Genomic DNA, 72089 nt, shown 5'->3' with positions numbered 1-72089 from the left:
CTAGGCAATACCATTCAGAACATAGAGATGGGCAAAGACTTCATGACAAAATTGCCAAAAGAAATTGCAACAAAAGCCAAAATTTGCAAATGGGATCTAATTAAACTAAAGAGCTTCTGCACAGCAAAAGAAACTATCATCAGAGTAAACAGACAACGTACAGAATGGCAGAAAATTTTTGAAATCTAACCATCTGACAAAGGTCTAATATCAATAATTTACAAATAATTTAAACATATTTACAAGAAAAAAGCAAGCAGCACCATCAAAAAGTAGGCAAAGGATATGAGCAGACACTCCTTAAAAGAAGACATTTATGCAGCCAACAAGCATATAAAAAAAAACTCAACATCACTGATCAGAGAAATGCAAATCAAAACCACAATGAGATATCATTTCACCAAATCAGAATGGCAATTATTAAAAAGTCAGGAAACAATAGATGCTGGTGAGGCTGTGGAGAAACAGGAATGCTTTTATGCTGTTGGTGGGAATGTAAATTAGTTCAACCATTGTGGAAGACAGTATAGCAATTCCTCAAGGATCTAGAACCAGAAATACCATTTGTCCCAGCAATCCCATTACTGGGTATATGCCCAAAGGAATATACATCATTCTACTATAAAGACACATGCACACATATGTTTATTGCAGCACTATTTACAATACCGAAGACATGGAACCAACCCAAATGCCCATCAATGATAAACTGGATAAAGAAAATGTGGTACATATACACCATGGAATACTTGCCAGGATGTGGATGAAGCTGGAGGTCATCATCCTCAGTAAACTAACACAGAAACAGAAAAACAAACACTGCACGTTCTCACTCATTAGTGGGAGTTGACCATTGAGATCACATGGACACAGAGAGGGGAACAACACACACCAGGGCCTGTTGGGAGTTGGGGGGGCGGTGAGGGGAGGGAACATAGAGGACAGGTCAGTAGGTGCAGCAAACCACCATGGCACACGTATAACTTTGTAACAAACCTGCATGTTCTGCACATGTATTCCATTTTTTTTAAGAAGTAAAGAAAAATAATTTAAAAAATGTTTGCTCACCCTTATATTTTACTACCTTGGGGTCTACCATGAATTCCCGACAATAAATTTTCATAGAGATGCAGGGCTGGCTTTTGTTTTTGCATATGACAGAGGCCCTAGTAGCTTTATGCAGAAAGAACTACTGAAGACAGCATTTCTCTTAGTGGGTGGTGGGATTACTTTTAATAAGGACACCCCACTATATAGGTGGTAATTTCAAAATGCCCCACTTAACCTGATTCAGTTATCCCCCTTAGTATCTATGGTAGTCAAGAGCAGCTATCTGCAAGTGCACCAACAACTATTTAGACTTGTGAATAATATTCAGGTTTATCCTTAGTTATTACAGATTTTTTTTTGCTGGTCAAGGAATGATAAACAGGATTTTCTTCTTTTGAAAGCATCAAGAAGAATCTGTTACATGAGGGAGGACTGAGATGCCCAGGTAATGCATTTCATATTACTCACCTTCTTAGAGTAGAGAGGTTTTCTAGAAAGACTGGCTACAAAAATATTATACAACATGAATTGCTCATACTACGAATGAATAATGTCAATAGTTGCATTATTAATATATTCATGTGCCATACTAATTGCATTTAGAGTGCAAGATCTCAATCTTACATGCTCATTATTAACATTATTTTAACCACGTGAAAGTTTCTTTGAGAGATTTTGAAGCAGTTACCATCAGTAAGAAGCAATTATAGCAGACTGATGAAAAGCAGGATATGGACTTCTTCCTTCCATCTCTTCCTCTCTTTCTCTTTCTTCCTTTTTTTACTCCTTTTGTTCTCTTTGTAATCTAATAAATTTATTCGAATATATATCTGTGTTAATTATTCAGTGTTTTAAATTTTCTTCAAATATCTCTTCTGTCTCAGGATTTTTGTTTTCTTCCTTAGGAATAGCTACTTTATATACATTAAATCTCCTTTGTGTGTTTTTTTCTATGTATTTTTGTGGGTACATAGTAGGTGTATATATTTTTGGGGAGTTTGAGATATTTTGATATGGCATACAATGTATAATAATTACATTAGGGCAAATAATATATTCATCACTCTAAGCATTTGTCCTTTGTTTTGCAAACAATCCAATTATACTTGTTTAGTTATTTTAAAATGCACAATTAAATTATTGTTGAATATAGTCACCCTGTTGTGCTATCAAATACTAGATGTTATTAATTTTTTCTATTTCTTTGTAGCCCCCTCACCTCAATTCCCCCTCACTACCCTTCTCAGCGTCTGGTAGCCATCATTCTATGCTCTATCTCCATGGGTTCAGTCATTTTAATTTATAGATTCCACAAATAAATGAGAACCTGCAAAGCTTGTCTTTCTGTGCCTAGTTTATTTTACTTAACATAATGACCTCCAGTTCCATCCATGTTGCTGTGCAAATGACAGGTTCACATATTTTTATGGTTGAATAATACTCCATTGTCTATATGTAACATATTTTCTTTATCCATTCATCTATTGATGGACATGGGTTGCTTCCAAATCTTGGTTATTGTGAATAGTGCTACAATAAACATGGCCATGCAGATATCTCTTTGCTATACTGATTTCTTTTCTTCCAGGTATATATGTAGCAGTGAGGATGGAGGGTCATATGGTAGCTCTGTGAATATGTTTGAGGAATCTCTAAACTGTTCTCCATAGCGGTTGTGCTAATTTACATTCCCACCAACAGTGTACATTTCCTTTTCTCCACATCCTCACCAACATTTATTATTGTCTCTATTTTAGATACAAGCCATCTTAACTGGAATGAGGTGACATCTAATTGTAATTTTGATGAGCATTTCTCTGATGATCAATGATGCTGATAAACTTTTCATATATCTGTTTGTCATTTATATGTCTACTTCTGAGAAATATCTATTCTGATCTGTTACCTATTTTTAAATCTTATTTTTGATTGTTTTTCTATAGAGTTGTCTGAGCTTGTTACATATTCTGGTTATTAATCCTTTGTCAGATAGAGAGTCTGCAAATATTTTCTCGCATTCTGTGGGTTGTCTCTTTCCCTTGTTGATGGTTTCATTTGCTGTTCAGAAGCTTTTTAACTAGATATGATCCCATTTGTTCACATTTGGTTTGGTTTCCTGTGCTTGTGGGGTATTGCTCAAGAAATATTTGTCTATTCCACTGTCTCCAACATTTTCTTAATTGGAAAAAACCTTTCTCTGACATTTTCTTTTAATGGTTTTATAGTTTGAGGTCTTAGATTTAAGTTTTTAATCCATTTCAATTTGATTTTTGTATTTGGTGAGAGACGGGTCTACTTTCATTCTTCTGCATATGTATATCCTGTTTTCCCAGTATCCTTTGTTGAAGAGACTGTTCTTTTCCTATGTATGTTCTTGGCACCTTTATGAAAAATGAGTTCACTATAGAAGTATCAATTTGTTTCTGGTTGTTTATTCTGTTCCACTGGTCAATGTGTCTCTTTTTATACCAGTGCCATGCTATTTTGTTTACTTCAGTTCTGTAATATAATTTGAAGTCAGGTAATGTAATCCCTCCAGTTTTGTTCTTTTTGCTAGGATGTCTTTGGCTATTCTGGGTCTTTTGTGTTTTCATATAAATTTCAGGATTCTTTTTTTCTATTTATGTGAAGAATGTCATGGGTACTTTGATAAGGATTGCATTGAGTCTGTAGATTGTTCTGAGTAATATGGACATTTTAACAATATTGATTCTTCCAATCCATGAAAGTGAAATATCTTTTCATTTTTTGTGTCCTCTTCAGTTTCTTGCATCAATATTTTATTGTTTTTATTGCAGAGATCTTCTACTTTGGTTAAGTTGATTCCTAGCTATTGCAAATAGGGTTACTTTCTTGATTTCTTTTTCAGATTGTTTGCTGTTCACATAGAGAAATGTTACTGATTTTTATATACTGATTTTGTATCCAGCAACTTTTCTGAATTTGTTTATCAGTTCTAATAGGTTTTCTGGTGGAGTCTTTAGGTTTTTCCAAATATAAGATCATGTTGACCTCAAACAGGGATAATTTGACTTCTTCCTCCTTTCCAATTTGGATGTCTTTTTTTTTTTTTTCTTTCACTTGTCTGATTTCTCTAGCTAGGACTTCAGTGGCCTCCTTGTCATGTTCTAGATCTTAGAGGAAAGGCTTTTAGTTTTTTTCCAATTAAGTATGATATTTTGCTCTAATAAATGAATACTTTGCTCTAAAAAGTTAATACTTTGCTGAGTCAATATCTGTATAAAATACTGAAGACCTTCTATTTGGGGTGATATGTAGGAGAAAATATGAGAACAAACTAGGTTCAATACTTGTCTCTCAGAAGCTTATAATTTAAGATATAAGACACAGATTTTATGAGAAAACAATAATAATCCTTAAGATTTTTTTATCCCAATGGTGACATTAATTCAGCAGCTTCTACATGTTCAAAAATTTGAAATATTTTAGGTTTGTGTGTGGTTTACATTCTTCCAAAGTTTACACTGAGCAGCAATAATCAAGGGTCTCTCAGAGGGCCTGGCACATGATAAACACTCAATAAATATTAGTTGAATAAATGAATGAATGAATAGTTCATAAAATGCCTATAATGAAAATTAGGGGCAGAGGAATCAAATCATTATTTGTCAGGAACAGACACAGTATTTGCAAAGCTTAAACTGATGGGAACCATTAATACCTTCAGTATTCATGAGGTGTTATCCTACCATAATTCCCAGTTAGACTGGCTCGTGTGTGGTAAAGTCTGTCTTAACTGTTCAAAAATTTACATTCAAAATATGCATCCAGGAGTGCAAAAGTGACAACAGATTAATCTGGGCTCCTCTCTTTTTAATTGGGAGACATTCTATGACCCCTTTCAAACAGGGATTGAACAGTAGGTTTTATTTGTTTTTTAGTTAATTAAATTCCCATTTTGATGAGCCAGAAAAAGCTTAGTAGTGTACTAAAAAATAGACGATGTGTGAAAAATACCAAGTTTCATATAACCTATGAACCAGATTGCAATGGAGCATTTAAAAAAATGTATATATATATATATTCTTGTTCTTTGCTAGATAAGGGGAGTGAAATTTGACTTTTTTGACATGCTACTAAACATGTCTCATGACAATTTGAGCCATGGTGCTGGCAGTTTTCTTGGCAAAAGGCCTGAGGCTATCTTACTAATTTATTAGCATTGCCATGCATATCTGAGCTTTCTTTCTGTAATTCTTTCACTCTCATTCTCTTGGACCCTTATATTTAGTTTCCATATTAGGAGTTAACAATGTTTCCTCTTTTTAATCCACCTGCTTCTAAATGAATAATTTTAGCCATCACTGTCCAGGAACCCTTTGAAAATTCCTTTGTGTTACAGTCACACAGCTGTATCCTGATACTGAGACCACATTGGAGGCCCTTAGTAACATGTTTCTATTGTCTGTCCTGGGAAGCATGTCCTCTTTGCATATGTGTTTCTTCCAAATTATTTTTTCTTGAGTTTTTTACATAATCTCAAACAGTCAAGCTGGCACTTTGTTCTCCCAGAGATGAAGGAGCAATAGTGATTAGGCTTTCCTGCCCTCACTCTTTCCAATTTGCTTAAATATGTGAGCTGTTCTGAGAGAAGTCACCCTGACATGTGTGACAGGCACTGTCAATTAGGTTAATAGACAAGCAGGCAGGGTCCTGGCATTGAACTGAGTCATTTGCCAATACTGGTATACACAGAATGAAAGCTGGAGAGTCAGGGTCTCTCTGACTCACTTTTTTTTTTTTTTTTTAGAATGCATTGTGATTTTTGATAGAGGAAGGAAGGAATTAAGACAAAACAAGGGAAGGAAGAATTTATTATTTCTTTCCACCAGCCAGCTCACTGGTTCCTGTTGCCAAGAATATACATTTAATTTATAAGACAAACACAATTCTAGTTATATATTATTTTAAATTTAGTTTACAGATAATACCATGTCTTTGGAATTAAATTATTTCTTTTGAGGTAAGTAAATGAACATGAGAAAAGTAGAAATTGTAGAGGGTCTCTTAATGCAAACAAACTTCATCACTTGCGATGTGGTTAACATATGAGCATTGAATAAAACTTGGGTTTACTGAATTATAGTGATTTTTAATATATGCCTTCTAAACATAAAGTACTGTGCTATAATAAGAGGTATATTATGATTTTCAGCAAGATACTTTATAGAAAAGATCTGTAAGAAGCAAGATAAGCTAAATTGCCCCCCCCATTATTATATGACAATGGCATTGTCAGGATATAGTTTAAAATCTAAGACCACCCCACATGTGGAATCTGCAAACAAGCTGAAGGCTCAAACCATCAAATTTTAAAAGACACAAGAAACCTGAAGTCATGCTGAAGGAATCCTTTTCTTGTTTTATCATTCCAAAGGAAAAATGTCCCCATAAAACCCACCATTCAGAAAATATCTATAAGGAATATACTCTAATTATGTTGACACTTATCTTCATGTAATTGTTTGCCTGTTAACATGAAGGTTTTGGACATGAATATTTCTAATATTCAAATAATTGGTTTTAAGAACAAAAGAATGAATATATCTACAAATTATCAGGTACTTAGCTTCAAATAGCAATTCACATAAAGGCAGCAACTTGAAGACAAACTTTTTTCAGAATTAATTTTAGGGCTCCCCCTCTACTGATTTCTCAGTTGTTACTGAACACGGGTAAGTGTTAAGTTTTAGTCTTTACATACACATATACATTTACATAGGAAATGTGAATAAAAATATATTAAACAAGATAGAGGTTATGTGTTCAAATAACATATTCAGAAAATATAAATGTTAAGGTCATTTTTAGCAATGTTAACACATTATTCACTACTTTTTCACCAAAGTGTAGTTATCAGAATGTAAAAACTGTTAAAACATACTATATGTGTGGAATGTGATAAAATTGCCACTCCATTAACAGAGAAAGAAAACCAGGAGGGAGGGGGAGAGAGAGAGAGAGAAATAAAAAAAATAACAGAAACAATGCATTATTTATTTCATTTTTGCAGAAAAAAGCGAGTGAAAACCATAACTGTTTCTCATTTTATTAGTAATATTCAATGTTCATGTTGCTCTATAAATCTAAACATGCTTGCATTGTTTTAAAAATCAATAAATCTCTTGCCGTACTTTTGTTCAAAAGAGTCAATTTATGGTTATATTTATTTGTTTTGGATAGAACAAGAGAAAACTCTCACTGGAGTTTTCTATAAGAAATTTCAGTTTCTAACAGAACAATATACAGTCAGCTCACTGTGTCCATGGGTTCTCCATCCACCAATTCAACTGACTGAAGATCAAAAACTTTTTTTTTTTAATTGCATGTGTATTGCACATGTACAGGCTTTTATTCTTGTTACTACTGCCTACACAATAAAGTATAACAACTATTGTACTAAGTATTATAAGTAATCTAGGGATGGTTTAAAGTACATGGGAGAATGTGCATAGCTTAGGTGCAAATACTACATCATCTTATATTAGGGACTTTAGCATCCTCTGATTTTTGCTTCCACGGGGTCCTGAAACCCATGCGCCGTGGATACTGAAGAATGACTTTGTTGATCAGTAATTCAGAAGATTTCTAGCAGTCCTTGTGTGCTAAATGTCTTTACAGTACCAGAGCACTTGATGGAACAGAAGCAGCACACACCATTCCTATTTAAAAGACAATTTTGCACCTTTGGATTAATGGTAAACCAGGAAAAAATATCCGTCATACAGTATAACATTGTTTAGAAGGTTATAAAATTTTAAAACAGCTATAGCATGTGTATGGTTGGGATTTCAAGATTAATTAAGTCAGTGCAACAAGGTGTCTTATGTTTTTGTGACTGAAACAGTGTAACCAGAGATGTACTACAAATGGAAACAACCATTAATGGAGCAGGGTCATATTTTATAACTCTAAAATGATGCCACTCATGACATTGTATCATCCCTCTGCCCATACATTTTTAAAATTTCCTTGTAACTGAATCAGCATGTAATCTTATAGTATCTTATAAGAAAGTCACTTGACCTCCCATTTCCCATTGTTAAAGCGAACTAAATATGGGCTGAGAAGGACTCCATACTTCTATATTTGAGACCTTGGGGACACACTGTAACCAAATTTGGGAGTCTGTGCCTGTAACAATAGCTGAGTCTTGACCAATCCCAGAAGCCATACTTCAACCACTCATACACTGTTGTCAAGTATTCAAACTCTGTTGAAAGAAGGCATACACTGAGCTGTAACCAATTCAATTGTTTCTGTACCTCACTTCCCATTTCTGTAACGTCACTTCCCCTTTTTTGTCTTTAAATCTTCTTCCACCACATGACTGCCCTGGAGTCTCTCTGAATCTATTGTGATTCTTCTGGGGGTTGCCCAATTCGCAAATCATTCATTGCTCAATTAAACTCCTTTAAATTTAATTTGGCTGAAGTTTTTCTTTTAACACCATCTAATTTCTGCTACATTTCTCTGTTCCTCTTTTAGAAAAGTGTATTAAAAATAGTATCCATATCCTCATATCCAATTATGTTCATACTTCTTTTGCCTACTCCACTTATGCTTTAGTGCCCTTGGTGCCACTGAAACTGTACTTGGGGAGCTAAAAGTCACCAATGATATGCATGTTCCCCAATCTAGTATTTCTTAAAAAGAAGTTTCATAAATTTAAGGTGTACGTAATGTTTTGAAATGCCTACACATAGTAAAATTATATTATAGTCAAGCGAATTCACGTATCCATCACTTCACATCTCGTATCCTTTTTTGTGTAGTAAGAGCACCTGAAATTGACTTTTATCAAATTTCTTTCTTTTTTTGAGACAGAGTCTTGCTTCATTGTGGAAGCTGGAATGCACTGGCATAATCATGGATCACTACAGCCTCGACCTCCTGGGTTCAAAAGATGCTCCCACCTCAACCTTCTGAGTAGCTGGAACTATAGATGTGCACCACCACACCCAGCTAATTTTTAAATTTTATGTAGCGATGGGATCCCATTCTGTTGCCCAGGCTGGTCTTGAATTCTTGGGCTCAAGTGATCCTCCCACCTCAGCCTCTCAAAGTGCTGGGATTACAGGCAGAAGCCACCAACCCTGGCCTCAGATTTTTAGTGTACAATACTGTAACTATAGTCATCATGCTATACTTTAGATCATGAGATTAGATTTTTTTTTCATTCTACATAGCTGTTAACTTTATACTCTTTTACCAGTACCTCCCCATTCCCCCTACCTCCTCACCCCAGGTAACCACCATTTTACTCTCTATTTCTATGTATTTGATCTTTTAACATTGCAAATATAATTGAGCTCTTGAAATATTTTTCTTTCTGGTCTAGCTTATTTCACTTAGCATAATGTCCTTCATTTTCATCCATAGTGTTATAAATGACAGAATCTCCTTTTAAAAAGTTGAATAATATTTCATTGTGTATATATCTGCCACAGCATTTAAAATCTGTTCTTTTGTTGATGGACATTTAGGTTGTTTGGCTATTGTAAATAATGTTGTGATAATCATGAGCGCTCAGGCATCTCTTCAAGGTCCTGATTTTACTTCCTTTGGTTGTATACACAGAAGAGGGATTGCTAGATCATATGGTACTTTCATTTTTATTACTTTAAGGAACCTTCATACTGTTTTACATATTGACTATACCAATTTATATTGTCACCAACAGTGTACAAAGCTTCCCTTTCCTCTACATCCTCATCAACACTTACCTATTTTCTTTTTATAATAGTCATCCTAACAGGTATTATAGTAACATCTCATTGTGGTTTTTATTTGCATTTGTCCAGTGTCGCTTTTCAGATACGACTTATCCCTTTGTATGTCATCTTTGGAAAAAAATCTGTTCAAGTCCTTGCCTATTTTTAAATTGGATTATTGGTTTCCTTATTTCTGTTATTGTTGAGTTGTAGGAGATACTTACATGTTTTGAATATTAACCCTCATCAGATATATGGTTTGCAAATATTTTCTTTCAATCCATGGGTTGCCTTTTCATTTCACTGATTAGTTCCTTTGCTGTGCAGAAGTTTTAAAGTTTGATGTAGTTCCACTTGTATATATTTGATTTTGTTGGCTTAGCTTTTGCTATTATATCCAAGTAATTATTATCAATGCCAATATCAAGAAGCTTTTCCCCATGTTGTTTTCTGGGTGTTTTACTGTTTCAGATATTACATTTAAGTATTTAAATTTGTGTTAAGTAATTAATTTTGTGTTGATTTTTGTGTATGGTGTAAGGGTACAGTTTTATTTTATTCTATTTTATTTTACATGTGGATATCCAGTTTTCCCAGAGCCATTTATTGAAGAGACTATTCTCTCTCCATTGTGTATTCTTGGTGCCGTTGTTGAAAATTGATTGAATATATACGTTAGGGTCTATTTCCAGCCTCTCAATTCAGTTCTGTTGGTCTGTGTTTCTATAATTATGCCAGTAACAGTGTTTTGATAGCTATAGCTTTGTAATATAATTTTAAATCAGGAAGTGTAATGCCTCCAACTTTGTTCTTTCTCAAGGTGACTATTTGGGGTCTTTTGTGGTTACATACAAATTTTAGAATGTCTTCTCTATGTTGGTTAAAAATACCATTTGGGACTCTGATAGGGATTGCATTGAATCTGTATATCATTTGGGGTGGTACGGACATTTAAAAAATATTAATTCTTCAAATCCATGAACACAAGATATCTTTCAGTTTATGTGTTCTTCAATTTGTTTCATCAGTGCTTAATAGATTTTAGTGTACGAATCTTTCAGCTCCTTGGTTTAATTTATTTGTTAGTATGTTATTCCTTTTGATGATATTATAAATGAAATTATTTTCTTGATTTCCTTTTCAGATAGATTGTTGTTGATGTAAAGAAATGCAACTGATTATTCTATGTAGATGTTGTATCCTGCAAATTTACTGAATTTATTTATTAGTTTTAAAAGGTTTTTTTTGTTTGTGTGTGTAATCTTAAAGGGTTCTATGTACAGGATCACATCATCTGCAAAGAGAAATAATTTTATATTTTCTTTTATGATTTAGATACTTTTTATTTCTTTTTCTGTCTGACTGCGTTTGCCAGTACTTTCAGTAATAAAAGTGGTGGGAGGGCATCCTTGGCTTGTACAAGACCTTAGAGGAAAGATTTTTCTCTAAGATAACGTTGATGATCATGTTAGCTATGGGCTCTTTATAAATGGCCTTCAATGTTTTGAGCAAATTTCTTTCTATACCTATTTGTTGAGAGTTTTTACCATAAAAGGTGATAAACTTTGTCAAATGTTTTTCTGTGTATATTGAGATAATATAGTTTTTATTTTTCATTCTGTTAATTTCATATATCACATTGATTGATTGCATATCTTAAACCAACCCGCATATCAGAGATAAGTCTCACTTCGTCAGGGTGTATAATTGCTTTGACATGTTGTTGAATTTTGTTTGTAAGTATTTGATTGAGGATTTTTGCATCAATATTAATCAGAGATATTGGCCTATAGTTTTCTTGTGGTATCTTTCTCTAGCTTTAGTATCGGGATGACTCTGGTTTTGTAAAATGAGTTCAGAAGTATTCTCCATACAAGCTCGTGTGAACCGAGATCACGCCACTGCACTCCAACCTGGGCAACAGAGCGAGACTCAGTGTCACACACGCATACACACACACACACAAGAAGTATTCTCCGTACTTCTGGTTTTGGGAAGACTTTAAGAATGATTAGCATTAATTATTTTTAAAATGTTTGGCAGCATTCACCCATGAAGACAGCAAGTCTTGGGCTTTATTTTGTTGTTGGGAGTTTTGATTATTGATTTAGTCTCCTTAGTCATTATTGATCTGTTCATATTTTCTGTTTCATCACGATTCAGTCTTATTAGGTTGCATGCATCTGTGGATTTCTCCATTTCTTCTAGGACTTCCAATTTTTGGCATATAATTCTTAGAAGTATCTTCTAATTCTTTGTATTTCTGTGGCATCAGTTGTATCTTTTCTTTTACTTATAATTGTATTTATTAGAGTCTTTTTTTAACCCAACTATAAAATTGTCGATTTTGTTAATTCTTGCAAAAAATCACAGCTTTTTGTTTGTTGTTGATTTTTTTTTCTATTATCTACTTGAGTTACTCTTGCTCTGATTTTTATTATTTCCTTCCTTCTGCTAATTTTGGCTTTAGTTTGTTTTTTGTCTAGGTATTTGAGGCATAAAGCTAGATTATTTATTTGAGGTAATTATTCTTTTTGAATGTAGGCATTTATTGCTATAAACTTTCCTCTGTAGCTTTTGCTGCATCCCGTAAGTTTTAGTAAGTTGTGCTTTCATTTTTGTCTTTAGATATTTTTTAAATTCTCTTTTGATTTCCTCTTTGATGCAGTGGTTTTTCAAGAGTATATTATTTAGTTTCCACATATCTGTGAATTTTCCCATTTTGTTGCTGTAGTTGATTTTTAGTTTCATTTAACTGTGGCCAGAAAAAAATACTTGGTATTGTTCTGATCTTCTTCAATTTGTGAAGACTTGTTTTGTGACCTAACATATTCTGGAGAAGGTTCTATGTGTGCTTGAGAGGAGTGTGTATTCTTTTACTGTTGGGTGAAAAGTTCCGTATTTGTTTTGTAGATCCATTTGGTCTATAGGGTTGTGCAGTCTGAATTTTTTTTTTTTTTTTTTTTTTTTTTTTTTTTTTTTTTTTTTTTTTGAAATGGAGTCTTGCTCTGTCACCCAGCCTGGAATGCAGTGGTGTCATCTCGGCTCACTGCAAGCTCTACCTCCCGGGTTCAAGCGATTCTCCTGCCTCAGCCTCCTGAGTAGCTGGGACTACAGGCGTGCACCACCACACCCAGCTAATTTTTGCATTTTTAGTAGAAACGGGGTTTCACCATGTTGGCCAGGATTGTCTCGATCTCTTGACCTCATGATTTGCCCACCTTAGCCTCCCAAAGTACTGGGATTACAGGCGTAAGCCACTGCGCCTGGCCACCATCTGACATTTAATTATTGATTTGCTATCTGGATTTTCTATTCATTATTAAATGTGATGTATTGAAGTCTCTTACTATTATTGTGTTGCTATCAATTTTTCCCTTTCAGATCTGTCAATATTTATTTATATTCTTATGTGTCTGATGTTAGGTGTGTAGGTATTTACAATTATTATATCTTTCTCTTGAACTGACCATTTTATTGTTATGAACTTCTTTGTTGAGACAGTTTTTGAATTAAAGTCTACTTTGTCTAGTATAAGTATAGCACTCCTGCTTTCTTTTCATTATTTACGTGTAATAACTTTTTCCATTCCTTTACTTTCAACCTATATGTGTCCTTGAATCTAAAATGAGCTTCTTGTACATAGTATACAGTTGAATCTTAGTTTTTAAATTAATTCAGCCACAATGTCTTTTTATATGGGAGTTTAGTAAAGTCTCTTTATTTACTTTTTATTTTTCATGGCTCATAAATTATATATGCATTCACTTTATTGTTTTCAAGGACAATTATATATTAATTTTTAATTTTTATAGATTCAGCAGAAAGTTGCAAATTTCTTACATGCTTATATTGTGTAGTGGTAAAGTCTGACCTTTTAGTGTCCCTATCACCCAAATTGTATCCAATAGGTAATTTTTCAACCCTCACTCCCCACACTTTATGCTTTTGTATTTTTCAGTGTCTCTTATTCCACTTTGTGTGTCCAGGTGTATCCATCTTTTAGCTCTCATTAATAAGTGAGAGCATGCAGTATATGATTTTCTGTTTCTGAGTTGTTTCACTTAGGATAATGGCCTCATGACACTCATGTTGCTGTAAAAGACATAATTTCATCATTTTTTTATGGTTGAGTAATATTCCATGGTATGCAAATTTTCTTTATCCAGTCCTCCATTGATGGACACTTAGATTGATCTCATATCTTTGCTATTGTGAATAGTGCTGCACTAAACATAGAAGTGCAGGTTTTTTTTATATAATAACTTTCTCCTTTGGGCTTATGGCCAAATACTGGGATTGCTGAAAGGGATGGTAGTTCTATTTTCAGTTCTTTGATAAATCTCCTTACTGTTTTACATAGAGGTTTTACTAATTTACATTCCTACCACCAGTGTATAACATTCCCTTTTCTTTGCATCCTTGCCAATATCTGTTATTTTTTGACTTTCAGTAATGTTCGTTCTGACTGGTGTAAAATATATCTCATTGTGGCTTTAATTTGCATTTTTCTGATGATTAGTGATACTGAGCATGTTTTCATATGCTTGTTGGATTTTTGTATGTCTTCTTTTGAAAAATATCTGTTCATGTCTTTTGTCCACTTTTTAATGGGGTTGTTTGTTTTTTCCGGTCAAGTTCTTTGGGTAGATTCTGAGTATTAGACCTTTGTTGGATGCACTGCTTGCAAATATTTTTTCCCATTCTGTAGGTTGTCTATTTACTATGCTGATCATACATTTTGCTTTGCAGAAGCTTTTTAGTTTAACTAAATTCCATTTGTCTATTTGTGTTTTTGTTGCATTTGACAAATTGGTGAATTATTTACCTAGGCCAATGTCCAGAAGAGTTTTTCCTCAGTTTTTTTTCTGAGACTTATATAGTGTCACATCATACATGTAAGTCTTCAATTCATCTTGAATTAGTTTTTGTATACAGTGAGAGCTGGGGTCCAGTTTCTTTCTTCTGCTCATGGCAATACAATTTTTCCAGCACCATTTACTGAATAGGTTGTTCTTTCCCCAGTGTATATTTTTGTTGACTTGATTGAAGACAACTTAATTGTAGATATGTGGTTTTATGTCTGGGTTCTCTACTTTGTATCATTGATTTGTGTGTCTGGTTTTATATATCAGCATCATGCTGTTTTGCTTACTATAGCCTTGTAGTGTAATTTGAAGTCAGGTAATATAATGCCTTTAGCTTTGTTCTTTTGTTGTTGTTTGACTACTTGACCTTTTTTATTTTTTGGTTCCTAATGAATTTTAAATTTGTTTTTTCTAATTCTATGGAAAATGATGCTGGTAATTTGAAAGGGATCACATTGGATCGGTAAACTGCTTTGGGCCATATGGTTATTTTAGCAATATAGAGTCTTCCAATCTATGAGCATGGGATGTTTTTTGATTTGTTTGTGTCATCTACTATTTCTTTCATCAGTATTTTGTAATTCTTTTTGTAGAAATCTTTTACCTCCTTGGTTAAATGTATTCCTAGGTATTTTATTTTACTTTTGTAGCTATTATAAACAAGATTACCTTCTTGATTTTATTCTTACCTTGACCATTGTTGGTGTATAGAAATGCTACTGATTTTCGTACAGTCATTTTGTATCCCGAAACTTTACTAAAGTAATTTTTTAAATCTAGGAGCTTTTGGAGGACTCTAGAGTTTCCTACACATAAAATCATATCACCAGTGAATAGAAATAATTTGACTTTCTCTACTCTAATTTGGATGACTTTTATTTTGTTCTCTTGCTGGATTTCTCTGGCTAGGACTTCCAGTAATACGTTGAATAGGATTGGTGAGGGTGGGCATCCATGTCTTGTTCTAGTTTTTACAGGGAATGCTTTCAACTTTTCTCCATTCAGTATAATGTTGGCTGTGGGTTTGTCTGTTCTGGCTTTTGAGATTTGTTCCTTTGATGCCTAGATTGTGAGGATTTTTATCATGAAGGGATGTTGAATTTTTTGGAATGCCTTTTTTGCATCTATTGAGATGATCATATGGTTTTGTTTTTAGTTCTGCAATGTGGTCAGCTGCACTGATTGATTTGCATATAATGAATTATCTTTGCATTCCTGGAATAAAGCCCACTTGATCATGGTGTATTATCTTTTTAATGAACTATTGGATTTGGTTAGCTAGTATTTTGTTGAAGATTTTTCTATCTATGTTCATCAAGGATACTGGCCTATAGTTATCTTCATAAAGGATACTGGCCTGTAGTTATCTTCATCAAGGATACTGGCCTGTAGTTTTCTTTATTTCTTGTGTCCTTACTTGGAGTTTGTGTCAGAGTGATACTGAGTTCATAGAAAGAGTTAGGAAGGATTCCCTCATCTTTGCTTTTTTGGAACAGTTTTCAGTAGGATTCTTATCAATTTTTCTTTGTATATCTGATACAATTCTGTGAATCCATCTTGTCCTGGGCTTGCTTTTGTGTGTGGGGGAGATTTTTAAAGGAGTGATTCTATTTTTTTTCTTTTTTTAAAATTATACTTTAAGTTCTAGGGTACATGTGCACAATGTGCAGGTTTGTTACATATGTATGCATGTGCCATGTTGGTGTGCTGCACCAATTAACTCATACATTAGGTATATCTCCTAATGCTATCCCTCCCTGCTCCCCCCACCCCATGACAGGCCCTGGTGTGTGATGTTCCCCTTCCTGTGTCCAAGTGTTCTCATTGTTCAATTCCCACCTATGAATGAGAACATGCGGTGTTTGGTTTTCTATTCTTGTGATAGTTGGCTGAGAATGATGGCTTCCAGCTGCATCCATGTCCCTAGAAAGGAAATGAATTCATCCTTTTTTATGGCTGCATAGTATTCCATGGTGTATATGTGCCACATTTTCTGAATCCAGTTTGTCATTGATGGACATTTGGGTTGGTTCCAAGTCTTTGCTATTGTGAATAGTGCCACAGTAAACATGCCCATTCAGACTTCTGGAGGATTTCTATTCCTTTTCCCTTCAGTTCCCAGATGGAGGCTAATTAGAAGCTGACCTTCAGGCAGGAGCTAGGAAAGTATGCAGTAAGACCTCCTCCCGGGAGAAGCTGGGAGTTGGGCATTTTTGCCCGCTCACACTGCATGGAACCTGGAGGGGATAACTGATGAAAGGGATCGTTAAAACTGCCTCTGTTCACTGTAGTGCTATAATACTCATGAATTCTGAGCCCTATTTACTCCCAAAGCTAAGTGATTTAGAAGCTGATTTCTCAGGTGGCAACTGTAAAAGTTGGAGTACTATGTGTGCGGTCCAAACTCTTCACTCCTTAGTGAGAAGTTGTGAGTTGGGATCTCCCTTCTGATGGTAAGGTGATGTGCTTGGGGTGGAGTTTGTGGTACAAGTATGTCCCAGATTTTTCTACTCAATTTAATGTGGGTATTCTCTTATTTGCCCTCTGTGTGAAACTAGCTTCTGGATTTCTCTCAGAGGAATTGAACAGTGTGTAAGTTGTTAGTGAATTATGGGAGGAGGAAAAGTCAGGAGCTTCCTTTTCCACCATCTTGCTGAAGTCCTTCAGTCTAGTGTTTAATTTTCTACCACGGACATTTTATGCTCCAAGTAGCATTTGATAGGGTTGATCTCTCCTTTATGGAAATTTTTTAGCATTTGTCTTGCATAAACAAGGCTTCTACTTTTGTCTCTTACTCCATTGACTGTTCTTTGTCAAGATTATTTTTAAGATCCTCATCTTCTGTATCTACTCCGACTTCCTAGGTGATTTGATCAACCCTGTGTCCTTTTTTCTCATCCTTCTGCACATGAGGGAGCCCTTTATCTTGAAATCTGTCACCAAAATATTAAAATTAGTTTTGCTTTACTTCTTTTTGTTATTATTATAGCATTGAGGGTTATCTTTGTTTTTATTGCATGTATCAGAACTTTGTTCTTTTACATTGTTATGTGGTGTTCTATTGCGTGAAGATTCCAGTTTATTTCCTCATTCTATTGGTGATGAAAAATTGAGTTCTTTATGATTTATGGATATGGTACATAAAAATACTATAAATATTCTTGGCTATGACTTTTGTTGGATATAGCACTTATTTTGGTTGGGAATGCATTCAAGAATGGAATTAATCATAGGAGATATATCTAATATATCTAGTTTTAGTAGATACTGCCAAAGTTTTTAAAAATGTTTGTATCAAATCAGACTTCTGTAATTAATGTGGAAGAGTTTCATTTACTCCAAAATTTCACCAACATTTGATATTGAAATTATTTTTAATTTTAGCCATGGTGGGTATACAGTGATACGTCATGATTTTAATTTGCATTTTTCTGATGACTAATAATATTGAGAATCTTTTCAAATGTTGATAGTTCAGTTTGATATGTTTCTTTCTGAAGTGACTTTTCACTTCACAAAGTGAAAACTTCTTTTCAAGTCTTTGCTTATGTATGTCTTGAATTTTTACTTATTTTTAAGTTAATAATTTGAAAGTTACTTTTTAGAAATTCTAAAATGCTTTTAGCATTTTATGTATTTGAGATATCTTTTCCAACTCTATAGCACGCTTGCCTTTTACTTCTTTTTCTTAATTTATTTAATTCTTAATTTGACATTAAGGAGATCCAAGTGCTTGTTTGTTACATGGGTATATTGCATGCAGTTGGGGATTGAGCTTCTGATATACCCATCACCCATATTGTGAACATTATACCTGATAGATAATTTTTCAACTGTTGCCCTTCTTCCAGAGTCCTCCCTTTTAGAGTTACCAGTTTCTATTATTTCCGTTTTATGTTCCTGTGTATCCATTGTTTAACTTCCACTTATAGTGAGAAAATATGGCATTTGGTTTTCTGATTCTGAGTCAGTTCACTCAGTGGCCTCCAGCTTAATCCATGTTGCTGCAAGGGACATGATTTTATTTTTTATGGCTGCATAGTATTCCATGGTGTATATTTATCACATTACTTTTATCCAGTTGACTCTTGATAAACACTTAGGTTGGTTCCATGACTTGGTAATTGTGAACAATGTTACAATGAACATACAAATACAAGTGTCTGTTTTATATAATGATTTATTTTCCTTTGGGTAGATAACCAGTAGTGGGCTTGCTGAATGGAATAGTAGTTCTGTTTTTAGTTCTTTGAGAAACCTTCATACTGTTTTCCATAAAGATTGTACTAATTTACATTCCCATCAACATTGTATAAACATCCCCCTTTCTCCTCATCCATGCCAACACTTGTTTTTTTGACTTTTCAATAATAGCCATTCTGGGGAAGGATCAAGATGGTCAAATAGGAACAGCTCTGGTCTGCAGGTCCCAGTGAGATCAGCGCAGAGGCTGGTTATTTCTGCAATTCCAACTGAGGTACCCATTTGCAAAATAACCAGCTAGCATCATGATGACAGGATCAAATTCACACATAATAATATTACCCTTAAATGTAAATGGACTAAATGCCCCAATTAAAAGGCTCATACTGGCAAATTGTATAAAGAGTCAAGACCCATTAGTATGCTGGATTCAGGAGACCCATCTCATGTGCAAAGGCACACATAGGCTCAAAATAAAGGTATGGAGGAATATATACCAAGTAAATGGAAAGCAAAAAAAGCAGGGGTTGCAATCCTGGTCTCTGATAAAACAGACTTTAAACAAACAAAGATCAAAAAAGACAAAGAAGAACATTACATAATGGTAAAGGGATCAATGCAGTAAGAAGACCTAACTATCTTAAATATATATGCACCCAATACAGGAGCACCCAGATTCATAAAACAAGTTCTTAGAGACCTACAAAGAGACTTAGACTCCCACACAATAATAATGGGAGACTTTAACACACCACTATGGATATTAGACCAATGAGACAGAAAATTAACAAGGATAATTGGGAGTTGATCTCAACTCTGGACCAAGCAGACCTAATAGACATCTACAGAACTCTCCACCCCAAATCAATAGAATATACATTTGCCACATAGCATGTATTCTAAAATTAACCACACAATTGGAAGTAAAACACTCCTCAGCAAATGCAAAAAATGGAAATCATGTATGAACAGACACTTCTCATAAGAAGACATTTATGCAGCCAGCAAACATACGAGAAAACCCCATCATCACTGGACATTAGAGAAATACAAATCAAAACCACTAGCACAATGTCTCATGCTACTTAGAATCGTGATCATTAAAAAGTCAGGAAACAACAGATGCTGGCGAGGCTGTGGAGAAATAGGAACACTTTTACACTGTTGGTGGGAGTGTAAATTAATTCTACCATTGTGTGGAAGACAGTGTGGTGATTCCTCAAGGAATACCATTTGACTCAGCAATCCCATTACTAGATATATACCAAAAGGATTATAAATCATTCTACTATAAAGACACATGCACACTTATGTTTATTGCAGCACTGTTTACAGTAGCAAAGACATGGAACCAACTCAAATGCCCATCAATGATAGACTGGACAAAGAAAATGTGGTACATATAAATCATGCAATACTATGCAGTCATAAAAAGGAATGAGTTCATGTCCTTTGCAGGGACATGGATGAAGCTGGAAACCATTATTCTCAGCAAACTAACAGGAACAGAAAACCAAATACCACATGTTCTTACTCATTAGTGAGAATTGAACATTGAGAACACAGGACACAGGGGAACAACACACACTGGGGCCTGTCAGGGGGTGAGGGGCAAGGGGAGGGAGCATTAGGACAAATACCTAATGCATGCGGCGCTTAAAACCTAGATGATGGGTTGATAGGTTCAACAAACCAGCATGGCACATGCATACCTATGTAACAAACCTGCATGTTCTGCACTCGTATCCCAGAACTTAAAGTAAAATGAAAAATAATAAGTAAATGTGCGTGCTCCAAAACAAATAATATTAGCCATTCTGATTGGTGTAACGTAACATGATATCTCATTGTAGTTGTCGTTTTCATTTCTCTGTTGATTAATGATGTTAAGGGTTTTTTTTTTTTTTTTTTTTTTTTTTTTTTTTTTTTTTTCCATCTATTTTCTGGTTGCTTGCATTTCTTCCTTCGGGAAATGTTTGCTCATGTCCTTTGCCCAACTTTTAATGGGGTTGTGTTTTTTTTCTCTTGTTGAGTTGTTTGAGTTCCTTGTAGATTCTGGATTCAAATCCTTTGCCAGAAGCATAATTTGCAAATATTTTCTCCCTTTCTGTAGAAGTTCTGTTTATTCTGTTTTTTTTTTCTTTTTTGCTGTGCAGAAGAATTAGTTTAATTAATTCCCATTGTCTGTTTTTTGTTTTAGTTGCATTTCTTTTTGAAGCAAATATCACTTTATGATAAATTATTTGCCTAGGCCAATGTCCAGAATAATTTTTCTAGGTTTTCGTCTAGAATTTATGTAGCTTCAAGTCTTACATTTAAATCTTTATTTTTTGTATATGGTAAGAGATAAGTGTCTAGTTTCATTCTTCTGCGTATGGTTGGCCAATTTTCCCAGCACCATTTATTGAGCAAGATGTCCTTTCCCCATTGTTTATTTCTGTCAACTTTATCAAAGATCATTTGGCTTTAGGTATGTAGCTTTGTATCTTGATTCTTTATTGTATTCCTTTGATCTATGTGTCTATTTTTGTACCAGTAGCATGCTGTTTTAGTTACTATAGCTTTGAAGTATAATTTGAAGTCAGGCAGTGTAATGCCTCCAGATTTGTTCTTTTTGTTTAGAATTGCTTTAGTGATTTGGGGTCTTTTCTGGTTCCATATACATTTTAGAATTCTTTTCTTATTTGGTGAAAAATAGTGTTGGTAATTTGAAAGGGATTGCATTGAATCTGTAGATTACTATGGTCAGAATGGTCATTTTAATCATAGTGATTCTTCTAATTCATGAGTATGGATTGCTTTTTTATTTGTTTGTGTCATCTGTGATTTCTTTCATTAGGGTTTGTAATTATCCTTGTAGAGATCTTTCACCTCCTTGATTAAATGTATTCCTAGATAGTGTGTGTGTATGGGAGGGCTATTGTCAATGGGATTTAGTTATTGATTCAGTTCTCACCGTGAACTTTATTGTTTATAGAAATGCTACTGGTTATGTACATTGATTTTTGTATCCTTAAACTTTATTGAATTTATTTACCAAGTCTAGGAGTCTTTTAGAGGAATCTTTAGGGTTTCCTAGGTATACAATTATGTCATCAGTGAGCAGAGATAATTTGACTTCCTCTTTTCCAATTTGGATGTCTTTTATTTTGTTCCTTTGCCTGATTGGTCTGGCTAGGACTTTCTGTACTATGTTGAATAGCAGTGGTGAGAGTCAACATTCTTGCCTCTGCACAGGAAAGGTAAGACAGCTTAGGCTGTTGATCTAGGCAAGTGGATGCTCCAAATGCCTGGAGATCTGCCTGAGCAGGGAGTGGAGAGATCCTTGCTGCACCATGATCTTTGCACAAGAAGGGCAGGGTGGCTGAGGCTGCCAAGCCAGGTGAGTGTGTGTTTCAGATGTCTGAAGATATTCCTGGATGTGGAGCAGAGAAGCCCCTACTGTACTACAATCTGAGAGGAACACACTGGGCCACCTAGCAATGACAAACACAGACCAGTTCCAGGCTACAAAGCTGTTCCTGGCTGCAAGTTTCATTGCCCAGGAGAAACTGCAGTTTCAGCAGCTTTCCTCCCTGTATTAGTTCATTTTCACTTTGCTATAAAGAAATACTTAAGACTGGGTAATTTATAAAGAAAAGTGATTTAACTGGATCATAGTTCCACAGGCTGTGCAGGAAGCATGGCAGCATCTGCTTCTTGTTGGAGGTTGGGAGGAAGGTCTTAGGGAACTTACAATCATGGCAGAAGGCAAAAAGGAGTGAGGTACTTCACATGGCTGGAGTTGGAGGAAGAGACGGGGGTGAGGTGCCACATACTTTTAAACAACCACATCTTGTGACCATGCTATCATGATAGCAGCACCAAAAGGATGTTGCTAAACCATTCAAGAAGGATTCACCCTCATAATCTAATCAACTCCCACCAGGCCCCACCTCCAACACTGGGGATTACAATTAAATATGAGATTTAGGTGGGGACACAGATCCAAACCATATCGCTCATACTCCAGTCCTGTGATAGGACAGAGCCCAATTTCAGCATCTACTGTTGGAGGACTAACTACACTTGCCAATCAATCTGGCTGTGGGGGTCCTTTACCAACTCTCGAGCAAGCACTTCAACCTCTGGCCCGAGACTTGAAAGCCTGTGCAGCCACATTGCCTGGTTACTAAGTAATGACTGACTTTGTATGAATCTGTATTAAAAATGGAGTCCTCCTCTCAGTCCTGGGCCTGGGAAAATTTCTGCAGCTTGTCCAGGTTTCTTTTCCTTTTAGCATTTCCCAGCCACTCCCCAAGTTAGCCCCAGGGCTTGGGACAAACAAGATGCTCTTCCTAGGCCAGGGTTGCAAGTATCGCTAGTGGAAAGGTGAGTCACAGAGGAAGACTGTCTGCCTACGTCATGTACTGGCACTTCACTCAGTTTTATCAGGCAAATGCCATAATGGGGTGGGGACTGCTTGCTTACCTTCTCTTTTCTATGATTTGGGTGTCCTTTGCTATTCCAGTGAATTGCCATTTTCTTTCTTGAATTAAAGCTCACAGGGTTGATCTTTATGGACTGTTTTGCTATTTCCAAGTGGCAAGGTGTGCTAAAAGCATCTAATCTGCCATCTTGGAGGACAAAAAAAAAAAAAAACCTCATTTACTTTCTTAATAGTGACTTTTGATAAATAGAAATTCTTAATTTTAATGAAGTCCAATGTACTATTTCTTTTATTATTAGTGCTTTTCAAAAATCCTGCTAAAAACATATTTTTCAATTTTAACGTAATAAAAATATTTTCTATGTTGTATTTTAGAAGGTGTCTGATACAGGACTATAATTCGTGTATGTGTGTATGTGTGTGTGGGTGTGCGTCTGTGTGTGTGCGCATGTGTGTTTGTTTATGGGGTGAAGTAGGGAGTTGAGGTTTATTGTTTTCCATATGAATACACTATTGACTTGGCACAATTTATGATAAATATTATCCCTGCAATACATGTTAATAAAGAATTTGTTAGAAATCAGATGATTGTACACATGTGACACTGTTTCTCACATCTTCATTCTGTCCCACTGGTCAGTTGGTCAATACTTGTGAAATACATGTGATTTTAATTACTATAGATGTAGACTAAGTCTTAATCTCTGGTAATGTAGATTCTTTTGCTTTTTATCTTCTTACTTTATGCTGCTTTTGCTGTTCTAGGTTCTGTGCCTTTTCATATACATTTTATAACTAGCTTGTGGATTTCCATAAAAAATAAAGAACAAAAATAAAAAACAAAACTACCGTGACTTTGGCATGGACTGCCTTAAATAAGTAGAGCAAACTGAGGAGAACTGCCATCTAAACCATTTTGAGTCTTTTAATCCTCAAACATGGTAATATACTATCATTTATTAAAGTCTTTAATTTCCTTAATAATGTTTTATAGTTTCCAGTGTAGGGGTCTTAAAAATTATTGTTATATTTGCTTTTAGGAATTTGATGTTTTTGATGTTATTATAAGTGGTATGGGTTTTAAATTTCATTTTTAAATATTCATTGGTATTATATAAAAATATAATTGACTTTTTTATATTGACTTTGTGCTTTGAGACCTTTATAAATTGAATTATTAGATCCAAGTAGGCTCTTTTTTAGAGTTTTTAAGATTGTCTAAAATATCACAAAATATCATCTATGCAAAGATAGTTTTACTTCTTTCTCAACCTGGAATTTTTTTTTTTTTTTTTTTTGCCTTATTGCAGTCATCAGATTTTCTAGTACAATATTTAATAGACGTCATGAAAGCAGATTGTCTTGTTCCTGATATTAGGGAGAAAGCATTCAGTCTTTCAACATTAAATATGATGCTAGCTGTAAGTTATTTAATACATTTCTCTTTTGAAGTAAAAATATTTGATCTATTCATGTATTACTTAGTTTAAAAATAACTTATATGGGTATTAAATTTTGTCATACTTTTTCTGTATCTTTGAGATAATTAATTATATTGTTTTCTTTTTTATATGTTAATATGGTGAATTGCATACGTTTTTCAATGTTAAACCAACATTTTTGGATTGAATCCCACTTGTTCATTGTATCTGTTAGGTTTTCCCAGAGATAAAGAAACAATAGAATATGTATGTGTAGATACACATACACACACGCACACACAAACGTACATACATATAAATATATACACACATACATGTATTACATATGTATACATTATATATATATATTATTAGACAGAATTGGCTTATGTGGTTATATAGGCTAATCTGCTGTCTGCAAACTGGAGAACCAGCAAAACTGGCTGGTATCATTCTGAGAAGTAGAGGACCAATGTTATAAGGGAAGGAGAAGACTGATGCCTCACTTCAAACAGTCAGAGAGAGAGAATCCAAACTTTCTCAGACCTTTTCTTCGATTCAAGTGCTCAGTGGGATGGATAATGCATGGTGCCTACTCACACTGAGGAGAGCAATCTGCCTTTACTCAGTCTACCAATTTAAATGTTAATTTTTTTTTCCTGGGAACACCCTCACAGACACACCCAGAAATAATGTTTAACCAAATTGTTTGGGCATCCTGTGGTCTAGTTAAGAAGACATAAAGTTAACCATCACAGCCATTAAATATTATACTTTTAGATAATGTTGGACTTTATTGTTAAAATTGTAATAAATGTTTTTGCATTTGTATTCATTAGAAATGTTGGTCTTTTACTTCCTCTCATGTAATAGTTACATAGTTTTTGTATTAGGGTAATACTAGCTTTCTTCAATTTTCTGGAAGCATTTGTTCTTTAAAATTTTTTTATTTCTTCTTTTAAAATTTGATAAAATTTACCAATAAAGCCTAGAGTTTTCTTTGTTAGAAGATTTAAAATTTTAAATTCAATTTCTCTAATTGATGTGTGGATATTTGGATTATGTATTTTTTCTTGACTGAGCTTTGGTAGTCTGTACTTTAAGAAATTTGTCCATTCTTTATGCTGTCAAATGTGTTGGTATAAAATTTTTTTTACAACATTCTCTTATATCTTCTTAAAATCTAGAGGATTTGATGTTTTCTCTTTCATGCTTCATACTGGTTTATTGTGTCTTCTCTTACTTTTCCTGATCAGTCTGACTAGAGCTTTATTAACCTTACTGATCTCATCAAAGAACCACTCTTTGATTTCATTATTTTTTCTCAGTTCTTTTGTCCTGTTTTTTTTATTATTAATTTGTGTCTCTATTGTTCTTTCTTCTTCTTGCATTTAGTTTAATTTGATTCTATTTTTCTAGTTTCTCAAGATAGAAACATATCATTGATTTTTAAGCATTCAAGTTTATAAGTTCTCCTCTAAGTACTGCTTTTCTTGCATTCTGCAAATTCTTTATGTAGTTTCTTTATTTCATCCAATCCAAAGTATTTTCTAATTTCCATTATGTTTTCTATTTTGATTAATAGTTTACTTAGATGTGCTCTGTTTAATTTTCAATTATTTAGTAATCTCTTAGGTACTATTCTGTTATTAATTTCTAGTTAATTTATATTGTGATCTAAGAATAAACTCTGAATACTTTCAATTTTTAAATATTTTTAGAATTTTAATTCATTTATTTTGAATGGCCCAGAATTTGGTTTATTTGGTATATATTCCGTGTGTACTTGAAAATATATTCTATTGTTGTTGAGTATAGTGTTATATAAATTTCAACTAGATGAATTTGGCTGATAGTGGTTACTGAGTTCTTTTATAAACAATTACTTGTTTTGTCAACTTTTCATAAATCAATTACTGAGAAGGGACTGCTGACATTTTCAACTATAATTATAGATGTGTTTTTAACTCTTTGTTACTTTTATCAGGTTTCGCTTCAGGTGTATTGAATCTCTGTTATTAGCATCATGCACATATAGGATTGTTATGTTTTCTTGATGAGTTGACACTTACTTTTAGGAAATATTTCCTTTATTATAATAATCTTTGTGTTTCAGCAGAGTAAGTGGTTAAAGTTATTAGAGAGAGAGTGTTAGGGCTAACTCATTCATATGAAGACTAACTCATAGCCCACAGTATGAGAAGTTTTAGTGAGACAGTCTGATGGCAGAGGTTTGTGACAGGGTAGGAGAAGAGGACATTTAATCAGAGGCACATTCTCCAACTGCAGGTCTGGAGATTTGGGAGTGAGATATTCAGGGAGTGTCTGTCTGATGGTGTTATTTTCTCTGGGAAACAAAAAAGGCCTCTGCTGAGAGTGCAGGAGGAAGCTAAATGCTCTAATAATTTATTCATGTGTTCAGTGATTGGAAATTCTCTGACATAAGTCTTTGTTGTGGCCATCACTGTTGAGGCCATCTGACTAAAAGTATAAAGAAGTAAGCACCAGGCATGGTGATAAAATCTAGGGACTGAACAACAAAGCATTTTCGGATAAATGAAAAATAGATAGATAGATAGATAGATAGATAGATAGATAGATAGATAGATAGATAATAGATAGATAGATAGATATAGATAAGCAGACCTAGATTTCCTAACAAGTCCTGGCTACTGTGGAGTTTTACCTAAAGTGTATCTTTAATACTCCCAACAATTCTATAAGACAATCTTTTATTATTACATTTTAGGTATGAAAACTCTGAGGTTCAGAAAGAGAAAGTTATTTCTAAATTTTACTACAGCAGAGCTACAATTTGAAAACAGACTTGTTTGATCCCTAAGTTCATTTAATTGTCATTTAATTACATGTCTACAAAACAAGATCCAGGGTTGCAAGTCCTATGTGGTAGAAAAGTACAAACTATTAAGAGGTTGGAGCCTGAAAGAGAGCAATAAAGGATGCTAAGGGTTAGAACTCAAGCTTTGTGGGAAAAGATTGGGGAGCCTTCAGTGAAAGGTAAATTCCCTTGAGGAAGGAAGGAAGGCCAATGAAAGGATGGCTCATAACGTTTTTTAAATACATGGACACTTTCTTTCTGAAGAAGAGAATCAAAGCGTCGACATAAAAGCCAATAAGCAGAAGACAGTAACACATTATTGTTTTATGGTATATACTAGCTGCCACAAGAGTCTAGCACAATTCCTGTTGACTGTTATGTTGGGGAGACCTCTTACCACTATTGTGATGCTATGAAAGACGCTATCACAGAATGCTCTAAGAACACAGAAGAGGACTGCCCAAGCTAGACAGGGATGGTGGTGGATCTAGGAGAACCTTCTAGGGATGGTGGTGGATCTAGGGAAGGTGAGGGAGCAGGGCACATTTGGAGAACTGCTGGCAATTTATTAAATAAGGCTGAAGAATAGGATTCAAGTGAAAAGTGACAAATGAGCCAGAGATAGGGAGGGGCCAAGTTTATAGGTCACTTTCACATCCTCTAAGACTCTGATCACCTTAAAAGCCAGGACTATACCTTGCTCATCTTTGCCTACTATGATGTTTAAAACATAGTTGACTCTATAAACATGCTGGTAAAGAGATTGTGTTTTGTTCTAAAGGCAAAAGAGCTAACACAGGATGAAGTGCAGAGGAGGAGCATGATCAGATTTGGGTTTTAAAAAGCTTGAGGGATTCCGGGTGGCTGAGCCAGGATGACATTTACTTTTACCAGTGTCTTGGACATGTGGTAGGGATGAGGACTCTATGAAAGGGGACAGAGGGTCAATGCTGGGAGCAGAAAGAGATCAGACTGTGGAGAAGGGGCCTACTGATGGTGACCTCTTAAAGCCAAAATGAGAAGTTTGGAATAAAATCAAATAAGGAGATCAGGAGTCATTGTATGATGATGAATTGAAAACAGTGTCTTAGAAAATTTGATTCAACAATGAAGTACCGGGACAAAAACCTAAAGGGTGAGTGTTTTGTGTGGGGACTTCATGGAGTCGATTAGGAGGTGGAAGTTCAAGCCAGGCTCTTGACAGGAGGAACGAAGAGAAAGAGAAAAATTATTGAAAGAAAAAATTAGTACTTGGTGATTACGTTCTTTTTTTCATTCATTTGCAATGTATTCACCGATATGTTATATCATTCTATAAATAACTTAAGTGACATATGGATAACAAAAGATAAACTTAAAAAAGCTCCAAGGTTTTGATCCTGAAGAAAAAGTACCATTGAGTGGAACTAAAGTTTATTTGTGAATAGTGAGGAAAGATGAATTTAATTTGTGCATAATAATAATAATGTAGGCCGGGTGCGGTGTCTCATGCCTGTAATCCCAGCACTTTGGGAGGCCAAAGTGGGCCGATCACAAGGTCAAGAGATTGAGACCATCCTGGCCGATGTGGTGAAACCGCGTCTCTACTAAAAATACAAAAATTAGCTGGGTGTGGTGATGCTAACCTGTAGTCCCAGCTACTCAAGAGGCTGAGGCAGGAGAATCGCTTGAACGCAGAAGGTGGAGGTTGCAGTGAGCCGAGATCATGCCACTGCACTCCATCCTGGGCAACAGGGTGAGACTCCATCTCAAAAATAAAAATAAATAAAAAAGTAATAATAATGTAAAGAAACAGTGGAAAAGTATTTATCAGACATGTACGACGTGCCAGGCATTCTGGTATGTCTTATATGTATTATTTCTTTCTCATAGCCCTGTGATATATGCTCTGTTACTAGTCCTATTTTTTATAGCTCAGAAAGTTGAATTTCAGAGGTCAAGTTGCCCATGGTCACAGAGCTGCAAATGGTAGGACATGGATTCAAACAAGACTGGATAATTGTATAGCCACACTTCAAATCAGTGTACACTATCATTTCCCCTATACGTGTAGTTCTTAGTTGACAGTTGGGCATCCAAGTGGAGATGTTCTGGAAGCAGAAAATATAGAATTAAAACTTGGCTCAAGGGTCTAGTCAAGAGTTTTTATTTTTGGAGTCAATAACATGGTGGTGATAGTTGAAGTTAACATGTGGATTGTATTCAAGTTCATGGGATAAACAGGTCAGTAGATACTGGGTCTGAAAATATTTTAAACATTGCCATTCTTGGGGGTCCAGGAAGTTTTTACATTTTAGGTAAAAGTTGATTTTATTTTCCTCCAAGAAAGGTCACTTTGGAATGTTGTTTCAGTCAAACAGCTGTAAGCTAAATATACACAGTGTTTTTGAAGGCTCGTTTCAGACTTGATTTTCTAAGTCCTCTGCTTAGTAATACATATTGGGGTGCTCAACAGGGATACCTTTCTGAAATATGGACCTGCAGTTGCAGAGTGAGAAGAGGTACATGTAGGTGTGCGTGTGTGTGTGTGTGTGTGTGTGTGTAGGTATATATGTGGGGGGTGTGGGGGTGTATGTATGTGTGTTCTGGATAGGAGACCACAGGAGTTCAGGCTTACAGATCATCTAGAAAGACAAGAAAGGTAATAGGCATATCTTCCTCTTACTCTGGCGGCAAGAGGCTGAACAAGCAGAGCTGGAATCTTCGCCTTGATGATGTGCTTGTGTCCCAAATACATTGTCAAAACTCTGTGAAATTTTGGGATAGGCTCATAGATCTTGTAATTGCATTCTCAGGACAATGGGGGCAAACATAAAAAGAGAGCTTTGAGTTCCAATCTCAGTTCTGATCTGGAAAAAGTCATCTAACTTCTCTTTACCTGCAGTAATGTAAATAACATATTTAGCTCATAGGGTTAAATATATGAAAAGTGCTTAACATTGTGTCTGGCTCAGAATAGGTGCTTCACAAATGGTAGGTTTTAGCTATCAATACTGATAATAATACCTGATTTGGAATACTTCCAAATACTTGTAGTGAGTGCTTAGAGTAGGCAGACATTATACTAAGTACTTCATGTGCATTATCTCATTAAATCTCCATAACAATCCTATGATACAGATGCTAATATCATCTTCAGTTATGAATAAGCTCAGGCACAGAGTTGTAGTGACTTCTTCACAGTCACACTATTAATAAGTGATAGATCTGAGATTCAACTCATGCTGACACTAGAGTCCAATCAATTCTGTCTTCCACTACCCACTTGCTTCTATTGAAGGCTTCTCCTGTGACAGATCTTTCATAATTGACCATCAGTGACTTTCCAGCCAGGAATACTGCTGTTCAGTTTTGCTACTTCCCCTGTTAGCTTCTGCTATAATTGAGGCTATCAACGTCATGGAAGAAAATTCCTCCTGCAGGAAAGAAGTTATGGATTGGAGTAGAAAATGACCTATCTTTTTCCTCTGGGTCCTAATAGAGTTGATTCTAGGTTCTAAGTTGGGGCTTCCCATTGTTAGATGCTGAGCTAGTTGACAGCCTTCTAGGTACTAGATTTGAACCAGTGGGTCCTAAGTGTAGCCTCTTCTCAGAGCCAATTCCATTGAAAGCCATCAACTACTCTGTGATGTCCTTTATCTCCAAGCCTTCTGGAGTAATGAGTTAAACATTTCAGCAGATCTAGCTTTATATGGGGAATAATACAGGTATAGGCCAAGCAACATCAGCCTGAATCAGCCAGTTAAACAGCTGGTGTCTTAGTACATTCTTGCTGCTATAACAAAATATCTTAGACTGAATAATCTATAAACAATGAAAATGTATTGCTTATAGTTCTGGAAACTGTTAAGTCCAAAATTAAGGTGCCAGAGGATTTGGTGTCTGATGAGGGCCTGTGCCCCAGAGATGTCATTTTCTTTGTGTCCCTACATGGTGGAAGAGACAAACAAACTCCTTTGGGCCCCTTTGATAAGGGCACTAATCCTATTCATGAGGGCAGAACCATCATTACCTAATAACATCTCAAAGACTCTGCCCCTAGTACCATGACATTGGGGATTAAGTTACAACATACGAATTTTGGAGGAACAAAAGCTTTCAGACCATTACAGATAGTGAGGAAGGGTCTGTGAAATTCTGTGGCAGCAATTGTTTAGACCATCAGAGCAACAGCCATCATGGATTTATGTCAAATGTTAAGTATTTGTGTAGCAAGAATTCCCAAAATTATATGAGAAAGGAAAAGTAGGAGAGAATTGGATTTTCTGCCATTAACAAGACAGAGACAAAGACACATATTTGGAATTCTTGCTGGTTTTTAAAATGGTGTCCTACAATATTACAACTTTAAACACAGTCGTCACATTGGACTTGCACTTCATGGGGAGCCAATATTTAGGACGCAATGTGAGTAGTGCTCTCTAGGCTTGAATAATACAATCATCCTGTTTAGGGAAAAATAGACCCCCCAAATCAAAGAGATTAGAGGCAGTTGAATTGCATAAAAATCATTATCATCATTGTTTAGTCTCAACTATGAGCTAGGCATTTTGCATTAATTATGTTGCTAATCCTTGTGATGGTGCTGCTTTTTTATTAGTAGCATCCCTGTTTTACTAAAAAGGAAACTGAGACTGAGACAGGTTAAGTGACTTGCCCAGTGTCATATAGCTAATAAGTGATTAAGCTAGAATTTAAACCGAGGCTATCTTATTCCATGGGGTGGGCATTTTTCATTATAGTATCCTGCCAGGACTAAACCTTGGATTAACATGGGAAACAGGGAAAAGTATGAAAGGAAGTCTAAGTCAGAGTTTAGGGCAACAGAACCCGTGGGAATTTCAGGATGACAGTCATGATCAGAGGTATGAGTTGCAACAGAAAGTCAAGATAGCACAAAATATAGGCAGGAAACACAGAGCAGGAGAGTAAGAGTTTGTTTGTAACTTTGGTGACGTGGAAGCTAGATTTACCTATGAAATGTGAAGGAATGTTCATAACATAGTGACAACACCTAAAAAAATCTTCCTCTTAAGAGACTAGAAATTAAACTAAGAAAAAACAGAACAGTAAGTATGTCAGAATACATCAATTTAAGCTACAATAGCAAACAGCTTTCAAACCTTGACAACTTACACAGCAAAGATTTCACTCACTACATGCCCTTTGACTGGCATTCTGCTCTATGTGTCCTCACTTTTGGACCCAAGTTGATGGAACATCTACTTCCGGAGTGTTGATGGGTATCAGCAAATAGAAAAGGAGCTCTGAATAATCTTGCATAGACAAATAACTGTTCTGGTAGAAGTGACAGACGTCCCTTTCCCTCACAACTCCATGACAAGATCTAGTCACATAGCCCCACCTAATCACAAGGATTTCATCAGGAGACATAAACCAGACCTAGGCAAGTGGTACTAATGACTGCCATCGTATGGGAACGATACAGGCAGTGGTACCCAGGATTTTCTCTTCCCAAGGCAAATTTGATGTTTTTAATACTTGAATGCAGAAGGCAAGAAGCCAGTTGGTTGAAATAAGAGAGATGGTGGATATAAAAAAGCATACACATGCGACAGAGCTGTCTTTAGAAGGATGGGAAGGAATATGATAAGGAACACAGGAAAAAAAGATCAGCTTGAAAATGGACAAGTTTTCTGAAACTGCTGGTTTTGAGAAGATCTCTTTCTGTGTGTGTCTCTCTCTCACACACACACATACACAGAGAGAGAGAGTTGAGAGAGAGCAAAAGAGAGAGAGAGAAATATTGGAGTGAAAGGACAGGAGAAACCTGAAATAGTCACTGTAAGAGATGGACTAGAGAGTCCTGGTTATGCCTCATAAATCCATTCAGGGCCATATTGAATAAATGAAGCTGAAAGCTGAGCCCAAAAGGACAAAGGAAACCATAAGTCTAGATGGCATCTGAAATAGTGTTTTACTCCCTTTCTTTCCTAAGAGAAAACAGTCATTCTAAAGTTATGTGGTTTCCTTCACATATGGGAAAAACACAACAACCCTGCAGCTTATGACATTGCTGTCCATGTGTATAAACATTAAAAATTGAACAATTCATGGGTAAGGGAATTTTTCTCATCAATGGCCCCACTCATCTTCACAGGCTGTCTCCTACTGTGAGACTGGACAAGCAAGCCATCCGTATCTTGGTTTATTTAGATAAAACAAGAATTTTGACTTATATTTCCAAGAAAATGAACTCTGCTCCAAAAGTTGAGCAGAAATTTCCCATAGAGTGATTTAATCAATCCCTGGGAACACATCATTGCTTTTTCAGAATTAGGGACAGCACCAATGTAATTTCCTTATATATACATCATTCAAGACTTTTAAAGTTGCAAGTAGCAGAGATCCCGGCTCATACTAACTGAAGCCAACAGGGAATGTGTTGTTTATTATAAATAAAACAATTCCGAGGATAGAATTAGGCTTCAGCTACATCAAGGGTTTCAAAAGTATCATCAGGACACAATCATTCTGACTCCCCCTCACTTCTTATTTTGATTTCTTCTCTGTCTCATTTATTTCTATTTGCTGTTTTCATCTCTAAGGCCTTCTTTCCACTCTTTTGAATTTATTCTCAAGCAAACTCTTACATGATAGTAAGATGCCCACCAGCATCTCCATGTCTATATTCTATAAGTCTAAAGGAAAATAAATATATTTCTCCCTAACAATTTCAACAAAAATTCCATAGTTGTGCTTCTCGGGCCTTGATTGGCTGACTTGGGACATGTGACCATCCAGGATGCATTTCTGTGATGTATCCTGTTTAGGCAAGTCTAGATCACATCATCCGCCTCCAGTTAGGAATAGGTCTAGGGTAGGGATATTGTTTCAAGGAATATTAGAGTATTGGTAGCAGATGGTGGAGTAATGCGTGCTGTTGAGGCCAAAACAAATGTGTACTACATTCAAAACATTTTCAGTATAATTTCTATACTTTCATACATTCTCTAAAGTTTTGTACTCACAATAATGATGTCTCCAGTCAAAGAAACTAACATTGTTCATGGCTTTTTTGATTCATTATTTTTCTTTAGGTGGCACTCTTAGTAAAGACTGTATTAAAAAATAAGGAAGGTAATAAGAAAAAAAAGCAGAACCAAACATAAGCTAAAGTCAGAATATTTTCATTGATGGCTAACTAGAATTATTCTATAATTACTCCACCACAGCCCTGAAAGTGAGTCACCAAGAACTGAATATTTATAAGCTTTCTGACCTCAAAAAATTCAAAATCTTAAATGGGGTCACCTAAGGAGACTGTGGAAAACTTCCATGCAACTTATTGGCAGATGATTTCATTTCTTATTTCAACAAGCTTGGTATGAAATGCATGCCATCTGGTTACTGGGAAAATTCTAGTGCATATTAACTGCTTGTGTGAGAGACATTCCTGCCATTTAGTTGTAAATGATTGCACCTGCAAGTGGAAAAAGAAAAAAAAAAAAAAAAAGAAAAGAAAAAAAAGAGCACGTCTTATCATTTGCTCCCAGGGCTGGAAGATTTGATGACACAATACCGCTATTTCATCCACTTTTAAAATCTGCATCTGATCAGTACAGCTGTTCTCCCACAACTATTTTGAATATGCTGTGTTGTATACTATAGCATAGGATTGTTGGGAGAAATTTTTTAAATAGCACTAAATGTGGAGACTGCGATGGTGCCTTTCTATTTCTTCAAGGCATTTCTGACTATTTCAAAATAAAATGCAGGTACTTCTGATTTTCATTTTCACTCTATTAAAGAAGCATATTTCAGGAGAAAATCTTGTATGTGATTCTATACTCTCCAGACCCGACTCACTTACGTTGGTTGGCAGATCGCTGCCTAAAATGACGTTGTGTAGGCACAAGAGAGAAGCCTCTGTGTATGGATCCCTCTTCACTTTCCAGGCAAGACAATAGTGATTATCTATGTGTCTGGTTTCAAACTTGGAGATCCATGTGCTTGAAAAACTGAAAACCGTGCTACAACAAGCCTGGCAATACTACAGCTTATTTAATGGATTCAAACTTATTTCATTTGTGATCCAGTCTGCATTGCCCTCAATATTGCAAAGCCAGCATGGACTAAAGGAGTTCTTGTTGGTACAGCAGAAAGATGATAGAATTTAGAGCTTAGATAGAGTTTATTTATATCCTAGCTCTGCCACTTATTAACTGTGTGATCTTAGGAAAATTATTTGCATTCTGTGGGCTTTAAGTTCCTCAAAAGGGGATTAAATACAATTATCCGTGAAAAAGAGATGTTTTAATGAAATATGTGAAAGTTCTTGGCACATAGTTAGAATTAAATAAGTGTTAATATAATGTATCTTCCCAACCTCAAGCGTTATAGAAGAGCTCTATTGCATTCAGTCTTCCCAAACTAATCTCTTCTACCAGCTGAATTTACAGCATGCATAAATTATTCTGTTAATGTATATTATAGAATCCGATTGCAAGCTCCTCACGGGTAGGAAGCAGGCTTTCTTCTTCATTTTTAAGTATCTGGTTTTGAGAAAGAATGAGTGAATATAACTATTGGCAGCATCCTAACCAGTGGAGCTAATTTTATTCCTCAAACACCTCTGAAAACCTTCTAGGCAGAACATTTAAAGTGTCCTTTTGTTTAATAGAGCTCTGGTAACCTGTTGCCAGAGGTGATCAATTTAACTAAACAGAAATTCAGCTATCGATGTGCCCATATTGTATAAAATATGACAGTCAAAGTCCCAGGAATGCAAAATGATTGAAACAAGTGGTGACAAACATACTTATTCAACATCACCAATCTAAGAGGAATACCATACTCTGTTCAGGGATGGAATGGAATTTCCAATGATGGCAGCTGAGTAATAACTTGAACCATGACAGTGGGATGGGCAACTGGACTTGTGATATCTCAAATAAAGCCTTTAAATCAACAAATGTGATGTGGACCTCAAAGGCAAATGGTAAACATTTTGAAGACCTGTAACAGCTTATCAACACAGAAGACATGGTACGGAGTACAACAAAGTAGAGACCAGGGATAATGATTTTCAACTATTACCCATCCTTGAAGACTACCAAGGAATTGAGTGGTTGAATCCATGCTTGTTCTTCTGGTTCTTAATGTCTTTTTTTCTCAGAAAAAAATTAGACAGATACATAATTTAGAAAAAAAAGCATATCTTCATTATTGTACGAAAGGTGTTAAAAATAAAAATACTACTGTTTTATTCATTTGTACTCAAAATTTTCGGGGATATCAATTTGCTTCTTAAACATTTAATTTTACTGTATCAGATTCCAAATGGAGGGAATTGTTTAAAGCACTTAGTTTTCCTTAATATCTTTAATGTCTGATATTTGTGATTAATGATATATGCCTTTTAAATCAATGTTTTATCTTTAAAATGTTTCATATTATTATGTTCAATATTAAAAATTATTTTTAAAGCTTTATGCTCCTTTGGCTATGATTCATTAATACAAATAATATTTTGATTAAGAGAATTCTTTTTTACTGAATTCATGTATTTTTTAGAAAAAATATTTAATAGTTTAATATTGAAGTTACATTTTATTAATTAGAGCTGGAATTTTATTTCTTCTTTGTTAAATGTTGTTGCTATTGGAAACATTACTTAAATAATTGTTGGTTTATTGTACAGGTTGGTTAAGGTCAAGGAGACTAAATCCTATCTGGGATTTCAGAGATGACAGAACATATCTGCTTTGATCAGGGAGGTACTATGTGCAAAAAGTTCTCTCTCTGGTATCATACCACTTTGCAATTTTAAGATCTTTAATATTTTATGCATTGTGCATTTGTCAGACAAGAAGATACTTTTCCCCATTAAAAAGACATTTCTATTGAGGAAATTGTAGCCCAAAATAACAGCTTATATTTCAGTTAGTAAAAGTTGACCAAAGCTATAAAAGTACAAAGTGTAATTCTACAAGGAAAATAGCAAATATAATTATAAACCACGAATTACCTTTTTATCTTGATTTTTGTCTTCATATTATGTATGGTCTTAAAAACAGTGATTTTGAAATTAAATACATTTAAAATAATTATTTAAAGCAAACTACTATTCAATATTTAAGGATGTTTTTAATTCTTTGGCTTTCTGTGTTTAATCCACAGTTTTCTAATTCTGCTCTCCATCGAAATGTAGTCCCAATCCCTCCCTCCCTCCCTCCCTCCCTCCCTCCCTTCCTCCCTCCCTCCCTTCCTCCCTTCCTTCCTTCCTTCCTTCCTTCCTTCTGAGACAGGGTCTCCCTCTGTCACCCAGGCTGAAGTACAGTGGCATGATCATGGTATACTGCAGCCTCAAACTCCTGGGCTCAAGCAATTCTTTCTCTTCAGCCTCCCGAAGAGCTGAGACTGCAAGTACACACCACCATACCACAGGGTTATTTTACATTTTTTCTAGAGATAGGGTCTTGTATTATTGCTCAGGCTTATCTCAAACTCCTGGCTTCAAACAATCCTCCTGCCTCAGCCTCCCAAAGTATTGGTATTATAGGCATGAACCACTGCACCCAGCTTGTAATCACAATTTCTTATTTTGTCCTTCACAGGATATATAGTTCCACTTTCTAATTTCACCACAAGGTGAGGGTTCATGAAAGGGAACTGGGTAGAAAAACTAGTCATGACAAAGAAAAAGAGGAAGGAGAACAAAAGAAGTGCTTTATGTTTCTCACACTCCCTCTTCCTCTGCTTACATCCTTAAAACTCAAGTCTTTTCCTCTTTAGTTTAAAATCCCCTGGAAGGAAACAGTAGATGTTTTATAGCTTAGCCTATTGAATTAGCCGTAACTCATTCCCTGAAGGCAGATGAACAACACAACAATAACAATACCCTTAGGAAATCACAGACACACATACACACACACACACACACACACACACAAAACAGAGGCACACAAGGCTGGCTGACTGCTTTGGTTATTAGAGCAGGCTTGGGTGGGAAAATATAGATAGGCAGGAACAAAAGGTAGACAGTAGAAGAGGAACATCCTCAGAGAATTACACAGGAAACCTTCTGGGCACTCACAGACAACTCTGCCTTGAGGGCTTGTTCTGTCTTCTACTTTCTGTTTCTTTCATACCCTTTATCTGTCTTACTTCCTATCTTTATTGATGTCAACTAAAAGAGCCAAACTCTGTAAAATATTTGAAGAGAGTTATTCTGAGCCAAATATGAGTGACCAATGGCCCTCAGAAGATCCTGAGAATGTGTGCTGAAGGTGATCGGGGTACAGCTTGGTTTTATACATTTTAGGGAGATATGAAACATCAAGCAAAACATGTAAGATGTACCTTAGTTCAGTCTGAAAAGGTGGGACAAGTGGAAGTGGGGGCTTTCATGTCATAGGCAGATTCAAAGATTTTCTGATTGGCAATTAGTTGAAAGAGTTACCAATGCAAAGGAGTGTCTGGGTTATGAGAAAGGATTGTGGATACCAAAGTTTTATCATGCAGTTGAGCCTCCAGGTAGCAACCTTCAGAGAATAGATGGTAAGTGTTTCTTATCACACTTAAAGAGTCTGTTCTAACAGTAATTCCAAACGGGAGGAGGGTATATTTGAGGTATGTCTGGCTCCCCTCTTCCCATCATGGCTTGAACTAGTTTTCAGGTTAGCTTTGGAATGCTCTTGGCTGAGAGGAGGGATCCATTCAGATGGTTGGGAGCCCTCAGAATTTTATTTTTTGTTTACATTGATAAAGTATTTCCCTAGACCAGGGAAGACAGAGTTCCTGGCTCCTATTCGTTGGAAGGAAGGAAGAAGTAGAGGGTCTAACCACTATTCGCCACAATGATTCTAAGGGGAAGTGCTTCATGGGTTCCAACTAATCACCTACAAATAACTTAAGAACAAAACTATTTCTGGTTTGGTGGCTGGACGTATACTAATGCCTTTTTATCTGGGAGGAATCTAAGCACTTCCCTTTTATCAATTTTCTCTTTCTCTCAGGAAGGACTACCTCTTACTCCTAGGGACATGTTCTGAGTTGTGTCCCATGTGGCTTATTTGCATCTAGGTTGTTCATTGTATACCGACTGAAGTGTCATCAGTAATAGCTTAGTACTAGGAATACCAGTGAATTAAATGTGGTTAAATTTAAGTTGGAAGTCCTAAAAAATTCTCTAACTTTGAAACACCAGAAATCCTCCTTCATTGAGTCAGACATTTCTTAGAAATCAATGTTAGAATCTGTCTTAGAACACGGTCTTAGAAACTGTCTTTGGGTTATCACTTACCATAAAAAATGCAAACTTTTTAGCATGGCATCAAAAATCTTTCGTTATCTCTTTGTTATTTCTACAGCTTTATCATGCCGATCTTCTTTATAATGAAACATTTTCAGGTCACTGAATATGCCTCTCCCTCTTGTTTCTGGCCCTTTGTACATACAGTTTCCCTTGTTTCACGGCTTCTTTACCATACTTCCTTGCTGGGCTAAGTTTTCCCCTTTAAGGCAACTTAGATTTCCTTCCTTTTACAGGTTGTTAACTGATTTTCACAAGAAAATGATAAGTACCACTGTTAGGGTACTCTTCAGGGTTCCCCTAGTACACATGAAACTTACCATGTTGTAGCATTTCACATTCTGTTTTCTTTTTCTCTTCTGTCTTTGATTATGCATTACTTTAGGGAAAGTGCTCTTGTACCTCTGGTATTTAGGTATTTGTTTCTGTGATTGAAACTGGTTATGTCTAGGTACAAACTGGTAGAAAAGTACATTATAACTTCGTTAGTGACCCCAAAACTAAATAGACATTTTTAAATTAGGAGGAAAAAAACTGCATTTTATGGGAGTTCAATTTAAAATGCAGCTATAGGCCTTAGAGCATAGTCAAGTGTTGATTAACTCGGCAATTATTTGCTAAGAATTTGCTTTTCTTTTCCAGTATTCTGTTACATATCTTAGTGGGAGCAAACTAGGTAAGAGTAGAGAACACTCTGGTGGGGAAGGATGATTTGAAAGATAAAAATAAATTTGACTTGACTTAAAAGCTAGGGTTGGAGAGTTGTTATAGATTAATTCATTATTTGAAACATTTGAATGACAGGCTGAGAAGTTAGACTAAATGGAATGTCTAGAACCAATGAAGAATTTTAAGGAGGATTATATGGATATAGTAGTGACAATGACGAGCAAGATGAAAAAAGACACAACTGGAACAGAATTAATTTTCCTCAGAATTACCTTTGCCCTTTATGTACTTCCTTTTCTCTATGGTATTCCATTCTATACTTCTTCAAATGCTGAGTCAAGGACATAAAATAAAAAGTCCAACTTAGGCACTTTGACACTTAATAACTAACATTATAGAATCTTGGGGTCAAAACAGTCCCAGTCCATTATTCAATATCTAATTTAATATTTTTCACCTTGTTCAGTATTTGAGTTTTCTCCCTATGAGGCTTTTATTACAGTCTATACTTTTAATTCACTATATCCCAATCTAGCTCGTTTAATTTTGAAAACAATTCTCAAAAGAGTTTGTTTGTTTAATTAAAACATGTATTTCTTTTAGATAAATGACGAGTCCTAGATCCACTCCTTGAGACTGCGTAGAACAAATCAACACTCTCTCATGATAATTTTTCAATTATTTGCACCCAACTACCTTGTTTTCACTTAGGCTTTTCTACTCCACCTGGATAAATGTTTAATTTCTTTCTTCTTTAGGTGTCCTGTCCTAGGAGAACACTCCTACTTTAAGTTATGGTTCCCAGTACTAAGCTTTATGGATATTTGAACTAGAGCACAGTAGTAAATACCAATAGCACACTCTCATTCTTCACACGCTATTTCTGTTAATACATGCTAACCAATTATATTATTATTATTATCATTATTATTATTTTGTATGCCACTATTAACTCAGTAGTCTGGGCTTTCTATAAATCAAACACTCGATATGTGTTTATACAGTGATGCTAAGCTACGTGACATCATGTTATAGTTTAGGTACAGAAGTAAAGCCATCAATCTTTTAAAAAGATACTTGTACAACAGAAATGCTATCCCTAAGTATTTGTCCAGATTGTTGGCATGCCTGATGAGGGACCTATGTTTTGTCTTTTTGTAATTTGATTATTGGCTTTTCTAGTGATTCTGCTTTGTTTCCATGCTTTGATTTGATAGATATTTAAAAATAAACGCAGTATCTGACCAAACCAATCTCTACTTCATCACTGACAAGGTTTTGGCTTCTTACCAAGTCCACATCACCTCATCCCCATCAACTAACATAGTAGTTGCTATTTTCATCTTTACTCTCAGTCTTTCATCACTCAAATTTTATAATGACATTGTCTGGTGATAAAACAGGATATAAAAAAATAGCATGTTTTCCCTATCCTATTACTTATACAGTTGTGACTTTTTTGGCCACAGAAGAGAGGTTTTGTATTTATTGCTATCAGATTACTTCATACTAGGTTTGATCCATTACCAGTCTACTCTGATGACAGCATTTTTATCTGCTATATAATGTATTCCATTTCATATGTAACATATTTTGGAGGTTTAAATGAGAAAGTACAGTTTTGTTATTATCCTACAAAATGGATTTAAAACTTTATTCATCAAAGTTTGTTTGTTCTTTTTGGTATGAAAATTATTGTAGCTGACAGAGAAGTTAGAAGCAAAAGATTAAGAAGCCCAGGTTTTTTAAATTTTTTTATTTTTTATTTTATTTTTATTTTTATTTTGGTACCACCTTTTATCAGTGACAAACAGCAAGCTCTGTTTTATGCAAATATCTTTTTTTGTTGTTGGTTTTCTCAGCAAAACCAACAGTAAAATAAAATTCATGGGAGCTAAAATTTCACCGAGACAAGGAAATGATTTTTTAAGTGTTCTCATTTTGTGTATGTGTGTGAACAGAGTCATCCAGTCATCCAGCTGTCTTTCAATCCCCATATTATGCTTGTTTGTCAGATTTGTGCATTGCATTGGGAAAATATCCTTCATTTACTGCATCTGACTTTGCAGTTTGTAATATAGGTCTGAGATGTATTATTTGTATTCATGTCTCCTTTTTCTTTTCTCATAACTGCCATGCAACATGCATCTACCCTTAGGTTCATGGGTTTCGACTGTAGGCTTATAACTTCATTAACTGGACTACTATGATGCCCCACTTACATAAATTAGTGCTGTTTGAGTTTGGTTGTATGTCTACCAGTTCATGTCAATCAGATGTGTAATCACATCTAGTTATAGTGAATCTCCTGGTTTATTATTGTGCTGAACTGAGGCTCAATTTATTTTAGTTTACTTATTAATATTAATAATTTATTAGTCACAGTATGTATGTTGGTCTATGGACTGTATTCGTTCATAACTCAGCATCTCTTGAAATTGTGCCTTATTTTTTTTTTTTTTGCATTTTTTTTTTTTAATTTATTGTGAATTCTATTGTGGGCATATTTACATGGACATTTTTCTTTTTCCCTCTTTCCTTTTGGTAACAACTTTGATGAAGGAAAGTAAAACAATAATACTGATAAAATGTAAAATACTAGCTTATTGTATGTTCTCTGTACCCTGTTAACTTAGTAAGTGTTGACTTCATACGGTCTATATATAAAAAGCCAAGAAGGTCTCAGGTATGTTCACTTATTTTTGTCATTTTTTTTCTGCTGCCTTGATGGTATCTATCACTTAGGCCTCTTGAGTTCTCTATTTTGCTAGTGCTGTTGCTGTTGATGGCTTTTATGAGACTCATGATGACACTGCCGAGGCTGTTCTTTCCTGAAACAAGTGATTGGGTCACTATGACAGCTGTACTCCCTGGAATCCATTCAAGTTATTGTTTTGTTTCAGTAGTAATCATCTTGCCAACCTCTGTCTTTTCATTGCTGTATTCAGATAGTTTACATTTGATATAATTATTGCTATGTTAGGGCTTATGTCCTGACACTTTATTTTCTTGTTTTCTAATTGTTCTACTTTTTACTTCTCTATTTTCCTTTTTCTACTTTTCTGTGGGCTACTTGGACAGTATTTTTAGGCTTCTATGTTGATTTGTCTAATATGTTTTTGAGTGTATCTCTATTTTGTGTGTATCTATTTTTTATGACAATTCTGGGTATATTATATTACATACCCAGAGTAGTATTACATTACGTACCTAGAATAGTAACTAAAAACAGATACACACAAAAAGAGATACACTCAAAACACATTAACTAAATCAAAATAGAAATATTATATGTAAAATAAAAATAGAAATATTATATATATGTAATTTTGCCATCTAGTGTGACATTTGATCAGTTTGAGTGAAAAATAGTCATCTTAAATTTAAGTCCTTTTCATTTCCCCTGGTTGTAACAAAACTGTCTTACATTTTTCTTCTACATACATTACAAACCACTTCATGATCCTGCAATCCCACTGCTAGGTATTATATCCCAACGAAAGGAAATCAACATATTGAAGAGATATCTGTACTCTCATGTTTATTGTAGCGCTATTCACAATAGCCAAGACATGGGAGCAACCTAAGTGTCCATAAAAGATGGATGGATAAAGGAAATGTGGTAGATACACACAATGGAGTATTATTCAGCTGTAAAATTAATGAGACCCTGTCATTTGCAACAACAATGATGGAACTGGAAGATATTCAATCTGGGTGGGTGCCATCTAATCAGCTGCCAGTGCGGCCAGAATAGAAAGCAGGCGGAAGAATGTAGAGAGACTAGCCTAGCTTAGCCTCCCAGCCTACATCTTTCCCCTGTGCTGGATGTTTCCTGTCCTCAAACATTGGAATCCAAGTTCTTCAGCTTTGGACTCAGACTGGCCTCTTTGCTCCTCAGCTTACAGATGGCCTATTGTGGAACCTTGTGATAGTGTGAGTTAATATTCCTTAATAAACTCCCTTTTGTATATTCATCCTATTTGTTCTGTCCCTTTCGAGAACCCTGACTAATACAGACATTAATATGGCAAGGAGGGAATTGGGTGTCTTGTAACAGCTGGGTCAGCATGTAGATTGCCTGCCTGCATGGTCTCCACTGACACTACGAAGGAGTGACAGGAGTTACCTTGGGACAGGAATGAAGGTCTTGGTTTCTTACTCCTCCTTCTCTGATACTATCATGTGGGGGAGTTTGGGGACCATGTTTCCATCTAATGAGGGTGGAGTCCAGGCTCCCTTCTAGCCTTTGCTGATGGTGTTGGGAGTGAGACTGCATTATGCATTTCCATAAATGTTTGACTGGAGTTGTGCTGTTGTTATCTAAAAGTTTTCTGTCTTGCTAGGTGCCCCTTTCCTCCTCTTTTGGTTAGAGAGCGAGCAGACTTTTCATGAGAAAATCTCTTTGCTCCAGCTGATGATATTTCTGGGTTGCTGGATTCTCTAGCACCCAATCCAGGATGTATGAGATAAAAGGGAAACTCAGGAAACACACTGCCTCATTCTTTGGTCCCACAGTCCCTAGCCAGTCTTGTCTCCACTTTCAGAGTCTTCTTATGTTTCTTTTACGTATAATGCCCGAGGTTTTGATCTGTACTTAATGAGAGGATTAGGGTAAAGTATGTCCACTCCATCTTTTGAGACTTATGTTTTAATACAGTAAAGATTTGACTTCCATCTCTTCTTTCCAAACAGTTGATTGCATATTCGAAGAGTAGTACTGCTAAAGCGACAGCTGAAACTTTAATAACAGCAAGGGGAAAGAAAGTCTCACTACTTACAATTTGCAAAATAAGATACTATTAAGCCTCTATATTTCCATATGCACAAAGGGAGGTAACCTAACCTTAACATTTAATAATAGGAAACTATTCTCGAGTAAATAATTACTGACAAAAATGAAAAGAAAACAAAAATAATACTCATTTCCCATAATATTTCAAAATAAAATGTTTTTTAAAAGTTTATAAAAAATGTGTTTGAGACATTAGTCCTTTGAAATGAAAATATGCTCTATTCTACCATCATAATTGTTTAGGAAAGTTTAATATGACTTACGCTGCCCATTATTCTCAGTGAGTCACGTTCTTTTTTCCTGACTTTGATACAGTGCTTCAAATTGTTTTACTAATTTTTTATTTTTATTACTTTATATCTCCAAGTTATTGGATCTTCTGGAAAATAGTTGAACCCCGTAGCATAGGATTCAGTAAATGCTTTAAGCTAAATAGGCCCAAGAAGAACACCGTGAAAAGCTTTCCTTGCCCATAGGTGATTTATCTTTGGTCCTAGAACACAAAATTTCACAGCTAGGAAGAACCTAAGTGCTTTTTCATACCACTAGTCATCTTAAATGTATGTCCAACAGAGATGACATGAAATAAAAATTAAACAGTGTGCAGCTGGAATCAGAGTGAGGTTGAGGTCACAGTATAAATATACCTTAAGAAGTGTAGATGATACAGGTAGATCTGAGACTGAAGGAATGTGTCTCTCTTGAAGAGATGACTGCTTAGCAGTTGATATTGAATGAAATAATAATGGAGAAATTTTTTATTTAGGAGTTTAATTCATGATTTATAATAAGTTTTGTAAAGACAACATTCAAAATCTTGAATGAGTTGTTGCTATACTGCTCTGGAAAAAAGTGGTATATATTTTGGTAGTATGTGCTGGAAAGTCAGAAACTTCTAGAGTAAAATAGACTTCCCTATTTACTTTCTGTTTATATGGTTTTTTGCACATGTTAAATATAAACATTTCTATTAGGAAAATAATAGCACATATAGAAAAATTCTAATAGCCAGTCAACCTAAATGCCCATCAATGGTAGACTGGATAAAGAAAATGTGGTATGTATACACCATGGAATACTATGCAGCCATGAAAAAGAACAAGATCATATTCTTTGCAGGAACATTGACGAATCTGGAGGCCATTATCCTTAGCAAACTAACACAGCAACAGAAAACCAAATACCACATGTTCTTACTTACAAGTGGGACTTAAAGGATAACACATGGACACATAGAGGGGAGCAGCAACACACACTGGGGCCTATTGGAAGGTGGAAGTGGAGAGGAGGGAGAGGATCAGGAAAATTAACTAATGAGTACTGGGCTTAATACCTGGATGATACAATAATCTGTAAAACAAACCCCCATGACACACGTTTACTTAACAAACCTGCACATATACTCCCTGAACTTAAAATAAAAGTTAAATTAAAAAAGAACATGTGTTCTAAAAAAAGAAAAATTCCAATGACCTTGAATTTTACTGTTTTACCTGTATTAGTATATTAAGAGATTCCTGATCAAATAAGTAACTGAAGCTGAAAAAATAGCTATAATTTGTCACATCTAGAAGGTTTCTTTAGCTCTATTATAGGATGGACTAATCTTTTCATGGGAAAAAATTTTATTTTAAGAGAGATTAATGCAGCCTGACCCAAGGACAGATGGAAAGATAATCTTGAGGTGATCATAATGTGAATTACTCAGAATATCTAGACCGTTTTCTTCTGTTAATCCCCTGCAATTCAAGCAAGGAGCAAGAACTATCACTTTTGGAGGGGCATTTCCCCTGGGGACAGGCCTGGAGACTACGAAAAGTGACCTGAGATCCTTGTAGCCATCCTCAGAATCAGATAGGCTCATAGTGAATGGTAAGTAGCCTGATAATGTCTTCAAAGGCCACTATATGAGACATCTTCTGAGATTTCCCGAGTATTCCAGAGAGACTGGAGCAGGAGCTAGAAGTGTCATTGGGGATAACAGTTCTGAAGATGAGAGCTGAACCAGTAAAAACCCTTGTTTCCCTTATGATGACATATATGCCTTCTCTAGGTTGATTCAGTCTGGAAAGACTAATTAGAAACCTAAATTATTTTCAAGATTTACATTTATTTGGAACTAATTTATAGCACATATTTGAAGATTAGTTATTTTATAGTTGTTTTTGGCACTGGCCAAATAAAAATACTTTGATCAACCACTCTTTCCAAAAGACTTGGTTCCAGAGACTTGTACTGATCCACAAAGATTTGCCTCTATGTCTCAATGTATAATAAGTATTTTGAACTTATAGAAGAGAAAAATATCTTTTTCTCACCCATATACAAGAAAGATTAACAAGAGAAAAGCATAACACATTTATTTAACATAAGATTTACATGATAATAGGGGTTTTCAGAAATGAAGACTCAGGGAAAAATGTTTATTTTTATGACTTAGGTTTGATGAAGAATTTTATTTTTATTTTACAAACATTTTTTATTTATTTTCTCATTTAACTTTGTTTTAATGTGTCACAAATTCTGTGACAGATTTTTGGTCAAGTTGTTTTCATTAAAGAGCACTGATTTTAAAAATCTAATAACTTAAAACTGCCACATGCAAAAAAAAAAAAAAAAAAAACCACAACAAAAAATGGCCCACAAAACATTCTCCTTTCCTTTTAAAGGTTTTATGATGCATTGTTATCATTAGCCAGTCTTTTACTATTAAATGGCCAGTTGAAACAAACAGTTTTGATTAAGACTGATCTGCAGGTATTAGGGATAATATTTATTCAGCCTTCTGAGCTTTCTGGGGAGACTTGATGAACTTGCTACCTCCCAGCAGCCTTCTTGTCCGCTACTTGGATGACACCATGACAGCTGTCTATCTTGCATCATGAACAGCCAAAGGATGCAGAGGAGGATAGTCAGAGGACTGCTGAACATGCCTGACTTGGCAGAAACCTTATCAACAAATGGCAGCATCACCAGATTTCAAGAACTTAGGGCCATTTTCCAGCTTCTTACCAGAATGGCCATCAATCTTTTCCTTCAGCTCAGCAAACTTGCAAGCAAGGTGAGCTGTGTGACAATCCAGTACAGGGGCGCTGCCAGCAGGGATTTGGCCTGGATGGTTCTGGATAATCACCTGAGCAGTAAGCCAGCTGCTTCCATTGGTGGGTCATTTTTGCTGTCACCAACAACATTGCCACAACGAACATCTTTGACAGACACATTCTTGATATTGAAGCCCACACTGTCCCCAGGAAGAGCTCCACTCAAAGCTTCATGGTCCATTTCAACAGACTTTATTTCAGTTGTAACATGGACTAGAGCAAAGGGAACACCATGCTGGGTTTGAGAACACCAGCTTCCACTCAGCCCAAAGGCACATTACCAATACCACCAATTTTGTAGACATCCTGGAAAGGCAGATGCAACTTGTCAGTTGAAGGCATTGGTTTGGATGGATGCAATGCAGAGCTTCTAGCAGTGTGGTTCCACTGCATTGCCATCTTTATAGGTGACTTTCCACCCATTGAACCAAGGCATGTGAGCACTTGGCTCCAGCATGTTGTCTCCGTTCCAACCAGAAATTGGCACAAATGCTACTATGGCAGGTTTGTAACCAATTACTGTAAGTGCTAACTTCCTTAACAATTTCCTTGTATTTCTTTTGGCTGTAGAGTGGCTCAATGGAATCCATGTTACTAACACCAACAATTAGTTCTTTCACACTCAGTGTGGAAGCCAGAAGGACATGCTCACGGCTCTGCCCATTCTTGGAGATTACAGCTTCAGATTCATCTACTGTGACATATATGTGAGCAGCAACAATCAGGACTGCACAGCCAGCCTGAGATGTGGTTGTAATCATGTTTTTGATAAAGTCTCTATGTCCTGGGGCATCAGTGATAGTCATATCTGATGGTCTCCAATTTCCAGAGGGGAATATCAATGGTGATATCACACTCAGGCTCAGCTTTCAGTTTATTCAAGACCCAGGAATACTTGAAGGAGCCCTTTCCCATCTCAGCAGCCTCCTTCTCAAAATTTTCAGTGGTTCTTTTGTCAATGACACTACATTTATAGATCAGATGGCTGGTAGTGGTGGACTTCCCTGAACCTGGGGTCCAAGACAACCATGTGTACACAAATTTTATTCCTTTTCCATTGTGGCTTTTAGGGGTGGTTTTTACAATACCTGTGTTCTGGTGACAAACCTATTGCAAAAAAAAGCTATTTTTGTTTTGTTTTGAATTCAGTTCTGTATTAGAAGCCTCAAGAATGTCCATTTTGAAACTACTAAATATGCTTTTATACCTCAACTGAACATGTGACTATAAGCAAGTAAGTCATGAAACCTCTTTGATAACAAGTCCCTGGACTGTGTCCTAAGTTTTTCACCTTTGCTCCCTCCCCGCCACCCCCAGGCACCTTGGATGACACAAGAAGGCTAGAGGTGGGTTGGAGTTGCTTTTCTGCCTATGTGAGATAAAGCTCTGGTGAAATATTTTTCACTGGGCAATGGGCCTTTGTTATTCATCTGGAGAACACATTGGTCATACTTCAAAATGGTATTTTTCACCTCTTCCTGCCAAAAATAAGAAGTGAGCTTTCTTGGCTTTTCAAACCTGCTGGGTTTCTGTGAAAGTATTGAGAATGCAGCCCTAAGGCATCTTTCCCTCTGAAGGAACTCTACACTTAACCCTCATCCATTCATCAACATTGCTATTTAACTGTATGTACGGGTTTATAGTTCCAGCACCTTCTGTGCCAGATCAACTGAACTCAGGTCTGTTTTTGTGAACTTGTCCATCTTTCCTGATTTCTGAAAGTTGGTTTGCCCTGCAACCTCAAGAAAATTATGTTTCCCCCAATTTATTCAGTTATTTTTTCTTATAAGTCCCCAAGTGACAACTTCAAAGCTCTTTACATGTTGGAGCTGAAACTTGAAGTATCATTTTTTTAAATGAAAATTTACATTAACTATATTTGCCACTTGTCTCTTATTAGATTATGAGTTATATTCTTTTTTTTTTTTTTTTTTTTTTGGTTGACAGTTGTTCAAGTCTACTATATACTTGCTGATTTGCTATGTGCTTTTTCTATCAGTTATTGAGAGAGGGGTATTAAAATGAGTTATATTCTTAACAGGTACCTTATTAGAGGCAAAAGTGGCTAATATTCCTGGTAGAATTTTTAATGTACTTCTAATATTGTTCTTTAGCAACTATGACACATATACCTTACAGTAAAGGTCCTTGTACCACTATAGACATTATTTGTAGTACATTTTCAAGAACTCTACAAGAGTTAGGGGCAAGGATCAAATCTAAGCTATTCAGATTGATATAAACAGGTTTCTGTCTGACATTGACAGGTTCAGACATCATATTTCAGTCTAGACATTTCCAGCACACAGTTATATGAACTTTAATTCAGGAGATATAAAAGTATCATCAATCTACCCAACGAAAGTGCTGTTACGAATATGATTTATGCTTACATAGAAACACTTTATTTTAATTTTTTTTGAGACAGAGTTCCACTCTCTCACTCACGTTGTAGTGCCGTGGTGTGATCTCAGCTCACTGCAACCTCTGCCTCTCAGGTTCAAGCAATTCTTATGACTCAGCCTCCCAAATAGCTGGGATTACAGGCATGCACCACCATGCCCGACTAATTTTTGTATTTTTAGTAGAGAAGGTTTTGTTATGTTGGCCAGGCTGGTCTCAAACTCCTGGTCTAAAGTGATCCACTGCCTCAGCCTCCCAAAGTGCTGGGATTCTAGGTGTAAGCCACTGTGCCTGGCCATAGCAACACTTTTAGTGAGAGCTGTGGGAAGCTGAAAATTTCTAGCAGGCCTTTGGGTTGTTCAGTTCCACCATCTTTTCCAACTCATCAATTTAAAGTATAAAGTAGAAAAAGAAGTATCCAGATGTCCTTTCTTTCTTTGTATTTTTCCATGTCAGAAGAGAAGTTGAAAATCAGAGATGAGGAATCCCAGAAGCATATATTGGATATACTTTGTATTGCTCTGACACTGATAAGAACTTATGCATTGCCTCAAGTTCCTCGGAAGACATATAAAATGGTATGGCAGAAGCATTTCTGGGATGGGTGTGGTGTAATGACCTCTGTGAACCGTCTCCCCAGTGAAACAACTATAACTGGTGAAAATTATTAAAAAAATAATCACTGGAAACTCTCCTAAGAACATAGAGGAAATGGAGAAATGTTTATTCAAGAAAATCTATAGTACTAAATCTGAGTAAGAACTATGGAAGTCTCTTATATTAAGGACATGCCTCATCCCCAGCTCAATGTGATTTAAGCCCTATTCTCAATGGGTTCAACCAAGAAAAGGAGGCTCACTTTACTCTCATCTCCCACACTAAGATAGCAGTTTTTACCTGGAAGGGACAGTTGAGTAAAGGAGGAAGAGAAGAATGAACCATGAGACATATAGAAAATGAAAAGCAAAATGACAACCATAAGTCAAACCATATTAATAACATTAGATGCAAATGTTTTTAACAATCTAACCAAAGATAGGAATTGTTAGATTGTGCAAAAATCAAGATTTGACTACACACCGTCTATTGGCAGCACATTTTAGATTCAAAGGTAAAAATAGGTTGAAAGTTAAAGAATGAAAAATTTTGTATCACGCAAATAGCAATCCTAAGAGAGCTGGAGTGACTATACTAATATTATGAAAAAAAGAAAATTTTTTTTTTTTTTTTTTTTTGAGACAGAGTCTTGTTCTTGTCGCCCAGGCTGGAGTGCAGTGGCACGATCTCGGCTCACTGCAGCCTCTGACTCCTGGGTTTAAGCGATTCTCCTGCCTCAGCTTCCCAAGTCACTGGGATTACAGGTGCCTGCCACCACGCCCAGCTAATTTTTGCATTTTTAGTAGAGATGGGGTTTTGCCATGTTGGTCAGGCTGGTCTCAAGCTCCTGATCTCGTGATCTGCCCACCTCAGCTTCCCCAAGTGCTAGAATTACAGGCGTGAGTCACCGCACCTGGCCCAAACAAAAGAATTTTTAAAAAGACAAAGTTACTAAAGAAGGATGTTTTATCATTAAGACGATTAATTCATCAAGAAGATAATAATTATAGACATATATGTATTTAACAACAGAACCCCAAAATGCATTAAGCAAAGACTAGTAAAATTAAAGGCATGAAATGGGCAATCCAACAATAGTAATTGGAGGCTTTCATAGTCCACTTTCGATGATGGATAGAGTGACTATTTAGAAGACCAACGAGAATGCAGAACCCTTTAAACCAATTAAAACAAATGGACATCTACAGAACACTTAAATTTGCTGAATATACATTGTCAAGCATACATGGAGCATTCTCCGGAATAGTAAACATACTGGGCTAAGAAATATGTGTCAGGAAATTTAACACTGTTGAAATCATAGGAAGTATGTTCTCCTAACAAAATAGAATTAAGGTAGAACAATAAAAGGAACTTCAGGAAACTCACAAATATGTGGATATTAAACAGGGTGCTCCTAAATAATCAATGAGTAAAAGAAGACATTACCAGGGAAATTAGAAAGCACTTTGAGATGAAAAAAATGAAAACACAACATGCTAAAATTTGTGGCATACAGCTAAAACAATGCTTAGAGTAAAATTTAGTTGTGTAAATGCCTGTATTTAAAAAAGAAGAAAAACTTTAAATCAATTACCTAAACTTTCACCTTGAGAAACCAGAAAAAAAGGTCAAACTAAATCCAAATCAAACAGAACAAAGAAAATAATAAAGATTATAGTAGACATAAATAAAATAGAGAAAAAAATACAGAAAATGAACAAAACCAAAAGATTTTTTTTAAAAATCAACAAAATTGACAAACATTTAGCTATTAGGATCATGCTAATAACAGAGAAGACTCAAATTGCTAAATCAGGAATGAATAGTTGACATTACTAATGCCTTTACAGAAATAAGTATGACTATAAGGAAATACTATGAAGAACTGTATGCCAGTAAATCTATGATACAATTACCATGTTCCTAAAAAGTTACATTCAAAACTGACTCACTAAGAAATTGAAAATCTAAACAGACTTATAATAAGCAAGGAAACTTAATTAGGAATTTTAAAATGTCTACAAACAACATTTCCATTTCAGGTAGCTTCACTGGCGATTTTTATCAAACATTTAAAAATTAGTACCAATCCTTTACAAACTCTTCTGAATATGGAAAAGGAAGAAACACTTATGACCTTATTCTATGCAGTCAGTATTGCCCTGATACCATAATCAGACAAGGCAACTCAGGTATACTGTACCAGTATTTTTTGTGATTATTGACACAAAAATCTCTTCTGAAATATTTATAAACTGAATCCAGCAACACATACAAAAAAAAAAAAAAAATTCACACCATGCCCAAATGGAATTTATCTCAGGTTGAATTAACACATGAAAATTAAGTAATGTAACATGCCCTATTACTAGAATAAAGGACAGAAATCATGATAATGTCAATAGGTAATTTTTTAAAACAAATCCTATGTACTTCTATTGCTCTAGCCAGAGCAAGAAGGCTAGCGGTAGTAGTAAAAGACTCAACTGGAAAGGAAGAAATAAATTACCTCTACTTAAGCAACATGGACCTTGTACATAGCAAGTCTTAAGGACTCCACTAAAAAACTATTAGAACTAGTAAACAATTTCAACAAGGTTGCAGGATACAAGACCAATAGATGAAAATCAACTGTGTTTCTACACACTGGCAAGGAACAATCTGAAAATAACATTAAGAAAACAATTTCATCTACAATAGCATCAAAAAGAATAAAATATTTAGAAATATGTTTAAAGAAATGTAAAGTATATATTCAGAAAACTGTATAACATTGGAAGAAATTATAAGTTCTAAAGGAATAGAAAAATATTCCACATTTATAGATTAGAGGACTTAATATGTTAACATGACAATATTACTCCCCATGATGGTCTACAGATTTAACACAATCTCTATAAAAATCTCAGCGTTTTTTTTGCCTAAGTGTAAAAACTAATTCTGAAATTCAAGTAAAATTTCAAGGGACCCAGAATATCCAAAATAATGTTGGAAAAAGAATAAAGGTATAGGAATCACATTCATGATTTCAAAACACTCTACAAAGTTAAAATAATCAAGTCAGCATGGTACTGGCCTAATGATAGATATATCAATCAATGGAACAGAATTTTGAATCCAGAAATACTTATCTATATGGTCAACTGATTTTAAACAAGAATGTCAAATTATTTAGTGGAGAGATTTTTTTTCAGTTAATTGTGCTAGAACTACTGAAAATCCACATGCAAAAGAATGAAGATGAACCCATTTTATTACACCATACACAGCATTAACTGAAATTAATCACAGACCTACATTATAGCTAAAACTACAAACATTTTATAAAGTAAATCTTCATGACTTTAATGACTTCTTAGATATAACACTGAAAGTGCAACAACCAAAGGGGAAAAAACCCAGGTAAATTGGTTTTTGTCAAACTAAAAACTTTTGCACCACAAAAAATATTAAAAGAAAGTGAGAAAAAATGTAAATTACTTATCTAATAAGATATTTGTATCCAGAATATATTTAGAATTCTTACAACTCAACAATAAAAAGACAAATACACAATTAAAAGTACACAAAGGATACGAATAGGTATTTCTGTAAAGAAGATACACAAATTGGCAAAAAACATCTGAAAAGATGTTCAACAACATTGGTCATTAGGGAATGCAAGTCAAAAACCACAATGAAATGCCACTCCTTACCCACCAGGATAGTTATAATTACATAGGTAGACAATAACTAGTGTTAGAGAGAATGTGAAGAAATGGGAACACTTATATATTGTTGGTGGGATGTAAAATTGTGCAACTGCTTTGCAAAATTTTTTGATAGTTCTGTAAAATGTTAAACATAGAGTTACCATGACACTCAGCAACTTCACTTCCAGGTATAAAACCAAGAGAATTAAAAAACATACACATTTATATAAAATCTTGTGTATAAATATCTATAGTACTATTATTTGTAATTGTCAAAAAGTGGTAACAATGCAAATGCTTATCAATTTATGCATGGATAGATAAAATGTGATATATCCATAAAATGAAATACTATTTGCCACAAAAAGGAATGAAATACTGACTTAAGCTACAACATTTATGAACCTTGAAGACATGCTAAGTAAAAAAAAGACTATCACTAAACTTCACAATTTATGATTCCATTATATAAAGTGTCTGGAATAGTCAAACCTCTAGAAACAGGAACTCATTAACTAAGGATGGAGGATAGAATAAGAGTGATTGCTAATGGGTATGCAGTTTCATTTGGGGGTGATAAAAGATGTTCTAAAATTAGATTATGGTAATGGTTCCACAACTCTGTGCATATACTAAGAAAACATTAAATTGTACATTTTCAATGGGTAAATTGTATGGCCTTTGAATTACATCTCAATAAAGATTTTTAAAAGATGGCATTGCAATATTTCAACTAATTTGACTTGGAACAATTTCTAGTAGATTGCCAGACCAAATTACAACAAATACTGAAAAGTTATGCCTGAATGGAGGAAGCAGCATTGGAAAGTTCATATTTGGTTCATGGCTCTGAAAATAAAATTCTGCTTTCAAATTTATTACAAGTTAACATCTGTCTCTGCCTATAAATGTCAATGAAAAGTTGTGGTCAGTTTTAAAATCAAATTTACTCACTGGTCTTCCTCCAAAAGTGGCTAGCCTGTCAGTGGCCAAAAATCACCCTGCGTTTAGTTTCATGAAAGGGCAGAGAAAAGTCATGACAAATTCAAAGAGTTCTTTGCTCCCAGGGTTAATGTCACTTCGTATGTTATTCCAAAGAATGGCAAGCTTGCAATGCATCTTTAATGGCAACTGTTCACGTGAAAGAAAAGAGAAAATATGTGAATTATGTAAATAATATAATTCCCAAATGAGTTGCTTCTATTTGAGTCCTTTTTGTTTTTCAATAGAATGCTCAATTCAGAATATCATAGTATTAGCCAAATGCAGTTAGGTTCCAAACAAGTTCATTGCTCTTCTGTTATAGATTTCAGTTTTTATATATTATTATAATTTGTATTCTTCAAGAAAAAAGAACTATTATCCGCACATAATTTTGTTTTTGAAGTGAATTTGAAGAGTCATTAATTGGACTTTAAGATAAATCAATTTGAAAGGACAATATGGGATATAGAAATACATCTTGAAAAGTGATTAATGACATGGAGGGAAATGATAAATAGCATGTTTCCTTGGAAATGGATTGTAAACTCGATGTCTGAATGATATTGTGCAGCAGCACTTCACAGCCTTGCCACCTAAGACTCAATTTTTCTACTATTAGAAATACAGCTGTTATATGTCTTCTGCATCTGCAAGAAAAAAAAGGAATGTTCACTTTCTTCTTGGTTATTTATATCTACTTTTTTTTAAGTCAATACCTTTATTGCCCTTTATTTGGCAAGATATTCCAGTGACCAACAGATAGGTTGAATAGATAAGAAAGATGGAAATATTGTACCTGAAAGTAGTAGGTAAATGAAGGAAGACAGCAACCAAAAATATGCTTCTGTTCCTAAATGCTGTGAGTTAATTCTTATTACTTCTTATAGATTCATATAAAATAGCTCTTCCCCATTTGACGATTGTCAGCAAACCTAGGTTTAAAGTCAAATAAGAGGATTCAGAAATTCATAAGTAGATATAAATGTAGAAAGAATCAAGGTCGGGGTCGTCTTCCTTCCCCAATAATAATAAATTTATGTATTTGGATTTACATTGGTCAAGGAAAGGTAAACTCAGAATAATAATTTTTATTTACTTATATGTTAGATGGACTTTCCCAAATCAACTAAATTTGCTATTGAATTTTCTGTATTTGTTATCTCTCAAAAATAACCATGTAAAACTAAAATAAAACAAAAAGCAGATACAATGTTTTCCTTTTTTGTATTTGTTTTTGCATAATTCAACAGGCTGGCATGTATTTGAGAGGGAAGCAAACAACAGAGGAAACTTTATGGCAGTAAGAAGGCACTAAATCAGGTATTTTCTAGGTTGATAGATCAACTTTTTTTTTTTAATCAGAGCCAACAAGATTCATACATTCAATGAACAAGAACTTTGGCCAACAAGTGTGCTATTCATTCTTTGTATAAACTGACTATGAAAGTGCCACGGGTATCAGTTTGAGATTACAAATAAATTTGAGTGGGCAAATTCACAAATACAGAATGAAGTACAAAGTAAAAAACACATTACACATTTAGAAGGTTACACATCAGGAAATAGTTTCTTTCGCTACCTTCACTTCCATTAAAATGCATTATATAAAGCTTTATTTATGGAGAAAGGAACATTTAATTATTTTTCTAAAAACAACACGTGAATGCTCATGAATAGGGCAATCTACAGAATCAATGTGATAATTTCTGAAATAATTATAGAAAAATCTTTCTGATATATGCCTCTTCCCCAATTAAATTTGTTGACTGTAAAGGCAAGGTGATGCAAACTAATAACTATGATGTTGGACTTTTGAAATTCTGTATTATTTCTAAAATGTCATTTACAAAAAAAAAGAAAAAGACAAGAAAAACTGCCAATATTGCACTCCTGTAGTGACTGAAAGAGCTTTGGAGTCAGACCCACTAAAGTTTAAAACTGATCCCTCAGGCACTAGATTCTTTAACCTTGAAGGTGTTAGTGTAACCACATTGAGTCTGGATGCTTCATCTCTAAAACTGGGATAATAATACTGTCTGCTTCATATGCTGGTTGCAAGAATGAAACTTTTTGAAAACTTACCTTGATCATTTCAATTATTACTAAATTCTGTTTTTCAAAAGCATTCAATCAAGTATAAATAAAAATACTTATTAACTTTGTATTATTTCTACAACCATACCCAGTAATCTCAAAAAATGTGGAATTCAACATATATTGAAAGAACGTTATTTAACTTTAAAGGTAGAAAGATTATAGCAATTAACTTTATTAGACTGTGAATATTATATGTTCAATAATTGACTTATAACTAGAGATACTTTTAAAATTGGGTATACATAGATTGTAACATAAGACACATCACACAAACTTCTTGCATTTAGGAACACTAGATAGATAGCACTACAGCACTATGCTTGGGGGCCAATTTAAAAGGCAAAATTGCCAATAAAAAGCATTAAAATGTGAAAAAGGTGTCACTAAGTAGACCAAGAAAAGGACACTTGTATACAGTATGATGGCTGAAACATAAAGACAGAGCATCACCTTGTTTCCCCTCAGCTGAGAATGTATATGTCAGGTCATTCAGTTTTTTGCGACCCTGCATTTGTCCACACATGACCATGAAAATGCCCTGTCATTTTGAGAGTACAAATACATTTTAGCAAGTGGACAAATTCATAAATATAGACTCTGCAAATAACGAAGATCAGCTGTAGATAGTCCGCCTCAGAATGGAGCTCAAAAATAACCATATAAAACTAAAATAATAATCTCCCATACTGTGATTTTGAGTATATAATATTGTAGAACTTTTTATTAGATTTATTGAACTTTTATTTTCATAGGAATGACTTTGTATTTCTAATTGAAAAATGAAGCTGGTTTTTTTCTTTGTGTCTTATTTTGTCAAAATATAATACTTCATTCTTTTAGAAGATAGTTTTGTAGGTTTGACAAACACATACAGTACAGTCATGAGAATGCCATCAAAATCAAAATATAAAATAATTCCCACACATCAAAAATCTCCCCATAGTCCTTAGTCATCCTGTCCTCCAAGTTGTCTCTGGCAACTGATTTATGTCCCTATAATTTTTCCTGTGTCAGAATATCATATAAATTGAATCATACAGTATAAACCCTTTGAATCTGCCTTCTTTCACTTAGCGTGATGCACTTGAGATTTATTCATATTGTTATGTGTATTAGCAAATTTTTTGTTCTTTTTTGCTAAGTAGTATTTCATGATATGAATAGGCACATTTTATTTATCCATTCTTTACACAAAGAAAATTTTGTTTCCAGTTTTTGGTGATAATAGTTAATGCTGTTATGAGCATTAATGTGCAGAATGTGTGAATGTGATTTTATTTCTCTAGCATAAATAGGAGTAGGATTGTCAGATCCTATAATAAGTGTATGTTAATTTTATCAGAAACTGACGAACAGTTTTCTAAGGTGGGTGTACCATTTTGTATTCCCATCAGCAATGTAAAAAATCTAAACATCTTTGCCAGCACCTGGTATTGCCAGTTTTTGTTTGTTTGTTTGTTAATATTGCTGTTCTAATAGATGAGTTATGGTATCTCATTGTGGGTTCAATTTGCACTTCTCTAATACCTATTGAGATTGATTATGTTTTCATAGGCTTATTTTCCATTGATATATCTTTTTTATGAACTGTCTATACAAATCATTGTCCTATTTTTAAACTGAAATGTTGTTTTATTATTGAGTTTAGAGTTATTTATATATTCTGACTACAAGTCCATTATCAAATATATGAATTGCAAGTATTTTCTACCAGTCTATGGCTTATCTTTTTGTTCTCTTAATAGGGTCTTTTGAAGAACAGGAGTTTTGCATTTTGACAAAGTCCAACTTACCACTTTTTCCTTAATGGCTTGTGCTTTTAGTGTGGTATCTAACAAAGTTTTGCCTAACTGAAGGTCTCAAATATTTTTTCCTATATTTTTTTCTAGCCAGTTTATGGTTTTTGATTTTCATTTTAGAGCTATGATCCTTTTGAATTGATACTTGTGTATGGTAGAAGGTATGGAATGAGGTCCATTGTTGTTTACATGTAAATATCTAGTTGATAAAGACTGTCCTTTCTTCATTGACTTGCCTTTGCATCATTGTTGATAATCAATTTATCATATATGTGTAGGTCTATTTCTGGACTATATTTCATTGATCTATAGATATTTCAGTACTATACTGTTTTTATCACAGCTTTATAATCAAACTTGAAATTAGGTAGTTTGAGTCCTCCAACTTTTACTTTTTCAAAATTGTTTTGGCTATTCTTGTTCCTTTGCCTTTTCATATAAATATTTGAATTAACACACTGATATTTACAAAACAAAAACCCTTTTGGCAATTTGATTGAATTCACATTGAATCTGTAGATAACCATGGGAAGAATTGGTATGTTATGGATATTGCATCTTCTGATCCATGCACATAATACAGGCATACCTTGGAGATATTGCAGGTTCAGTTCCAGACCACTACAATAAAGTGAATATTGCAATGAAATAATTTACATAAATCTTTTGATTTCCCTGTGCATATAAAAGTTATGTTTGTACTGTACTGTAGCCTGTTAAGTTTGTAATAGTATTATGCCTAAAACAATATATGTGCCTTAATTTAAAAATATTTTATTGTAAAAAAAATACTAAATCATCTGAGTCTTTAGCTACTCTTAATCTTTTTGCTGGTAGAGGGCCTTGCCTTGGTGTTGATGGCTGCTAACTGATGAAAATGGTAGTTGCTGAAAGTAGAAATGGCTGTGGCAATTTAAAAAAATAAGACAACAATGAAGTGTGCTGCATCAGTTGACTATTCCTTCCCCCAGATTTTTCTGTAGCATGTGTTGCTGCTTGACAGCATTTTGCCCTCAGTAGAACTTCTTTCAAAATTGGAGTCAATCCTCTCAAACCCTGCTGCTGCTTTATCAACTCAGTATATGTAATATTCTATTTCTTTTGTTGACATTTTAACAATGTTCACAGTATCTTCTTCAGGAGTAGATTCTATCTCAAGAAACCACTTTCTTTGCTCATCCAGAAGAAGCAACTCCTCATCCATTCAAATTTTATCATGGTATTACAACAATTCAGTCACAATTTTAGGCTCCACTTCTAATTCTAGTTCTCTTTCTCTTTCCGCCACATCTGCAGTGACTTCCTCTACTGAAGTTTTGAGCCCCTCAAGGTCATCTATGAGACTTGGAATTGACTTCTTTTAAACTCCTATTAATGTTGATATTTTGACCTCCTCTCAGCTAATTCTCTTTTTAAAGAATGACTTGAAAATTATTCCCTTTTCTTCAATTTATGGAAGAGTTAGTATAGAATTGATAGTTCTTATTCTTTAGATATTTGGTGAAATTCACTGGTGAAATCATATGGGCCTGGAGTTTTTATATGGAGAAGTTTTAAAAGACAAACCTAATTACTTTAAAAGTTATAATTGTGGGTTTTATAGTTATGATTCCTATTTCATTCTTGATATTAGTATTTTGTGAGTTTTCTCCTCTTACATTTTCTGACAAATCTGCTAGTGGTTTATTTATGTTACTGATCTTTTCAAAGGAACAATTGTTTTAAATTTTCATTGCCCTTTATAAACAATGGAGAACATTATGTTTACCATATCACTGAATTTTTTGCTTTGAATTATTATATAATTATCAGAAATATTTAATTAGTACAATTATACATAATTATGCATAATTAATTTAATGCTATGATTATAATCTTAATTTTTTTTTTTTAGTGTCTTTACATGGCAGCTTAGGTCATTGATTTTAGACCTTTCTTTATTTTTTGAGACAGAGTTTCACTCTTTTTTCCTAGGCTGGAGTGCAATGGCTTGATCTTGGCTCACTGCAGCTTCCACCCCCTAGGTTCAAGTGACTCTCCTGCCTCAACCTCCTGAGTACCTGGGATTACAGGCATATGCCACTATGCCCCGCTAATTTTTTGTATTCTTAGTAGAGACAGGGTTTCACCATGTTGACCAGGCTGGTCTTGAACCCCTGTCCTCAGGTGATCTGCCTCCCTCGGCTTCTCAAAGTGTTGGGATTACAGGTGTGAGCCACCCACCTGACCAATTTTAAACCTCTCTTTTTTAATATAGGTGTTTAGTAGTATAAATTAAACACTAATTTAATTCCACAAATTCATTTAGTTTTTTTTTTTTTTTTGCATGCTTGTTTAACCCATTGGTTATTTAGAAGTGTGTTGTTTATTTTCCAAATATTTAGGGAATTTCTAGATATCTTTGTTATTAATGTCTAACTAAGCTTCACTCTGGTCAGATAATACATTTGTATGATTTATGTTCTTTAAAACTTGTGGGTCTGAATATAGTCTTGCCTGGTAAATGTTTTGTGGGCACTGGAAATGAGTGTCCCTTATGATATTTTTGTGTGAAGTATTTTATAAATGTGGATCAGATCAAGTTGATTGATGCTGCTGTTCAAATTTTCTGTATCTTAACTGATTTTACATCTCTTTGTTCTACCAATTATTAAGAGGTAAGTTGAAATCTTTGACTATAATTGTTGATTACCTTATATTGTCTTAGTTCCATCATATATTCCATTTATGGATTTTCTTTATAAACATTAAAGTTATGCTGTTAAGTACATAAACATTTGAGATTGTTTTGTCTTTTTCATGAATAGACTTCTTCATGGATATTTATTTCTAGTAATCTTATCTGCTTCATGAAATCATCTTTTTCTAATATTTATGTAGATACTCCAGATTTAAAAAAAATAGTTTTAGTATGATATGTCTTTTTCCATTGATGTGTTTTTAATCTACGTGTTAGTTCATTCTCATGCTGCTATAAGAACTGCCCAATACTGGAATTTATAAAGAAAAGAGGTTTAATTGACTCAGTTCTGCAGGGCTAGGGAGACTCAGGAAACTTACAATCATGGTGGAAGGGCAAGCTCACATGTCCTTCCTCACATGATGGCAGAAAGGAGAAGAATGAGTGCCCAGCGAAGGGGGAAGCCCCTTAATAAAACTGTCAGATCTTGTGAGAAATAACTCACTATCACTGACAACAGGATGGGGGAAACCACCTGTGTGATTCAATTACTCCACATGGTCCCTCCCATGACTCATGTGGATTATGGGAACCACAATTCAAGATGATATTTGGGTCATAACACAGCCAAACCATTTAATCTCTTTGTGTATTCATATTTTAAGTAGAATCCTGTAGGCAGCATATAGTTGAGTCTTACCTTTTTATACATCTGACAACCTCTGCCTTTTAATTGGGGTATTTAGATATTTTATATTTAATGTGATTGACTCTATGATTGTGTTTGAGTCTATAATTTGTTACTTTTTCTTATATGTCCCTTATTTCTTTGTTCCTTTGTGCCCACTTTGCCTTCTGCTGAGTTAGCTATTTTTTAAAGTTAATTTTTGTCTTCATAATTAACTTATTAGCTATAACATTTTGTTTGAGTTTTTAGCAGTTGTTTTAAAGTCTGTAGTGTACATCTTTAATTTATCACAGTCTAGCTTTATATAGTGTTGTATTATATTATATCATATATAGCATAAGAACCTTACTGGTGGTAGTAAGGTTATACTTTCTGAAAGTCAATATAGTTTTTAAATTTTAATTATAAATTATTTTGAATATAAAATTATAATTTTCTCACAATGATCATAATTAATCTTAAAATACATCGTATTAATATTTTAATGCCTCTAAGAAAGAAGAATAAAACAAGTTGAGCACTAAACTTTTATCAGCTTATTACATTGAGAGAACTTCCAAGCCATGGTATGGGGAAAGGAATCCAGACAGAGTCTGTAGTTTTCAGCTATAATGAATAATGCTGTTATAAACATTCATGTGGATGTCTTTTTGTGAACATATGTTTTCATTTCTCTTGGGTAGACACCTAGGAGTGAAATTGATGGGTTTTATGGTAGTTGTATGTTTAACTTTATAAGAAGCTCCCAAACTGTTTTCCAAATGGCTGCACCATTTTACATTTCCACCAGCAATGTCTAAGGGATCCATTTTCTCTACATCTTCATCAACATTTGTTAATGTCTGTTTTGTAGCTTATACTCATTCTGTTGTGTTTGAAAACATATTTCACTGTAGTTCAAATTTGCATTTTACTGATGATTAGTAATGTTGAACATATTTTATGTCCTTGTTAATCACTCATACATCTTCTTTAGTAAAATGCTTGTTCATATACTTTACCCATTTAAAAAAATTTATTTATTTTAGAGGTAGAGTTTCACTTTGAAGCCAAGGCTGGAAGCAGTGGCACAATTATAGTTTACTGAAACCTCAAGTTCTTGGGCTCAAGTGATCCTTCTGCCTCAGCTTTCCAAATTGCTGGGATTACAGTCATGAGCTATTGTTTTTCCTTTTTCATTTGAGACTATGGTCCATTACAAGTTAAATTTTTTAGTGGTGAAATTATACACACACATATATGTGTGTGTGTGTGTGTGTGTATATATAGATAGATAGAAGTAGCAAGCTAGTCTCAGATGATCCTAATTTTGTTGGTGACATCGAAAGCATCATAATCAGGAACCAGTTGACAGCTGAACATATACTTTCCATCAGGCTGATCAGGGTGTTGACCTTGGCCACATCAATGCCATACAGCTTCTTCACAGCTTGTTTGACCTGGTGCTCATTGGCTTTAACATCTACAGCAAACACAAGTGTGTTGTTGTCTTCTCTCTTCTTCATGGCTGACTCAGTGGTCAGGGGAACTTGATGTTGACATAGTAGCCAAGGTTGTTTTTCCTGGGGTCTTCCAAGGATATTTGGGCTGCCTTTGGAAGCACAGTGTCTTGGGCCCCTGCAAATCTTCTTTCTTGTGTGGCTGTGGATGCCTTTCAGCACTATCCTCTTGGCCTTCAAAGTCTTTGCTTTGGCTTTGGGAGGGGTGGGAGCATCCTACTTCACCATCAGTGCATTCTTTTCCATCATGAGTTAATTTTTGTGTATGGTGTGAGGTATGGTCTATATTTCTGTTTTTACATATAGGTTACCAATTTTTCCAGCACTATTTGTTGAACAGAAAATCCTTTTTCCAATGAAATGCCTTTACACCTTTGTCAGAAAAATTGTTTTTTAAAGTTATTTAAAATATAAGAATAACTTAGTTAAAATTTTTCTGTATCTTTTCTATTTCTTTGTATAGCTCTTCATTTGTGTAGCTACAGATTTCCATATGGTATTATTTTCTGAATGCTTAAATAATTTTTCTTAACATTTTTTAAGTGTTGGTAAAAAATTCTTTCAGATTTTGTGTGTCTGAAAAATAGTGTTTCTTTCACTTTCTTTTTTCATAAATATTGCTGCATAGCATAGAAATCTAGACTGACAAATGTTTCTTTCAATACTTTAAAGATGTTGCTTAACTATCTTCTATTTTGATAAACGTGCTTCATTCATATCTTTGTTCCTCTCTTTAAGTAAGTCTTTTTTTCTTCTTTTTATATTTTCCCTTTATCACTGGTTTAAGGCAAATTTGATTATGATGTGCCTTTGTGTAGTTTCTCTGATGATTCATTTACTTATGCTTCTTTGTGCTTCTTTGATCTGCAGGTTAGAATTTTACCAATTTTGGAAAATTTTTGGCTATTATTTCTTCAAATATTTTTAATGCTCCTGTCTGTCTCTCTTGCCTGATCTGCAAGTCTTCCAATTACATGTGTGTTAGGCTACGTGAAGTTACCTCACATTTTACTGTTGCTCTATTTTTTTTGTTGTTTAAATTCTTTTTTCTCTGTGTTTCATATTGGTTGGTTTTTATTTTTATTTATTCATATTCACTAATCTTTTTATCTAAAGAGTATAATCCTTACTATTAATCCTTGCTATTAATCGTATATCATTAACTTTTTATTTCAACCTCTGTTTTTCACCTCAGAAGATTGATGATGGCTTAAAAAAAGAACATTAGGGAAAAAACTACTGAAACCTAAATAAAGTCTTTAGTTAATAACATTATATTGATGTTAATTTCTTGCTATTAATAATGTACCATAATTATGTAAGAGGCTAGTGTAGAGAAGTTGGGTGAAGAGAATGCTCCTTATTTTCTTTGCAACTCATTCTGACCACAACAAAGGTCCATGGCTGCCAGGATGGGCTTTCTTATTCCAATAGCTTATCAACCTAGATTCGTAGATGAGAAATGAGTTAGTAATTTGTATAATAAATGCATTAATCATCTGTCTAAAAAACCTGTGTTCTTTCTGAATGTACTTTTTATTTCTTCTACCTTGAGCATAAGAATATCCATACAAAGTCCTTGTATTACTAATGCTATCATCTGTGTCATATTGTGGTCAGTTTTGATTGATTGCTATTTCTCCTCGTTATGAATTATATTTCTGCTTCTTTGAATGCCTAATCATGTTTTTTAAATGCTAAACATTGTGAATATAGCCTTATTGGATGCTAGATATGACTATATTAAAATTATATTTTCTTCCATAATTGAGGTAATATTCTCTGGGTACTCTACTTAACTCTGTATGTATTGCAAGGTTTTTACCACTCTGGCTGATGAGAATACCAACTATTATTAGTGCTGTAGGATCTATGGGAAGTGTTCTTCCTAATTCTTTCATGTGGTTCTTTACCTGACCTCATGTAGTTATCTCATATGTATGTTCATATCAATAATCAGCTGGAGACTTCAAGTGGAGAGAGCTCTGCAAACATCCAGGATTCTATTTTTGTGTGATTGTCTCCCCTCCAGTATTCTGCCCTAAATCTACTGTTGCCTTAGTCTCCTTTACTTTCAACTCTGTCTCCTTAATGTAAGGAGACCACTGCGCTCCATCTGGGTTCCTCTTCCTGTGCCAGGGCTTGGAAACTTTCTCAATACAGTAAGCTCATGAAAGTTTAGGGTGCCACTTGTTTTATTCCTGTTTCTTAGAGACATTAAAAATATTCAGCTTGGGTGACAGAGCAAGATCCTGTCTCTAAAAAAGTAAAAATGTAAATAAATAAAATGTTAATGAAATTTCTTTGAAGATTGATCATGGTCATTTGAGAAAAGTATGCTTTGACATACAAAATAACTTATAAATTTTTTAAACTATACCTACTTCAGTTATTGGGATTAAAACCCATTCCTGAAAAAAATTTCTGAAGAAAAATTATGTAAAAGGACATATTAATTAAGAATAGTTACTGCAAAAATCACAAGCATTCTTATACACCAGTAACAGACAAACACAGAGCCAAATCATGAATGAACTTCCATTCACAATTGCTTCAAAGAGAATAAAATACCTAGGAATCCAACTTACAAGGGATGTAAAGGACCTCTTCAAGGAGAACTACAAACCACTGCTCAGTGAAATCAAAGAGGACACAAACAAATGGAAGAACATACCATGCTCATGGATAGGAAGAATCAATATCGTGAAAATGGCCATACTGCCCAAGGTAATTTATAGATTCAATGCCATCCCCATCAAGCTACCAATGAGTTTCTTCACAGAATTGGAAAAAACTGCTTTAAAGTTCATATGGAACCAAAAAAGAGCCCGCATCTCCAAGACAATCCTAAGTCAAAAGAACAAAGCTGGAGGCATCACGCTACCTGACTTCAAACTATACTACAAGGCTACAGTAACCAAAACAGCATGGTACTGGTACCAAAACAGAGATATAGACCAATGGAACAGAACAGAGTCCTCAGAAATAATACCACACATCTACAGCCATCTGATCTTTGACAAACCTGAGAGAAACAAGAAATGGGGAAAGGATTCCCTATTTAATAAATGGTGCTGGGAAAATTGGCTAGCCATAAGTAGAAAGCTGAAACTGGATCCTTTCCTTACTCCTTATACGAAAATTAATTCAAGATGGATTAGAGACTTAAATGTTAGACCTAATACCATAAAAATCCTAGAGGAAAACCTAGGTAGTACCATTCAGGACATAGGCATGGGCAAAGACTTCATGTCTAAAACACCAAAAGCAACGGCAGCAAAAGCCAAAATTGACAAATGGGATCTCATTAAACTAAAGAGCTTCTGCACAGCAAAAGAAACTACCATCAGAGTGAACAGGCAACCTACAGAATGGGAGAAAATTTTTGCAATCTACTCATCTGACAAAGGGCTAATATCCAGAACCTACAAAGAACTCAAACAAATTTACAAGAAAAAAACAAACAACCCCATCAAAAAGTGGGCAAAGGATATGAACAGACATTTCTCAAAAGAAGACATTCATACAGCCAACAGACACATGAAAAAATGCTCATCATCACTGGCCATCAGAGAAATGCAAATCAAAACCACAATGAGATACCATCTCACACCAGTTAGAATGGCAATCATTAAAAAGTCAGGAAACAACAGGTGCTGGAGAGGATGTGGAGAAATAGGAACACTTTTACACTGTTGGTGGGATTGTAAACTAGTTCAACCGTTATGGAAAACAGTATGGCGATTCCTCAAGGATCTAGAACTAGATGTACCATATGACCCAGCCATCCCATTACTGGGTATATACCCAAAGGATTATAAATCATGCTGCTATAAAGACACATGCACACGTATGTTTATTGCAGCACTATTCACAATAGCAAAAACTTGGAATCAACCCAAATGTCCATCAGTGACAGATTGGATTAAGAAAATGTGGCACATATACACCATGGAATACTATGCAGCTATAAAAAAGGATGAGTTTGTGTCCTTTGTAGGGACATGGATGCAGCTGGAAACCATCATTCTTAGCAAACTATCACAAGAACAGAAAACCAAACACTGCATGTTCTCACTCATAGGTGGGAACTGAACAATGAGATCACTGGGACTCAGGAAGGGGAACATCACACACCGGGGCCTATGATGGGGAGGGGGGAGGGATTGCATTGGGAGTTATACCTGATGTAAATGACGAGTTGATGGGTGCTGACGAGTTGATGGGTGCAGCACAGCAACATGGCACAAGTATACATATGTAACAAACCTGCACGTTATGCACATGTACCCTAGAACTTAAAGTATAATAAAAAAAAAAAAAGAATAGTTACATGCTGGGTGAAGCATATTTAAAAAGTCAAGAAAAAGCAGTTTGTCTGTGGAAAGGAAACAACTCTTCATATATATACATATGTCCTATTTAGTTGCCATTAACAGCAATTGGTGCCTTGCTGTGGTTGTCTCATCTGTTGAAATTCAACAAAAGTGTTATAATGGCTGTTGATAGTTTATAATGTCAATCCTTCTATAAAGAATTTAGTCAAAGAATGTTAAAACTTGGAAGGCGTCTTAGAGATCATGTAGTAATTCATCTTTCTTCTTTCACATATAAAGAAAGGCGAGAACTAATATGTGAATCAGTGTGTTCATACCATTAAAAAACAAAAAACCTTTTACAGGCATATTTAGGACATAACTAAAGGCATCTGGCCTCAGGGTTCTGTGTTATTTTTTCCCCAAATAATCAAGAACTGGAGCGTACAACTAAATGTATTTCATTTGTGGAGAACTGGTTCAGTAGACATAGGCTTAGATTACTCTAGAAGGTAACTTGTCATTTGTACCATGGTGTTCTTTTTATATCTGAGAGCAGTAGCTGTTCTATCAGTCATGGCTCTGGTATTTAAAAAATTCATCTTAAATGGTCGAAATAAAAAGGGTGGGGGCAAAAGCAGAAGAGAGAACACTGCACACTTACAAGCCTAGACAGTCAAAGCCTCTATCACTCAATAAATCCATCTATTCAATAGACTTTTCTTAGCAGTTCAATTACTGTATTGCAGAGTAATACTTTGAGATAAAGCCCAGAGAGATGATTGATGAAGCAGGGTCACTAACATGATTATAAACCAGATTTTATTCTGAAGGAGTTTATAATTTGAAAAACGTAAGTAGGCATAGGGATTAGTAATTCCATGATCAGTAATGATTAGAAAGTGGTTATAATAGCTAGGACTCTTGTTTTCAAATAACAGAAAACCCATTTAAACCAGCTTAAGGAGAAATAACTTACTCTAAAAAGACTGAATGATTTCGTGAAATGCTACAGTTGAAATGCATCCAAACCCTTGAAAACAAGGATACTTCGTCAAGCTCCTCTCCTCATCTTTACTCTCTATTTTTCTCTGAGTCTTCCTATTCCTCCCTTCACATATGCTTTGTTCTTTCTCTTCATACATTGACTCACTCTGCTTCTCAGGTTCTCAAACAAGACTCTGCTAAATTCCTTTCTGGAAAGGAATTGAATTGCTCTCATAGTCCCAATTCCAAATTCTGGGTAAAGGGATTCTGACTGTGCTTGAATGAGTTAACCACCATCATATGAATTAACTGTGGCCAGAGGAGGGGATGTGGCTTGCTCTGAGTTTGCCACGTGTGTGTGGCGCAGAGAGGCAGATCCCACATAAGGTGGTGAGGTGTCTGTGCCCCGATTTTTGACTATTAAACACTGGAGCTCAAAAATAGTTCTTTGGAGCTTTTCAAAAATTAAACCAACTATTGAGAAGAATATCTCAAGAAGTTTTAATATCATTTTAAATAATATATTTGAGTAAATACATTTTAATGTTAAGTCTATATTTAACCAGTATTTGTTCATTAAATAAGAGTCAAGATTAGGACTAGTGGGTGAGGAATAAACAGGAGAGGTTCTTTTTTAGTATACGATGGTTTAGAGGAGAAGGGGCCTGGCTGGAGAGTAGAATGCCATAAGAGGTTCTTACAAATCAGCCCTTCCTTGCCTGTCTACTCAATGGATCTTTTTCCCCATTCTTAATGTGGCCTTTGGTAATTAACTTTACTGTTTTATCATGGCTTCATTTAAAAGGTTGAAGCCCTTTCAACTGGTAATACAGTCTATAATCCAATTTAATAGAATTAACCCCATATTTCTTTCTTTTTCCTCTTTCTTTCTTTCTTTCTTTCTTTCTTTCTTTCTTTCTTTCTTTCTTTCTTTCTTTCTTTCTCTTTCTTTCATTCCTTCTTTCTATCTTCCTTCTTTCCTTCTTTTCCAGGATTCCAGACTAAATTGATATTTAAAATATTTATCCTAAATCTGATATCCAATAAGGATAGCAAATTAAAAATGAAAGAGAAAAAAATAAATTTTGGTTATTTCTTCTTTACATGGGCTTCAGTTTACTTTACAGCATCTTCAAATTCAACCAAAAGTGATCAACAAAGTAATGCCTTCTATGTTAGTCCATTCCTGTGTTGGTATAAAGAAATACTTGAGGCTGGGTAATTTATAAAGAAAAGAGGTTTAATAGACTCATGATTCTGCAGATTGTACAGGAAGCATGGCACCAGCATCTACTCAGCTTCTGTAAAGGCCTCAGGGAGCTTTCACTCATGGCAGAAAGCAAAGTGGAAACAGGCATGTTACATGGCTAAGTCAGGAGGAAGAGGGAAAGAGTGGGAGGGAACGTGTCGCACACTTTTACTCAACCAGATCTCATGAGCTCATTCACTATCAGGAGGACAGCACCGAGGGAATGGAACTAAACCGTGAGAAATCCACCTCCATGATCCAATAATCACCTGCCATCAGGCCCCACCTTCAACACTGAGGATTACATTTCAATATGAGATTTAAAGATGACATATATCCAAGCTATATCACCTTCCTATTCAGAATATCATATGTAATAGAGGAAGATTTTGCTTCTTCCTCTATTACTAAGCCTGGTGTTTGCTAAGCCTGGTGTTTGCTTTGATAATTACTCTTGATCACATTAAGTTTCTAATCAAACAATTGGGAAAGATTAGAAATATAATTCTGGATGTTTTGTAACATCATAAAATCTTTATCTTTACAACTGAAAATAAAGAAACATGGAATAAATGGAGAATTGCGTATAAGTGACATGCAAATTGCTATTCTTTCTGCCTTAACTTAAATTAGACTTATTCTTTGTCATCTCCTGTTTCTTTGAGATCTGTCTATTGATATTCTTTTCTCTCTTCTCCTGACTCACAA

At 34.9% G+C, this 72089-nt stretch overlaps 1 pseudogene; it reads right to left on the bottom strand.

Moving 5' to 3' along the window:
- Positions 1-45056: 45056 nt before the first annotated feature.
- LOC105484680 (elongation factor 1-alpha 1-like) lies at positions 45057-64835 on the bottom strand (annotated as a pseudogene).
- Positions 64836-72089: the final 7254 nt, after the last annotated feature.

The sequence above is a fragment of the Macaca nemestrina genome, chromosome 1 (assembly GCF_043159975.1).
Source record: "Macaca nemestrina isolate mMacNem1 chromosome 1, mMacNem.hap1, whole genome shotgun sequence".
Classification (NCBI taxonomy): domain Eukaryota; kingdom Metazoa; phylum Chordata; class Mammalia; order Primates; family Cercopithecidae; genus Macaca; species Macaca nemestrina.
The sequence above is the reverse complement of the archived record's forward strand: the minus strand, read 5'-3'. Positions and strand labels throughout refer to the sequence as shown.